General features: G+C 47.6%; 1 protein-coding gene across 1 annotated transcript; it reads right to left on the reverse strand.

Moving 5' to 3' along the window:
* Positions 1 to 3,628: 3,628 nt before the first annotated feature.
* Positions 3,629 to 42,727, reverse strand: LOC137431346 (ras-related protein Rab-11B). The gene is made up of 5 exons (XM_068122576.2): positions 42,605 to 42,727; positions 22,145 to 22,340; positions 12,710 to 12,903; positions 4,789 to 4,869; positions 3,629 to 4,612 (listed from the first exon to the last, which is right to left on the reverse strand). Exons 1-5 carry the CDS (start codon positions 42,642 to 42,644, stop codon positions 4,470 to 4,472), a joined length of 654 nt encoding a protein of 217 aa, XP_067978677.1. The 5' UTR covers positions 42,645 to 42,727; the 3' UTR covers positions 3,629 to 4,469.
* Between the last annotated feature and the right edge of the window lie 29,362 nt (positions 42,728 to 72,089).

Genomic DNA, 72,089 nt, shown 5'->3' on the forward strand with positions numbered 1-72,089 from the left:
AGCGGCTAGGGTGCTGGCTTAGGATCCTAGGATCCTGGGTTCGAATCCCGGTCGATCGCTGAATTAACGCCAGGGGGGTTGACTCAGCCTGTTATCCTTCCGAGGTCGGCAAATTGAGTACCAGTTCACTGGTAATTCCCTGTTCGTCGTTAAAGGCAGCAAAAAGGGTTGGCGTCAGGAAGGGCATCCGGCCGTAAAACATTGCTTCAAAAAGGGGACAAAAAAACAACAACAACCACGGTTCCCGAAAAAGGCCAACCCCTGCTTTGCGGGGAAAAATGGCCTCTAAAGCTGGTTTTTTTTTTTAACTTTAATTCAAGGTTAGTATACACAGCATGGTACCAAAGGTACCAAAGGCACTTGATCAACAAGGAATTCATGTGTTATTGTAACAGGTAACAGAGCTTCTGGAACGCTATCAAAGGAAGGGAGATGATTTGCTGAAGATTGTGATATGATGAGACCTGAGTATCATTTCGCACCAGTCAACGCGAGCCAGCATGGAGATGAGAATTTCTTGTTCCCCACCAGCAATTAAATTAACGGTTCAGCCATCAGCCAGGCATACAATTACCAAATATGTTGCACAAAGATGTGGTTTTGCTACCTGATAACGCTCGTTCTTACATGACAAATGTGAGCATTACTACTCTCCCTGGGATATGCATTGGGATGTTCGAACCCATTTATTTCCACTAGTGAGATACCCGTGCTATGCACGGGTGGGAGGCCAGAAGCAAACAGGCAATGTAGATACGGCGAATGCTAAAGCATGAAACCAATAAATTCCACATTCCTGTAGCACCCTCAGTCGCACGTCAGACATGGACAGCAAGTTCGTGAAGGACTTCCATGAAAAACGTACCCATTCGCAAACAAACGGGTACGTTCACGTATAGAAACATCGATCGTGGGTCCGTGGCGAATCTGCATATGGCGTTCCGCTAAGTTCACGTTTAGAAAGTAGAAACCATCACGGCATGTCGTCATTCACTTGAACTCGATATCTCTGTGTTCATTCCAAACAACATAACTCCATCACAAATTAATAACAAAATTAACTTTTAACAACATTGTTAATGTTTCCTGCATTGTAAAAACTACCAAGTCAACAGTTAAAAGGATTTTGAGCCGATAGGTGTTACGGCCTTGGCAAGATCGATGGAGACAGCGATCTGTTAGCTTATACACCACCCAAATAGTTATGTAGAATTATCTCATGTAGAGATTAAACCCACGTCGTTTAAACTTTGGCCGAGGTCATTATTTACTTTTAATGATGTTTATATACGAATCAAAAAGAAGATAATTGGTTTTGGGTCGTCGTTTCCGCATATCTCGTCGGATTGTGAGTTGGAGAGACGACCGTGATGGCGGGAAGGGGTTGGCATTCTCTCAAGCAGGGATTCAACCCATGTCCTTATAAAAGGTCTTTGTCTGAGGTCACCGAGTCCGATCGGTGCAGCCGTGCAGCGATCGGTGCAGCCGTTTGTGCGGCACCTGGGAAAATAACGTTATGCGGGAGTCCAAACCTGAAAATGCTGGAGGCCAAAGCTGAAATTGGAAAAAACAATATCGCCTATTTTACTCCAAGGGGTCCCAGGATTACCCACCCAAAATATCGTTGGGATCGGTTCAGCCGTTTTTGCGGTACCTTCGAACGGACGGACAGACAGACAGACAGACGGACATTTGGTGAATTATAGTAAGATGTAATCTGGACTTGTCCCCTGGAGATTTGCAATATTTTGAACCACTCAAAGAGCATCTGTGTGACATTGACTTCACAAAGGTTATGGATCATGAAAATACGAGTATGTGGATTTTGTCACCTTGTTTCTGTTGACTTGTCCTCCTCACTTCAGTCTTTCAAATGTGCGGCCTCCATGCGCATCCATGATCTCCTCTGTGCAAGCTGATTGTTTCATATTCTGTTGCTTTCCGGGACATTGTTACTCATTTTTATGTTATTCCTCCATTTCTCCTTGTGTCGGTTTATCTTCCCTCGAATCTCAACCCAACTATAAAATTGTCATCCAGGTGCTTCAGAGGCAAGGTGATTCATCAGTGCGTGCCACTGCCACCCCTCGGAAGGAAGTTAAATGGCCATCCCGTGTGCTGGCACGAGTCGGTGGACTGGTCGCGCAACCAAAAATGATATTGCTCTCACACCTTCTTGCCATGTAAAGATCCCATCGTGTTGTTCGCGAAGAGTAGGCGAGCTATCGCCTGCACCATGGCCAAGTTCCAATATCCTGTCCTGTCCTACAGAGGGTATTGCATCAGTGGCACAGCCACGTGCTCAGCCAATGATGATACCCCACAGCCTTGTGGTGCATTCGAACGAAGAAGCCAGCACACTGAACAAATTACAAATTCCTGCACTTCATTTCATTATTTTTTTGATCCACGTGAAAGAAGGAAATTTTGCAGCCACTGGCAATTAAAAAGAGTGCATCACACTTTTTAAAAACAAGACCGAAAGTCTAACAGCGGTGCAGCCGGGCTTGTAAAATATTATAAACCACAAACACATATGATTAGCTTTTTAAACAGTCGCTAATGCTGTTTATAACATTAAACAAAGAAATTTGGAGGAATCCAGAGATCCGTGAGGTAAGTTTTACTTGCAGAATTGAGCGAAGATCTACTGTAATCTATATACCCCACAAGGGTTGGGTTAATAACACGACCCTTCCTGCCGCAAAAGTGACGTTTTTCGTAGCGGCCTTTTGAAACCCACCAAGTAAGGTTTTGTTTTGAAAACAACCAAAGAAACCCACTTTTCCTGCTGTTTAACACGAAACTGAAAGAGAGGAAGAGCAGGGTGTGCAACATTTACCAAGCAGCTTAACTGTTTTGAATGGAGTGCTTGCTCGAATGCTTAAACCACTTGGCGATCTCTCCACAAGAAACTTGGTAAATGAACACACCCAATTGAGACCCGACCATAGATCGACTGTAATCTATATACCCAAAAGAGGAATGACCCTTCCTGCCACTCCCTAGTGAGCGGGTGCACCGTGTACTCGTAAATTAAAATGTCGGCCGGTGGAGTCAGCCATCGTAATGACATCATAGACGTAATGACGTAGCGCGATTGATTGACACAAAACTGCCGCTGCTTTAATATATCGAAGATATATTTGAACCTCCAGTAACTTTGCAGTCACGACAAAGGGATTAGTTTTACGATTAGATTTACGAAAATATCAACATTACGTTATCATTATTTAGAAAATATTACTATCAAAAAACAGAGGCGACTTCCTTATCCTCCCACATTTAAATTGAACAAGCGTGGTCTTTGAATGATTACGTGCAGGCAAATTCGCATGAAATTATGAACGGTAGTTTCAGTTTGAACACTGTTGTTAATTTAGTTTTGGTATCTGCACCCAGAGCCCTCCTCCCGCTCAGGCAGTTCATGCAACAACGCAGAGGTACCGGAATCTGTTTTTTTCTATTTTCAATGCCATAATTTCCTTTCATCTTCAGGGACATCAGATTTCATCCAATTTGCCATGTACAACATTCATCCAATTTGCGATGTAAAACATGGCACTAGTAGCGGTTGCCGAGTTTATACACCGCCCTCCAGATGTCAAAGCGAATTTGCACGCACACATTTGTCGTTGCATTTTTATTTTATTGATGCTTTGGACCAGAAACAAGCCTGCAGGCATTTCCCCTACTGGCTTCCTCTCAAGTGCATTCAACGTTCCACAAACATTTCCATGAAAATAATTCCCACAACCATAAAAAATAATGGCCACTGCGCCTTTAAAAAAAAAAACGTATAAAAAATAAACAACAACAAATGATTATTACCCAACAAAAAACAGATTTAAATGCAAAACATAACTTAAAAACAAACAAACAGATTTTTCAATGAAATTAAACAATTGCAAAGACCATGCTTATCCGAACATACACCACTTTTTTTTTTCTTTTTTTTTTTTTACTTCCTTTAGAACCTTCCACTACAAACATGTAACAATCCCAAAGCACTTAGGAAAAGTAAAATTACAATAAATGCATGATGAAACTTAGGAGGCACAAAGGCTCTTTGCCGATACAACACCAGTGGTCCTTCACCATTGAAATAATCAAACAAAGCCGATTTCTCCACATCCAAAACAAAAACTACAACAAAACAATATTTCAATAAATCAAAAGAAACAACAGGTAGCGTCCAAGATAGTCCAATTCTTCATATGACAGGTCAATCCCACCAAGCCGTTGCCAACGTCGAGTTTGTACAGATAATGTTAAATATGCAACTAGGTTGATGAGGCAGACTTATAAACAAACCAACGTGCGTTTCCATCAGCTCCCGTCTCATTTCCGGCCACCCAAAGCCTCTGCCCTTGCTCGCAATGCATTTAGCCTCGGCTTTGTCCGGGTCAATTTGAAGGCTGCGAGCGTGCACTCAGCCGGCATGCTGGGGAAAGAGGAAAGTCATGAGGCTATAGGTTCTGGCAGCAGCTTGGTCGGTTTGATTTGTTGGTGTCTGGGGTTGTTGGATCGATCGGTACCACACTGCCTCCAGGGAGCGTTTGCTGCATTCCCTGGTCCAGAATCTGCCTTTGTGAGACGATGCGATAGATTTCTGCAATGACAACATAAAATTAACTCCAGCAGCCTGGTGTATCTTTTTTTTTTTTTTCTTGATGTTCCAGCCTCTCTTTAAATTCAATCTACATTTAATAGAGGGATTTTCATTCCAATTAAAATCTCAAAGCACTTTTATTATAATAACTGTTTCTCTAAACATTTCCCTTGTACCTGTCAGGATGTTAATGAATGCCGATTCTACATTTGTTGAGTCCAGGGCTGATGTCTCGATGAAAGACAAGTCGTGCTTTTCTGCGGAACAAAATAGTTCAATTAGAATTTATTTTTTTTACAACAAATACGTATTCAACACCCTTTGGAGTAACAAGATGAAACTGATTTTGGTGGTTCAGTTTTTTTTGTGTCGCAACATTAACATTTCCCCCACACACCTCCTCCCCTCCCCTCCCCTCCACAATTAGTCATCATCTTCCCTCCCCTGCAGCATAATGGCAAGAAAAAAAGAAAGATGTGAATGCATCGATGGTAGGCGAGATGTCAACCCCATGCGAGATGTCAACCCAAGGTTCTGATCGATCTCAATTAAAGGTCATAAAACTACATGATTCGACGTCACGATGTCAACCGATATGCCTCGACCCACATCTAGCCTTTGCCCTACTCTAACCTTTGACCTCAGATCTTTTGACCCCAATATCAAATCAGTACATATCGACATCATAGTACATATTACTGTACTTGTTTTTTTTGGGAGGGGAGGGGATTATGGGATATTGCCTGCCACAAAGCCAAAAGGCCACTCGAGGTGGGGCTACACAAAGAAAACCAAAGCAGAACAAAGAGCCCCTTGGATTGAAACAAGACAAATGCAAAAAGTTGTCTCTTCACAGAACAATAAGGGCTGGGAGGAATTGACGAGTCTGCTTCGAGACAACAGTGCATCTACCCCCATTAAAATTACATTTCCATTTGTATCGCAGAAACAGCATTTCTATCGCAGAAAGTCTCAATGAGACTGCTAACCTTTTGACCTCACATTCTAATGGGTTCATCTTTGCATCATACGACTTACTTGTATCAGGTTAGGTTGAAATTCCTGTTACCTGTCCAAATGTTATCACAATTTTTTATTTACCTGACATGACATTTGACCTTTGACCTTTTGACCCCAAAATCTCATCACTTTACAGTAGTATGATGCAAACAAAATAGTTGCATCATAGTTCATACTTGAACGAAGTTCAAAATCTCATCGCTGGTTCACAAGTTATCGTGGTAACAGGATTTTTACCTCACATGACCTCTCACCTTTGCCCTCTTGACCCCAAAATCGAATCAGATCATCTTTACATAATAGTACATACTTTATCTCAGTTTGATTTAGATCTCTTCAGCCATTCTCAAGTTATCGAAGTAACAAAAACCTATTACGGACGAACGGACAGATAACCTGAAAACTTAATGCTTCCGGCGACTTTGTCAGTGGAGGCATAAAAATAAAGGTCAAATGTGAGGGCGCTTGAGGAAAAAAAAAAGAAAAAAAGAAGACAGTCAAGTGGAGAAGCATGAGATGCTTCTAACTTGAGTTAGAATCAGCAAAATTGTTTTCAAAAGGCACGACATTTTTTCCAAAAAACATGGGGATAAATATTGAAATGTAATGGCCGGTATCAAATTCAAGTTCTGTATAGAAAATTAAACTACAACTTGGTTTCTGAGTTTAGGCTGGATGACAGTTTGTAGGAGACACAAAATGTTGTTTCACCTTCCTTCACATAGCGGGTAGCATACCTTTTGCCGTGAATAACTGATCATCATAACGTTCACATGGCATCATAACTGATGCCGTGAAATCATGTTGCACATGATAAAGCAACACAGTTATCCATGAGAAAACTTTTTCCAGGAGATGGCCAACTCTTTGTCGTACTTGTCCTTGCGCCTTGTTGTCATGGTTAATGCTGGTCTAAATGGTAACTGGATATAACAGCTGAAATGATAGGCAGATTTTTGTAATTATGTTGTAATTTTTGGAAAAGGATTAGATGGCAACTACGCAGCAAATGACAACACAAAGTTAACTAGAACGGCACTCAGTAAAGAGCAGTAAAGAGCCTCAGCCTGGTTGGCCATATCACTTAATGGTGAAGAATCACTTAAAAAAATTCTACTAGCTGGATCCGGATCTTCACCAAAATTGAATCGATTCTTCCTAGTCACACACAACCTGTCCAACAAGTTTCGTCCAAATCCATCCATAACTTTTTGAGATATCCTGCTATGTATCGTTTTGGCCCTATCTCCCAATGGTGAAGAATCACTTAAAGAATTAAATAATTTTCATATCCGAATCCATATTCAGATCTTCACCAAAATCGAATAGTCCTCGTCACACACACAACCTCTCCACCAAGTTTCGTCCAAATCTATCCACAACTTTTTGAGAAATCCTGCTATGTATTGTTTTTGGCCCCATCTCTCAATGGTGAAAATCTCACCTAAAACGTTAAAAACCCCAGTAGCCGGATCCGAATCCAGATCTTCACCAAAATCTAATCATTTTGTCCTTGTCACATACGCTACATCTCTGCCAAATTTCGTCCGAATCCGCCCACAACGTTTTGAGATATCTTGTTCACAAACTACTAGCTGGATCCGGATCTTCACCAAAATTGAATCAATTCTTCTTCGTCACAAACACAACCTGTCCAACAATTCACACACACAACCTGTCCAACAATTCACACACACAACGTCACACACACAACCTGTCCAATCCAACAGACAGACAAACAGGGGTGAAAACATAACCTCCATCCACCTTTGGTGGCGGAGGTAACAAAAATACATTCGCCAAATGAATGCACAATGTACGGTTGAAAGCGATTTTTGTTTTTCATCTGAATATTTATGAAAGGTCAGCGCTCAGGCAGTTATAGTAAAGATTTGTTTGTAAGCGGAAAACAGACGCTGAAGTCACAAGATTGTGTGTAGCAGGAGCACTAAATTTCATTTGATTTTTTTTTTTTAAAGAAGGAAGACAAGGTTAGGTGCCCGATAATAAGCAGTCATAAATACATGTATGAACGAGAACGGTACTCGGTAGCGAACCTACCTCCACCAGGCTAAACACTATACCTTTTGTATCCCACCAATAGGTCGGATCTGGATTCAGACCTGAATCAAAATCTAATCAGCTTGTTCTTGTCACCTAACCAACTCGTCTACCTCGTTTTGTAACAAGTCAGCCGGATTTGGATATTCACCAAAATTGAAAGAATTCTTCCCCGTCACACCCACAACCTGTCCACCAAGTTTCGTCCGAATCCATCCACAACTTTTTGAGATATCTTGTTCACAGACAAACACAGTCAGGGGTGAAAACATCGTGTTTTGCCCTCTCAATGGTGAAGAATCACTTTTAAAAATTCACAGATCCAAATCCAGATCTTCACCAAAATCTAATCATTTCGGTCTTGTCACATACCAAAGCTCTCCACCAAATTTCGTTTGTATCTGTTCACAACATTTTGAGATATCTTGTTCAGACAAACAGACAGTCAGGGGTGAAAACATAACCTCCATACACCTTTGGTAGCTGAGGTAACTAACGGCACTAGGCAAAGAGCATATCTCCGCCAGGCTGAACAGTTTACGTTTTGTATTCATCGGTAGGCCGGATCTGGATCTGGACCTGAACCAAAATCTGACCGGCTTCTTCTTGCCACCTAACCAACTCATCCACCTCGTTTTGTCACATTCAATCAACAAATGTTTGAAACATCATGCTATATACAGTCACGTGAAAAAGTATGTACACCCCATGTAAAGTTTTGACTTTTTCAACATATTTCAACATACAGCTATTTGATCTTCATTTCAACAATATTGATAGATAAAGATGATATAATATAACAAATACCATGAAACATTTATATTTTGTAGTCCATTGTATAATTTCAATACACATAAATGCAAATTTCGCATGTGGAAAAAGTAAGTACACCCTTGGCTCCAATAGGTGGCATTGCCCCCTTTGGCAGAAACAACCTCAAGTAGGCATTTCTTACAACTGTCTACCAGTCTCTGACATCGACTGGAAGAAATTTTTGCCCATTCCTCCATGCAGAATTCTTTCAGCTGTGCGATGTTTGAGGGGTTTCTTGCATGTACAGCTCGTTTCAAATCCCCCAACATCTCGATGGGATTTAGATCCGGGCTTTGACTTGGCCATTCCAGAACCCTCCATTTCTTTCTTTTCAGCCATTCCTTAGTGGATTTACTGGGATGTTTAGGGTCATTGTCATGTGGCAAGGTCCACCTTCGGTTAAGCTTAAACTTTCCAACAGATGGCCTCACATTATCCTCAAGCACCCTCTGGTACAATGAAGAATTCATAGTGGATTCTATGATGGTGAGCTGCCCAGGCCCTGATGCAGCAAAGCTGCCCCAAACCATAATATTTACACCACCATGCTTTACAGTTGGTATCAGGTTCTTGTGGTCAAATGCTGTTTTTGGTTTTCGCCAAGCATGTCTTCTGGTACTGTGGCCAAATAACTCTACCTTTGACTTATCTGTCCAGAGCACATTGTTCCAGAAGTGCTGGTCTTTGCCTAGGTGTTCATTGGCAAACTTTAGTCTTGCCCTGATGTTCTTTCTGGACAGCAAAGGTTTCCTCCTGGCACACCTCCCATGTAGATCAAATTTGTGCAGCCTCTTTCTAATGGTAGACTCGTGCACTTTGGTACTGGTCTACGTGCGTTCTCTGATCCTCTCTAACGATGTTCTAATCATTTGCACTTGAGCTGGTGCACCTGATTCTAATTTTAGGTATTTGAAGTAGTGATAAATGTAGGGGTGTACTTACTTTTTCCACATGCGAAATTTGCATCTATGTTATTTAAATTATACAATGGACTACAAAATGTAAATAAAATAACCACCTTTAGAGGCCATTTTTCCCCGCAAAGCGGGGGTTGGCCTTTTTCGGGAAACGTGGTTGTTGTTGTTTTTCGGTCCCCTTTTTGAAGCAATGTTTTACGGCCGGATGCCCTTCCTGACGCCAACCCTTTTTGCCGCCTTTAACGACAAACAGGGAATTACCAGTGAACTGGTACTCAATTAGCCGACCTCAGAAGGATGACAGGCTGAGTCAACCCCCCTGGCGTTAATTCAGCAATCGACCGGGATTCGAACCCAGGATCCTAGGATCCTAAGCCGGACTACAAAATGTAAATGTTTGATGATATTTGTTATATTATATCACCTTTATCTATCAATATTGTTGAAATGAAGATCAAATAGCTGTATGTTGAAATTTGTTGAAAAAGTCAAAACTTTACATGGGGTGTACTTACTTTTTCACGTGACTGTATATCGTTTTTGGCCCGATCACTCAATGGTGAAGAATTATTCAAAAAATTTAAAAAAAAAGATCATATCCAGATATTCTCCAAAATAGAATCGATTCGGCCTCGTCACACATCAAACGTGTCCACCAAGTTTCATCCAAATCCGGCAACTGAGATATCCTGCTATATATCATTTTGGCCCTATCTCTCAATGGTGAAGAATCACTTAAAAATTATAGTAGCTGAACCGGGATCTTCAACAAAATATAACCATTTTGTCCTCGTCACACACACAACCTCTCGACTAAATTTCATCTGAATCCATTCACAACTTTTTGAGATATCCTGTTCAAAATCAAACGGACAACCAGACAGCGGTGAAAACATAACCTCCACCAAATTTCGGTGGCGGAGGTAAAAACAGTGCAGGAATAACGTAATAGATTTACGTCAGGACTTGTCTGACATGAAGTGTTTGTCATACACTACGGTACTCACTCAGCTAGCTGAAAGTGGCTCTATTTAATATTTTTACAATAAGGGTTCAAGGTTTTTATTGTGAGCTGACCTCCCTCACCTGAAAGTAATTTTTCACAGAAAATTTTGGACGACTGCACCAACGCAGTTGGAGCTCTCTGGCAAGATGGCGTGGTGCAGGAACAGATTTGGGCCAGGAACAGATTTGGTCCAGGCATATATTCGCAGGCCAAGCTCTGCACCTGCAAATCATTTACTACCTCCGCCACCAAAGGCAGGGTAAGGAAATGAGGGCTAAAAGGAAATAAGAATCGATATTATAAAAGGAGCCGTGTCTGTCTGTCTGTTTGTTTGTCGTGTTGTAACTTGAGAATGGATTAACAGATTTCAATAAATCCAACGATGGTGGATTCGGGTAAATCTCACGAGTGTTTGCGAGCCCCCCCAAAAAATTAATTTTGATTTTTAATAATGTTTTTTTAATGGGTACATGGTCACGTGTGTGGAAACTGCAAATGCAAACACGTGACGTTTGTTATCCCTGCACAGAGAGCAGGATCTCCCAGGAATCTTCTTTTTTTTTTTTTTTCTTCCCCCATAGATTAGCCATCGCAGCAAAGATTGGTATTTCCGTCAGCGACGCGACGGGTCTTCTATTCTAGTAGAAATGATTTGCAATGGTAAAAGTGATTTGAATTGAGAAGAACATCTTACTGAGCAGTAGGTTTGATGAGTTGACATGGTCTGTACAAGCCAAATCAAACCCATTTTGGAAAGCATCTATATTGCCACACGGTATCAAGCCAGCCAAATCCTGTAGGTCTTCATCTGTGCAAATGCCCAAGGCATTATTCAAAAGCAATCAACACATTCGCCTGACATTCACAAGCAATAAGTATCATCACCGATGTAAAGCAAACATTTTCCAAACAAAACTTAAAGTGCAGACATCATATCCAGTGTTTAATATACGTATATATATATTTAATGCATGGAACCCATTTTTATTTAATTTACTTTTTGCACAGAATGATAAGTCCATAAATGTATCCAACTCACCTAGACTCAGAGGCTTAAAATGTAGGGAAATTTATTGTGCACAATTTGAGAAACAAGGATATGATGTCACTACCTTGTGAAAATCATTGTCGATTCCCTCGAGTGGAGCACATCATATTTAGAAGTTGGACATGTGATCAAGGCTGCCTCTGAACATATCTCAAGCATTTGACAGTCTGGCACCCTGCCTTACTCTCCCAATGGCAATAGATGCCACCTCTCACAGTTTACTGACTTCCTCTATTCTTGCAGCCAGCACATGGTTCTCAACAGGATTCTCTCATCTTCTCTCCCTGGTGAGGCTGGAGTGCTCCAATATAGCATCTTTAGCGCAGTCCTGTTCCTCATCCTCATCCACAAATTTTCTGATTTTGTGAAAAATCATGCTCATCGCTTTGCAGATGACTCCACCCTCTGCAATCGCATCTCCCAGCCTTCAGAGAAGCAAGCAACAGCCTCTTTCCTCTCTACAGACTTTATAGAATAAGAAGCTGGTACAACACTTGGAATATGTTGTTCAACCCTGAAAAAATCCCACTCTCACTCTCTCTCCAAAAGGACCATCTGGTGAACCATCCCAATCTACTTCCTTAAGCAGACAAATCTCTTGAAGATCTTCATTCAAACATTTTGCCTTCACAATTAGGCACGATCTTTTATGGACAGACCTTATTTCCAAGTTTGTCTCCAGACCTAGCCACCAGCTGGGCATGCTCAGTCATGCAATGTTGTTCTTTGGCAAATCTGAACTTTTAAAGACTTGCACTGTGTCTGCCTTGCATTTTGAAATTCTCGATGCTGTTGAAACCAAGGTTCTCAAAATCATTGGAATCTCCCAAGATGACGCTGAATCGTGACCGGTCACTTTTACATCAGATGTGGGTTGGTGGACTCTGTGTTCCAACACCACCTTTCTGCTCTTGCACCCTCTGTCCTTTCCTTGCTCTGTGCCCCTCAGGTTTCTGCATGGTGCACACAGTCTCACCATGTCTCCTCTTCCCCCTCCACTTAATAATTCTTCCTCAAAGAGTCCCCCTGTCATATCCTTCTACCATGATATTTGCATGTCTGCACCCTCTCCCTTACATTCTCCTGGTTCTGTTATATTCTGGTTCATTGTGTGTTGTCTTCCATTTCAATTAAAAAGCCCAAAACCTGTTTAAAATTCTATATTGTGCTGTGGGCCATGTAAAAGCACGGTCCTGGCCATGCACATACCAGAAAGCTAATCATCTCATCACCTGCAAAAGTGCGCGCTTCCTCAGTGGTGACCGCACGCAAGTGTCGCAGGTCACTTTTGTTTCCAACAAGCATGATGACAATGTTGGAATCGGCATGATCCCGCAGCTCTTTCAACCACAGCTCCACATTCTCGTACGTTTGGTGTTTCGCTATGTCATACACCAGCAGAGCTCCAACAGCACCGCGGTAATATCTGTAGCAAGGGTCACGAAGAACCGTAAGAGCAGATTTAAAAAAAAATTGCAACTTTAATGTTCAGCAATTGGCAATCTGTCGAGCACCGCCCATCCCCCCACCCCCCCCCATTGCCCACCCCCACGCCCCCACCGCCCTCGTGTGTGTGCAGTGTCCTTGTGTGCATGTGCAGTGTCCTTGTGTGCAGTGTCCTTGTGTGCAGTGTCCTTGTGTGCAGTGTCCGTGTGTGCAGTGTCCGTGTGTGCAGTGTCCGTGTGTGCAGTGTCCGTGTGTGCAGTGTCCGTGTGTGCAGTGTCCGTGTGTGCAGTGTCCGTGTGTGCAGTGTCCGTGTGTGCAGTGTCCGTGTGTGCAGTGTCCGTGTGTGCAGTGTCCGTGTGTGCAGTGTCCGTGTGTGCAGTGTCCGTGTGTGCAGTGTCCGTGTGTGCAGTGTCCGTGTGTGCAGTGTCCGTGTGTGCAGTGTCCGTGTGTGCAGTGTCCGTGTGTGCAGTGTCCGTGTGTGCAGTGTCCGTGTGTGCAGTGTCCGTGTGTGCAGTGTCCGTGTGTGCAGTGTCCAGTGTGCAGTGTCCAGTGTGCAGTGTCCAGTGTGTGCATGTGTGTGCAGTGTCGGCGCATGTGTGCATGTGCGCGCAGTGTCGGCGCATGTGTGCGTGTGTGTGCAGTGTCGGCGCATGTGTGCATGTGCACGCAGTGTCGGCGCGTGTGTCTGCGCAGTGTCCCACTTCTGACACCAGGATGTCGGGAATCGAACCAGGTTCCACAACAATCAAAGAGTAACAAGCAGTTTATTAAAAGACCAATCACAGCTGTGGAGAATGGTGGGAATATACAGCTCAATCGAACAGCATAGGTCCCAGACACTCTAAAGTTCCTTGGTAAAAGACGTTCCTTATATATGCGCAGAGTTTGATAAAGATCTCTGCTAAACCTACACATTCAGAACTTTGAGACAGAATGGGCTAACAGCCCCTACCGACTACCGTGGTCCTATCCTTGAGTGCTGAGCTAATGGGAAAATGTAGGAGCGAGGCAGCGGCGTCCGCGTGTGCGCGCGCAGTGTCCATGTGCGCAGTGTCCGTGTGTGTGTGTGTGTGCAGTGTCCGTGTGTGTGTGTGTGTGTGTGTGCGTGCAGTGTCTGTGTGTGTGTGTGTGCAGTGTCTGTGTGTGTGTGTGTGTGTGTGTGTGTGTGTGTGTGTGTGTGTGTGTGCAGTGTCCGTGTGTGTGTGTGTGTGTGCAGTGTCCGTGTGTGTGTGTGTGTGTGTGTGCAGTGTCTGTGTGTGTGTGTGCAGTGTCTGTGTGTGTGTGTGTGTGTGTGTGTGTGTGTGTGTGTGCAGTGTCTGTGTGTGTGTGTGTGTGTGTGTGTGTGCAGTGTCCGTGTGTGTGTGCAGTGTCCGTGTGTGTGTGCAGTGTCCGTGTGTGTGTGCAGTGTCCGTGTGTGTGCGTGCAGTGTCCGTGTGTGTGTGTGCAGTGTCCGTGTGTGTGTGTGCAGTGTCCGTGTGTGTGTGTGTGTGCAGTGTCCGTGTGTGTGTGTGCAGTGTCCGTGTGTGTGTGTGCAGTGTCCGTGTGTGTGTGTGTGTGTGTGTGTGCAGTGTCCGTGTGTGTGTGTGCAGTGTCCGTGTGTGTGTGTGTGTGTGCAGTGTGTGTGTGTGTGTGTGTGTGTAGTGTCCGTGTGTGTGTGTGTGCAGTGTCCGTGTGTGTGTGTGTGCAGTGTCCGTGTGTGTGTGTGTGCAGTGTCCGTGTGTGTGTGTGTGTGTGCAGTGTCCGTGTCGGTGCTGTAACCTTTTTACCATTTGAGTTTTGTCATCAAATTTTCACCAAAGCTTTACTATGATAATATGGAACAACAACAGGAATTTTAAGGCCATTTTCCCTGCTAGAGTGTGGGTTAGCCTTATGGGCACCATGGCATGAGAATACGGAGAAGGCAAATTAATAATTTTGTCCAAAGGTCAGCGTCACCTAAAATGGGGGCACTGAACATAAAAAGTGCTAATTGTTCTACAATCGTAAAACACATTTGCATAGAAATACCAATAAATAAAAGCTGACCTTCTGTACTCTTCCCTCATATTCATCTTTTGATCACAAATCCAAATTTATTTCGTATACGGCAATACCAACAAATGTGACTTCATTGTTCCAATACCTATGGCGGGCAGGGTATGTATCATCCACTCCTGGGTTGATCCAGAATTTTTTGAAAGGGGTGGTCCAGAAATAAAGGGAACAGGGTGCATACTCGCCTCGATGATGCGAGCGCAAAGCACTCGAGGCATGGGGCCCAAGGCCCACTCAAGGGGCCCGGAAGCTTTGGGATTTTAGGTGCTCTCAGGTACACTCTTGAGCATCTGCTGACCACATTGGCTATATGATGGGAGAAGAGGGAACCTTTGTTTCGATTGTAAAATATTGTCGTGCAACTCCGGTTAACACCAGGGTCGCGGATAGCCTAAACGGTCTTATTCGGAGGCAACTACCCAAACACGGATTCGGCTATGGCCGCGCGGGAGGAAGAAGGAAAATGGAGGCTGCGGAAGCGCTTAACTGCAGAAAATTAACCCAAGCGGGCACATTTTTAACAGGGGATGCAAAATAATAGAAGGGTTTATTCAAATAAAAGCAAGGACAGGAAAATACGCGCCGATAATAAAATAAGGTAGCTAAATTTGGATCCCACACACAACAGATTTCGGAGACGAGACAAGGGAGATGAATTAATAAAGAGAACACGTTATGTTAAATCGTGAAATGTGGTGTGAGCTTATCTGTCCGTCGTCTTGTATTGTTTGCCGCCCACCACGGCTCCGTTCGGCCCCGATGTACCCACGAGGCCTCGCTCCACGCTCCGATCGTTTGCACACGAGGTAGGCCTCGCTCCAAGCTCCGATCCTCTCGCCGCCCACGAGGTCCGTGCACCAAGCTCCAAAGCACCCAACACAGGCCAGCGGCTCCACACGAAGCACGAAAAGACAGGAACGGGGAGAACGCAGGTGTGACTGCACGTCTCGTCCTTCCAACTCGCTTCTCAAAACCCAACTCATGTACTCAGGCCGTGAACTGCGAACCAACTCGTGCTGCGCAACTCGCTCTCGTGCACCAACTCACTCCTCTCGAACAAAAGTCCTACTCGGGATCCAACTGCCCAAACAAATTCCTTTCTCAACTCGGGATCCAACTCTCAACTGAACTGCCAGGGCCAGGAATGAACTGCTGCGTGCCGTCCTGTCGTGTCTCAAAAAGCAACTGCCCAAAATGGTGTCCGGCGCTCGTTAATATCCCCGGCCGGTGACGTCAGCTTTGGCACGCTGCCAACCAATCAGTCCCCTCCGCCGACTGCGTCACTCTCACTCCCGTCCCCTACTCCGTGGTCATAGTGCGTGCTATTTTAGGTGGATAGGCCTCTCGGAGGTGTAAATGGCGGCGGCCATTATCGGCGGTGTCCTGGCCTGGTTTCTTCCGAAGTCATGTCAGGGGAGAAGGCGTCAGTTAGTGTTTTACTAAAGGTCCTAACTAATGTCTAAGTGGTGTGCAGTGCCAAAAGGGACAAAGGTTTGGCTAACCAGGTGAGACATACAAGGGCGCGACTCATTAATCCATACACTACCTAACACCCGAACCTCCTGGTAGATTCACAATTATACATCTTAACCGACAAAACGCCTATACAGGAACTTATTACAAGGTAGTTTTCCTTACCGCGACACCTCGAAGCATGTTACCTATTCTGCTCTACATATTGCTCTACCACAGACATAACAATATATTTTGTCTTTTCATTATTAATTTTTATGTGATCGAGATGGAACCTCTAGTTTTGTCAACTTAAAATGACACCACTTGCTCAACAATCCTTTTGTAATCTACTCCGAAACAAAAGATGTTTATGGTAGCAAGTAAATCGTAGTATCCAAATTCATTCAGGAACTCCAAGGACGGTCATGAAAATTGATGATTAGAGTACCAGAAATTGTGTAGCAATCGGAAACAGTTCCCCTTCATACTGTGTATGTTCGTGAATATTTGACGAGTGATTGTATCTGCACCTTCCTCACACACTCTATATATAGATATTGTTACGGATCTCAGAAACGTCGGCTCTCCCCTTATCAAGAGGGGATTAATCCCCTTGTCCTTTTATCTGGCCGACGCGACCCTGGAAGTTATAACGTTCCTTCCGGTCGGTGGTAAATAGGGTTGTTGGTCGAATTTTAGTCCTATTACCTAATTACTACCACCGACCGTAAAGCAAGGGAATAACTCCCGCCCGAATCACGGATATTGATGGAATATTGCCGAGCAGATAGCAATCCGCGATCCGAGCTGTTAACAATGGCTAACCCGATTGTAGCGGTTCCTAATCGTGCCACATTTACCCAATGGAGAAAAGACTAGGATGATCGGATTAAGGAGAAACCAGAAAGAACAAGGCAATTTATTTACAAATGTACAAAGAAGAGGAAACGAAAGAATGTACAAGAAAGAAAGAGGAAGGAAAAGTACACAGGGCAGCCTTAGACAGTCTTACTCTATTCCCTGGACACGGGCCCGATCACTCTCAGATTCGGTCTCAGACTCCAGACTCACACGGGGATGCAGATGGTAGGGTGGAAGGTCCGGCGATGGTGTCCAGGCTCCAGTCCGGCTCCGGTCCAGACGAAACCCGGCAGGCAGCTCTCCACGTAGTGTAACGCGAGCGGACCATTATAATGACGGGGGAAGGTAAACTTGGGCTATCGGCGTACGTAATTCGTGTACCGGCGCTTTTGTACTGGCGCTACCGGTCTTACTCGCCCCAAGCGCCCCCTCCCCAATGTCCTTCGCCCCAAGCGCCCCCTCCCCAATGTCCTGCACATTGCGGTTCTTGGCAATGCGTGCCGCGCGCCCGCCCTTAGTACAGCGGGTTGACACAGCGCATCCTTTGTAACACCAATGCTTGGCTTCAGTCTTCGGTAATGAGTGCTGCTCCGTAAGTTCTTATCACAAGCCAACCTCCCAACAAGTCCTTCCAACCACGATAAGTCTTCTGTGCACAGTCCTGTTCAACGAGCGCCGCTGCATAAGTCCTCTTACCAAGCGCGATTCCTTGCAGTCCTCTCAAAGGGCTTTGCGTGCGCGCTTTTATAACCAAGCCAGCGAACGCTCTCGGAGCCCAAACCACGCCCGGTCAGGCGACCTCACCTCAGCCCTGGTTGGCTGGTTGACGTGGCCGCACCTTCATCCTGGCGCTCCGCCCCCTTTTCAGGCCTTACCTCGTGTGTTTCTGGGCTGGTTTGGGCGGAAGCCTAGCGAGGTGGCGAACGCTGCTGGCAACCTAAAGGACGAGGGCGAGTACAGACTGGCTAGCGCTTAATGGCGTCGTTTGGAAGGGAGGCTGCCAAAATGAACGGAAGGGCCTACTCTTATTTGATTGACGCAAAGCAGATGCAACTATTGGAAAATGGCCTTATCTAAACACAGACTATGAAATAACTGACGTCCTATGGTGACCTACGTGTTGGTTGTGGCCTACCTATGGGGAGCTACCTTTAACCTTTAATGATGTTATATTTATTTACAAGTGTGGGTTCTCAAAACCACAACAATATATATCTATAAAAAAAAAAAAAAAAAAAAAAATTTTTTTTAAAATAAATATTGGTTCACGAGTTATCAAACAGAGTGACCACTATATTCGTCATGGGTGTGTCTGTCTGTCTGCAGCATAACTAACCGATTATATCATCCGATGTTGATGAAACTTGGGTGGGAGGTTGATATCATGATCTAGTTGTGTCCTGCCTGGAGTGGGCGTATTGCGCCCATTGTGGGCAGAGCCACGCCCCAAAAAGATGTCTTTTTAGGGGGTAATCGATTTCTAGCTCCATCTTCTCCGAGGGGTTTGGTGGAATCTGACAGGGGTTTCAGTATTTGGTTTGGCCAATGTCATGTGTCTAGCCCCACAGAGCTCGATTTTTCATTTTCGCCCCAAGGTCAAGGTCAGGAAATTTAGAAAAGTCGATTTTTGATGGTTTTATTACATTGTTCGCTTCCTGATAGGGTGAAATGTCGTACATGATCTTATATTATCACATACATCATGAAATACAAGTTTTCCAACAAATTACAGAATCTTCGACCTTTGACCTTTGAAGGGCACAAAGGTCAAATTTTCAAAGTTGTCGGAATCTAACCGAATTTGGTATTGTGTAGCTAACTAACCTCATAACTGATTATACATTATTTTCTATCTCATTTCAAGGTCAGTAACCTTCGTTTTGACATTTCAAAGTCACAAAGGTCAAATTTTCAAAGTTGTCAGAATCGAACTGAATTTTCAGTATTGTGTTGCTAACTAGTCTCAAAACAGATAATACATTCATATTTATATATTTTCAAAGTCGGGTTTGACCTTTGTCATTGAATACCGCTCGCTCGTGAACCATCGTCGTCTCCCGACTTGTTTTTTCTTTAAAACAAAATTTATTTTTTTTTGGAACACAAAGAACCCACTCCAAATCTTCGAACAAGCCTAAGGTTTGATCTGTACTTAGGCGCTATGATGGCACATGGCATGGCAGTGCAATTAGCTGGATTTCTTTTGTTTTTTAAAAACTGGCAATGAGTTCAACAACGAGTTTTCAAATCATTCCATCAGGCACTTCATGTGTACTCAAAGGTGGGTGACATCAGAAACAGCTGAACTAGGCAATTTCCTAAACCAGGTAATTATAAAAAATATATTACAGTAAAAACGTATAAGAGAATGTATGACATTCTTTCTGAAGTATAGACAGCAAAGACCATTAATTACGTGGTTCTCAATTGGCGGTCCAGAGTAATTTATTGCTGAACTTTGCCAGCCCCTGGTGAGAAAAAGGTTAAGAACCACTGCTCTAGACCACCCTGTCAGGCCATAATATTTACTCTTAACCACATCGGGAGAGGGGCAGGGGGGAGGATGGAGGAGTTACATGACCGGTTATGATAAACTAGCCGAAAGCACCCGGCATTGCCTGGGTTCTTTTTGAATGAATTTACTACTACAACTCAGCTTTTACTCGCGGCCGTAGAAGATTGACTGCTATACTTCAGCGCAGCTTTTAATTGTGAAATGGGCCCAGCCCGGCCGAGGCGCCCTCGACTGGCCTCACCACCTAGCCTATAACCTTCCCGGGGCCCGTCCCAAAATTTTTGGTTTTTGAATGAATTTACTACTACAATTCAGCTTTTACTCGTGGCCGTAGAAGATTGACTACTATAATTCAGCTCAGCTTTTAATTGCGAAATGGGCCGAGCCCGGCCGAGGCGGCCTCGACCGGCCTCGTCACCTAGCCTATAACCTTCCCGGGGCCCGTTCCGACATTTTTTGTTCCAGAGGTTTCCTCCTATCTTTCACCGTTCAGGAGATTAGCGCGTGCAGACAAACAAACAAACAAAATCTTTCTTTTATATACATATAGAAGAATATATTGTCTGTTTGTTTTGGTTCTGGCACCACAAGAGAAATTATACTAGGTAATTGCATCTATGAACTGTTGCACCAGGGACTGGCAAAGGCCACATGAAAGCCTGCTTGCAGTTTGCAAAAAAGCATCGAAAGGACTCTCAGACTGTGAGAAACAAGATTCTGTGGGCTTTCATGTGTCTTTCACTAAGGAGAGGCTTCAGTCTGGCCACTCTGCCATAAAGCCCAGATCGGTGGAGTGTTGCAGTGATGGTTGTCCTTCTGGAAGTTTCTCCCATCTCCACACAGGATCTCTGGAGCTCAGCCAGAGTGACCATCGGGTTCTTGGTCCCCTCTCTTACGAAGGCTCTTCTCTCCCGATTGCTCAGTTTGGCCGGGCGGCCAGCTCTAGGAAGAGTCCTGGTTGTTGCAAACTTCTTCCATTTAAGAATCATGGAGGCCACAGTGCTTGGGAACCTTCAATGCAGCAGAAATGTTTTTGTAGGCTTCCCCAGATCTGTTCCTCGACACAATCCTGTCTCTGAGCTCTGCAGGCAGTTCCTTCGACCTTCTGACTTGGTTGTTGCTCTGATATGCATTGTCAGCTGTGAGACCTTATATAGACAGGTGTATGCCTTTCCAAATCATGTCCAATCAATTGAATTTACCACAGGTGGACTCCAATCAAGGTGTAGAAACATCTCAAAGATGATCAAGAGAAATGGGAGGCACCCGAGCTAAATTTCAAGTGTCATAGCAAAGGGTCTGAATACTTATGTAAATGTGATATTTCAGTTTTTTCTTTTTAATAAATTTGCAAAACTTTATAAAATCCTGTTTTCCCTTTGTCATTATGGAATATTGAGTGTAGATTGATGAGGGAAAAAATGAATTGAAACGATTTCAGCACAAGGCTGCAACATAACAAAATTTGAAAAAAGTGAAGGGGTCTGAATACTTTCTGAATGCACTGTATGTGCTCTACCAAGTGCTGATCTCATTTCCAGTTGTGATAACGTCACAGTTGCTTACACAATTAAGCCTTCACAATGGCTTACAAGAGTATCTTTTGCACAAGTGGAGAATTAAATCAAGAAACAGTTTAACTCATCATGGAACAGTCTGTTCAGTCTTAAAGCATTGTGTCCCAGTGGAGGGTGCCAATGTAGTCCCAACAAGGAACGGAAACCGGCTATCAGAAAGTAGGCGCTTCCTTCAGGACTATTTTACACCTGAACATTGATCTGGTAAATGACATACAAAAAGATTGTTCAATCAAAAGAACTGATGTTCATTAAACATTATGTTCATTAAACTGATGAACATTAAACAGAATGCTGTGACACAGCCATTCCAAATATTGGGATGTCAGCCCCAGTGCCAGAGGGTTTGGAGACATACTTCATAAAGGCCACATGAAAGCAGCTACACACAATGCACTGCACAGACGACGTGGTATTCACAGGTATTCTGGAGAATCGATATGTGGAAACAGGTTTTATGAAGCCACATGTACAGGTGTACCCATCCAATCGTCAAATTGTGCAAATACAATAGTAGTTTGCGTGGGATGTTTTGCACCATCACGTACATCTTGGTCAACAATGACCCGAGGTTTAGCAAAATAATGAGAGAAGAGCAGAGAAAAGCCAACATCCTTTTCATGCATAATAATCATTCAAGAATTAGAGGATAATTTATTCTCCCACAATAAAGCAATCCAGCAAATCCACACCCACAAATACCATACAAGGTATGTGTGCCTCAGTCAACGTTCTCAGAATAGTGCCCCATTATGTGCTGAAGATGTGCGACTCACGCAGCGGTGATAGCACGATATCTCTCCTGCCCAGCAGTGTCCCAAATCTGCGCCTTCACAATCTTGCCATCCACCTGGATGCTGCGTGTCGCAAACTCCACGCCAATGGTGCTCTTGCTCTCCAAGTTGAACTCGTTGCGCGTGAAACGGGACAACAAGTTACTTTTGCCCACTCCAGAGTCCCCAATCAAGACGACTGGAAAACAAAAGCAAGAGCACAGATTCCAGCACCGAACTCAAACACATCAAAACCTTCACATTCAACAAGCGATAATCCACTGGTTAACTTGGCTCATTCCCAAAGGTGAAAAACAAGGGTAGAACAAGATAAGCAGGCCAAATGCAGTAACATTTTAAAAATAATTCATCTATCCTTTGCCGATTCCCAAAAATATTACATAAGTGCAAACATGTTTTGACAAAATCATGATGGGCTGATTATTTCATATCTGTAGGCTACCCCTCTGAATTGAAAATCCTTTAAGTTACAAAAACAAATGGCAAAGAAAAAAAAAAAAGTCATGTATCAGACAATTTTATCCACCACGTTACACTAATGTTTAATGTCAACATTCTGAAATCCTTGTTATATACTTGTCCTCCACTTTGCATACACTACACGAGCATCATTTCACCATGGTTACAAATCTCTCAAGTTTGTCCAAAGATACAAAAAAATACAGCCTACAAGGATACACAAGGAACTTTGACTCAGAAGAAGGCCATTTGGCCCATCAAGCCTACACTACATCAACACCACATTAATAATTCAATCTATTTATAGGCAAAACTGTACATATTTTCAACTTTGTGTGTTTCAAGGTTATTCTTTTAGGACTGAACCTTTTTAGGACTTCTTTTAGCACCTCGAGGCCCCAGATTTTGGGTGGAGGTACTTCAGAATCTGGGCAAGGTTTTAAGCTAGCACACGTTGGCTTTGGCATCTGTTTTGAGGCCACCAAAGGCTGCTATAAAGTGTATATTGGGATGTGGGGTCAGGTAAAGCTGCCGCCAGCCCACAGCAAAAAAGTAACCACCATAAGGCCAATAACTCCATAGCTTTTCAATGTCCAACACATCCCGAAACCACCGCTGGGAAAAGATCACCCAGCTGGGCAGTGCCAGTATCCCCTGCTGGTAATAGTGGAATGTACCAGCAGGGGATACTGGCACTGCCCAGCTGGGTGATCTTTTCCCAGCGGTGGTTTCGGGATGTGTTGGACATTGAAAAGCTTATATTAATTTATAAACTTAAATTAAAGACAAAATTATTTATAAACTTAAATTCACTTAGGGGGTGTGGGTGAATGGTATGGGGGAGGTTTGGAGGGGGGGGGGGGGGGGGGTGGTGAACCCCTGTTATAATCACCCACCCACTCCTCCTCCTCCTCCTCATCCTCATCCTCATCCCAACTTGTAGCAGGTATTTCATTGAAGTTTTCAAAGTGTGTCAAATGTACAAATTACCAATGGTCATTAATAAAAAGGGGCAAAGGAGCTTAGTTAGTAACAATTACTATATTACTATTGGGACGTCTAGTTTGAACTTCCATGCTCGAGTTTGAACTTCCGGTTCCTCGGGCGAGTGAGGCGTACTTCGAGCTCTCCACGGCATCGAAGTTTGAGTGTTTTCCCATTCTTGTCTTTGTCAAATTTCCACTGGTTATTTTGCTGTGTACGTGTTATTGTGTGTTTCTAGTTGGTGTTGGTTTGTGGTTCGTGCAAACTTGTGTGTAGTTAATCGTTTTCTGAGTCGTACCTCGTGCACGGCCTGGTAACTTGGGGCTTCCCTCCCCCCGTCGGTGTTTTGTCGGTTTGGGTTATTTCCTTCGCTGTATTGCTCGTTTCTTTTATTTTGTTTTCTCCCCCTCACCTCACCTCCCGAGACAAAGAATTATATATTGATTCTTTCTCTCCTCCCGGACACGTTGCTTGTTCGCTCTCCTCATCTCGGCTTGTGCCCCGCCCCCTGTATCTCGTTTTCTTCCGCCTCTGCTCCTTCCTTCTCAAATCCACGTTCTTGCTTGGAGACTTTTCCCAGATTGTTTTTTTTTTCATGGTTCTGTTTGGATATTGTTGGAATATGTTTAAACCGCAGCCGTGATGCTGACGCCCCCCCCCCCCCCGAATTTACATGTTTTAAACGTTTCCCAGTGTGTACCCTGGTCAGAATAGGTACACCGTATCCCTGCGTGTCGTAAGAGACGACTAAGAGGGTTGGCATCAGGAAGGGCATCCGGCCATAAAAACATTGCCTCAAAAAGAGAACCATGACAATCACAAGTACATATGGGCAGGGTACAGCCCGAAGTGGAGATCGGTTTCTGAGGTTTGGGACATGGAATGTAGGGACAATGACAGGGAGATCAGGAGAAGTGGTGGAAGTATTGGTCAGAATAAGAGTGGACATATGTTGTGTGCAAGAGACGAGATGGAAGGGAAGTGGTGTGAGAATAGTGAAGGGTAGGCAGGGACAGAAATACAAGTTTGTGTGGCAAGGGTGCCCGGAGGGCGTGAATGGTGTTGGTGTCCTGTTTTCTGAGGAGTTTGTAGACAGTGTGGTGAGTGTGACTAGAGTGAGTGATAGGTTGATGATGGTGAAAATGATGATTGGAAAGCTCTTGGTGAACGTCATCTCGGGATATGCTCCGCAGGTTGGTCGAAGCGATGAAGAGAAGGACAAGTTCTGGTGTGCGATAGAGAAGCTGATGGAAAACGTGAAAGATGAGGAAGTTGTTGTGGTGGGAGGAGACCTAAATGGACATGTGGGAAGGAGTATGGACGGTTTTGAGGGAGTTCATGGGGGTTACGGATATGGTGTGAGAAATGGAGAAGGTGAAAGGATTTTGGAGTTTGCTGATGGAGCTGATTTGTTGATTTGTAATACTCAGTTCCAGAAAGAGGACAATAAGCTTGTTACATACACGTCAGGTGGGTCGACGACAACCGTTGACTACCTGATGGTGCGTAGGCGAGATAGGGGGCACCTCCGGGACACAAAGGTGATCCCGGGGGAGGAGGCTGTTTCACAGCACCACTTGGTTGTCTGCGACATAAGGGTGAAAGGTGTGAGGAGAGCTCGGCGGGTGAAGTACCAACCGAGAATGAAGGTGTGGAGGTTGAAAGAGGTGACAGTAAGGGAGGCATTAAAAGAGAGGCTGAGTAGGGTAGAGGATGATGTGGTTGAGCTTGAAAGTGGTTGGATGTCAATGAAAGCTAGTCTGTTGGGAGCCGTTGGTGAGGTATGTGGATGGACAAAAGGACCACCGAGGCACTCGGAAACATGGTGGTGGGATGTTGAAGTTGGAAAGAGGCTTGACGAGAAGAGGAAGAAGTTCAAAGAGTGGCAGAAGGCGAAGGGTACGGGAGCAGAAACAGCAGAGCATGAAAGTTATAAGGCAGCCAGGAAGGCTGCAAAGAAAGAGGTAGCAAAGGCGCAGGAGGCATGTAGGAAAATGTTCGGAGAACGCTTGGATTCGGAAGAGGGTCAGAAAGCAGTATTCAGGATTGCAAAGCACATAGCGAAAGAGAGGTGTGATGTGATGGGGGTGAGTTGCTTGAAGGATGAAGTGGGACAAATCGTTGTCGACCCAGATGGAATTAAAGGAAGATGGAAAAGATATATGGAAATGCTGTTGAATACAGAGAATGAATGGGATGACAACATAGAGAGTAACCCAGTTTTAGGACCGGCAGAGAAGATAACTGAGAAGGAAGTTGAGGAAGCGATAAAAGCAATGAAGAGTGGAAAAGCGGGAGGGCCGACGGGAGTTGTGGGAGATATGTTGAAGGCAGCAGGAAGTTGGGGTGTGAAGAGAATGACAGATATCTGTAATCTGGTGGTGAAAGAAGGCCGCATTCCAGTGGATTGGGAACTGAGTACCCTTGTCCCTCTATACAAGGGGAAAGGTGACCCTCTGGAGTGTGGCTCGTACCGAGCGATAAAGTTATTGGAGCATGGAATGAAGGTATTGGAAAGGGTGTTGGAAAGGAGGATAAGGAAGAAAGTGAAGATCGACGAAATGCAGTTTGGATTTATGCCAGGAAGAGGAACGACAGATGTGCTTTTCATTGTGAGGCAGTTGCAGGAGAAGTACATGGATAAGAGGAAGAAGTTGTTTTTTTTGGGTTTGTTGATCTGGAGAAAGCATTCGATAGGGTTCCACGCAAAGTATTGACATGGGCATTGAGGAAGTTAGGAGAGGAGGAATGGTTGATCAGAGTAGTGATGGCAATGTACAAAAGAGCACGCACAGCTGTAAGGACGAAGGACGGGAACAGTGGTGAGTTTGAGGTGAAGGTGGGAGTGCATCAGGGGTCGGTACTAAGTCCACTACTATTTGTAGCTGTGATGGAGGTGCTGGCTCAGAACGTAAAGGAGGGTTTACCGTGGGAGTTGTTGTATGCAGATGATCTGGTGTTGATTGCGGAAAGTATGGATGGACTGAAGGAAAAGATGAACAAGTGGAAGGAATGTATGGAGACAAAAGGTCTGAAGGTGAATATCGGAAAGACAAAGGTGATGGCAAGTGGTAAAGCATGTGGTGAGGTGGAAAGAACTGGGAAGTGGCCGTGTGCTGTGTGCAGGAAGGGTGTCGGAGTGAACTCCATTCAGTGTACAATGTGCGCTGAGTGGGTTCATCAAAAATGTAGTGGTCTGAGAGGGTCATTAACCAGTGTGGCAGCTACATTCAAATGTAAGGTGTGCGCAGAGGGAGCTGCAGATGGAGGAAATGTTGAGTTGGATCTTGGAGATGGCGTGAAGCTGGAAGGTGTGAAAACATTTTGCTACCTCGGAGACATGCTGAATGGAGAAGGTGGATCAGACTCGGCAACGGTTGCTCGAGTGAGATGTGCATGGAAGAAGTTTCGGGAACTGAGTGGCGTGCTGATGAGGAGGAGAGTGTCGCTGAAGCTGAAGGGAAAGGTGTATGCTGCATGTGTGAGAAGTGTTATGATTTATGGGAGCGAGACATGGGTAATGAACGTAGAGCAGCAACGAAGGCTGGAAAGGGTGGAAATGCGAATGGTTCGATGGATGTGCGGAGTATCGTTGAGAGAGAGGAGGACAAATGATGAATTGCGAAAGATGATGGGAATATTGCCTGTGATTGATGCTGTGAAGAGGAACAGGTTGAGATGGTTTGGTCATGTATTGAGGAAGGATGAAAGTGACTGGTTGAGAAGAGTGATGGAAGTTAATGTAGAAGGAAGTAGAGGACGGGGAAGACCGAGAAAGACTTGGCTAAAGATGGTGGAAGAAGAAATGCGGGCAAGGGGGTTAACAAGGAGAGATGCAGAAAATAGGGCAAAATGGAGAAGATTGTCATGGGGACCGCAAGGCTAACCCCCGCTCTAGCAGGGGAAATTGCCTTAAAATGCATGTTGTTGTTGTTGTTGTTGTTGACGTCTAGTTTGAGCTGGAGTCCGAGATGGACGTGGGTGGTTCTTATGAGTTGGAATGGAGATGTACCAGGTGTCAGAGTATCCACCCCGTCAGAGTGTGTGCGCGCACAAATTATGTGCAAGATGTCACCCACAAGACGTGTGTACACAATATATCACTGCACAACGTCACGCATAACATGCATGCATTCAATACCACATGTGCACAATATGTATGTGTATACAACACATAAAAATAATGTGTGCATACAATAGACAGCATATGACGTCAAGCAAAACAAACCAAAAAGCAAAACCGAAGCCAAACATGTACAAAGCATATACCTTAAATGCGTAAATGCAAATCATGCCGCATGCACGTGCATGTGCGCCACCGGTCCTCATCATTCTCAAGCCCCACTTCCACTCGGGTCCACCAAATCTCAGCCCCCCCCCCCCCCCCCCCCCACCCAATCTCAGGTCCCCTTCCCATTTGGGCCTGCAAAATCTCAAGCCCCCTGTGTGTGTCTGTGTGCCTGTCCAGGCCATAACCTTTTTTACCATTTCAGTTTTGTCATCAAATTTTCAACAAAGCTTTATTATGAGAATATGGAGAAGACAAATGAATAACTTGATCAAAAGGTCAAAATCACATAAAATCGTCAATTTTCATGCAATTGACCTGAAATTTTAAGAATTTGCATATTGGGTCACTGAATTGTTTCAATCAAAATCTAGAATTATTTGGGGTTTTTTTTAGAACAAAAGGTCAAGGTTACATAAAATCGTCAATTTTCATCTGATAGATTCGAAATTTGAGCAGGGTTTGCAAATTAGGTCACTGAAGCATTATGCTTGTGAGGTCAAAATGTCAAGATCGTCTAAAATCATCAACGTTTTGTATATTTTTTTTAGCCGTTTTTGTCATGTTTAGCATAATGGAAGAAGTCTGAATAAAAAGCGGATGCAGACGGGCTTTGCATTTTCAGACGCTTTATAGGTCCCCCTTTTTTTGGTTTAATTACTCCCGTGAACCCGATTGTTAACCGTAACAGTGACGTGTTAAAATTCTCCAAATTATATGATGTCACACTTGACCTCAATGCAATTTCAATCCAACGGCGAGTTTTCTTGTGTTCATATAAACTTTTGAAACATTCCATGGAAACTAATCTTGTGGTCACCACGTGATAATCTCAGATTTTATGATTTTCTTAAAAATACATTTGGGGTCAAAATGACCAAGGTGCTCTTTTACTTTAGATGCTGCTTTGACTCGAGGATCAAAGTCACCTTTTCCCCCAGAATTGTAGGTAAAAATCTCAATTTGCTGAGGTCTAATCAACGACGAGTTGAATGATACAATCTGGTGAATGGTGAATCGTGGTGAATCGTGGTGAAACCCCCATGGTGAATCGTGCACCAATTAGTATTTCGACGATACTGATGTTGATAAAATTGATTTTCATTAAACTTGGGGGGGGGGGGGGGGGGGTGGTGAGGATAATATCGACATTTTAACCAAGAAGATAGCTCAAGTCTGTTCAGTCCTGTGTAGTTCTGAAGTTGCTTTCAAACTTCGCAATATATAGTGAAACGTTCATGGATTGTTCATTTAAAGACCCTAGTAGTTGGAAAATTTCATCCACAATTTTAGGGTACGCTTTATCCATGGCATTGCCAATTAGCAAACTGTTTTTTTTGTGTGCAGTGGGGAAGGAAGGAGGGTGAGGGATGTACGAGGCTGAGGGATGTAGGAGGGTGAGGGTAAGGGAGGTAGGAGGGTAAGGGAGGTAGGAGGGTAAGGGAGGTAGGAGGATGAGGGAGGGAGGCAGATGAGGGAGGGAGGAGGATGAGGGAGGGAAGAGGGAGGGAGGCAGATGAGGGAGGGAAGCAGATGAGGGAGGGAGGAGGATGAGGGAGGGAAGAGGGTGAGAGGATGAGGTTGGAGGGAGGCAGATGAGGGAGGTTGGAGGATGAGGATGGAAGTAGGAAGATGAGGATGGAAGTAGGAAGATGAGGATGGAAGTAGGAAGATGAGGGTGGAAGTAGGAAGATGAGGATGGAGGTAGGAAGATGAGGATGGAGGGAGGGAGATGAGGGATGGAGGGAGGGAGATGAGGGATGGAGGGAGGGAGATGAGGGATGGAGGGAGGGAGATGAGGGATGGAGGGAGGAAGATGAGGGATGGAGGGAGGAAGATGAGGGATGGAGGGAGGAAGATGAGGGATGGAGGGAGGAAGATGAGGGATGGAGGGAGGAAGATGAGGGATGGAGGGAGGAAGATGAGGGATGGAGGGAGGAAGATGAGGGATGGAGGGAGGAAGATGAGGGATGGAGGGAGGAAGATGAGGGATGGAGGAGGGAAGATGAGGGATGGAGGGAGGAAGATGAGGGATGGAGGGAGGAAGATGAGGGATGGAGGGAGGAAGATGAGGGATGGAGGGAGGGAGATGAAGGATGGAGGGAGGGAGATGAAGGATGGAGGGAGGGAGATGAAGGATGGAGGGAGGGAGATGAGGGATGGAGGGAGGGAGATGAGGGATGGAGGGAGGGAGATGAGGGATGGAGATGAGGGATGGAGGGATGGAGATGAGGGATGGAGGGATGGAGATGAGGGATGGAGGGATGGAGATGAGGGATGGAGGGATGGAGATGAGGGATGGAGGGATGGAGGGATGGAGATGAGGGATGGAGATGAGGGATGGAGATGAGGGATGGAGATGAGGGATGGAGGGATGGAGATGAGGGATGGAGGGATGGAGATGAGGGATGGAGGGATGGAGATGAGGGATGGAGGGATGGAGGGATGGAGATGAGGGATGGAGGGATGGAGATGAGGGATGGAGGGAGGGAGATGAGGTATGGAGGGATGGAGATGAGGGATGGAGGGATGGAGATGAGGGATGGAGATGAGGGATGGAGGGATGGAGATGAGGGAGATGAGGGATGGAGGGAGGGAGATGAGGGATGGAGGGAGGGAGATGAGGGACGGAGGGAGGGAGGGAGATGAGGGACGGAGGAGGGAGATGAGGGACGGAGATGAGGGAGGGAGATGAGGGAGGCAGATGAGGGATGGAGATGAGGGAGGGAGATGAGGGACGGAGGGAGGGAGATGAGGGACGGAGGGAGGGAGATGAGGGACGGGGGGAGGAAGATGAGGGACGGGGGGAGGGAGATGAGGGACGGGGGAGAGGAAGATGAGGGACGGGGGGAGGAAGATGAGGGACGGGGGGAGGAAGATGAGGGACGGGGGGAGGAAGATGAGGGACGGGGGGAGGAAGATGAGGGACGGGGGGAGGAAGATGAGGGACGGGGGGAGGAAGATGAGGGACGGGGGGAGGGAGATGAGGGACGGGGGGAGGGAGATGAGGGACGGGGGGAGGGAGATGAGGGACGGGGGGAGGGAGATGAGGGACGGGGGGAGATGAGGGACGGGGGAGGGAGATGAGGGACGGGGGGAGGGAGATGAGGGACGGGGGGAGGGAGATGAGGGACGGGGGGAGGGAGATGAGGGACGGGGGGAGGGAGATGAGGGACGGGAGGGAGGGAGATGAGGGACGGAGGGAGGAAGATGAGGGGCGGAGGGAGGGAGATGAGGGGCGGAGGGAGGAAGATGAGGGCGGAGATAGGGAGATGAGGGGCGGAGGGAGGGAGATGAGGGGCGGAGGGAGGAAGATGAGGGGCGGAGGGAGGAGATGAGGGGCGGAGGGAGGAAGATGAGGGGCGGAGGGAGGAAGATGAGGGACGGAGGGAGGAAGATGAGGGACGGAGGGAGGAAGATGAGGGACGGAGGGAGGAAGATGAGGGACGGAGGGAGGAAGATGAGGGACGGAGGGAGGAAGATGAGGGACGGAGGGAGGAAGATGAGGGACGGAGGGAGGAAGATGAGGGACGGAGGGAGGAAGATGAGGGACGGAGGGAGGAAGATGAGGATGGAGGGAGGGAGATGAGGGATGGAGGGAGGGAGATGAGGGATGGAGGGAGGGAGATGAGGGATGGAGGGAGGGAGATGAGGGATGGAGGAAGGAAGATGAGGGATGGAGGGAGGAAGATGAGGGATGGAGGGAGGAAGATGAGGGATGGAGGGAGGAAGATGAGGGATGGAGGGAGGAAGATGAGGGATGGAGGGAGGAAGATGAGGGATGGAGGGAGGAAGATGAGGGATGGAGGGAGGAAGATGAGGGATGGAGGGAGGAAGATGAGGGATGGAGGGAGGAAGATGAGGGATGGAGGGAGGAAGATGAGGATGGAGGGAGGAAGATGAGGGATGGAGGGAGGAAGATGAGGGATGGAGGGAGGAAGATGAGGGATGGAGGGAGGGAGATGAAGGATGGAGGGAGGGAGATGAAGGATGGAGGGAGGGAGATGAAGGATGGAGGGAGGGAGATGAGGGATGGAGGGAGGGAGATGAGGGATGGAGGGAGGGAGATGAGGGATGGAGATGAGGGATGGAGGGATGGAGATGAGGGATGGAGGGATGGAGATGAGGGATGGAGGGATGGAGATGAGGGATGGAGGGATGGAGGGATGGAGATGAGGGATGGAGATGAGGGATGGAGATGAGGGATGGAGATGAGGGATGGAGGGATGGAGATGAGGGATGGAGGGATGGAGATGAGGGATGGAGGGATGGAGATGAGGGATGGAGGGATGGAGGGATGGAGATGAGGGATGGAGGGATGGAGATGAGGGATGGAGGGAGGGAGATGAGGTATGGAGGGATGGAGATGAGGGATGGAGGGATGGAGATGAGGGATGGAGATGAGGGATGGAGGGATGGAGATGAGGGAGATGAGGGATGGAGGGATGGAGATGAGGGATGGAGGGAGGGAGATGAGGGACGGAGGGAGGGAGGGAGATGAGGGACGGAGATGAGGGAGGGAGATGAGGGAGGCAGATGAGGGATGGAGATGAGGGAGGGAGATGAGGGACGGAGGGAGGGAGATGAGGGACGGGGGGAGGGAGATGAGGGACGGGGGGAGGAAGATGAGGGACGGGGGGAGGGAGATGAGGGACGGGGGGAGGGAGATGAGGGACGGGGGGAGGAAGATGAGGGACGGGGGGGGAGATGAGGGACGGGGGGGGAAGATGAGGGACGGGGGGAGGGAGATGAGGGACGGGGGAGGGAGATGAGGGACGGGGGGAGGGAGATGAGGGACGGGGGGAGGGAGATGAGGGACGGGGGGAGGTGAGGGACGGGGGGAGATGAGGGACGGGGGAGGGAGATGAGGGATGGGGGGAGGGAGATGAGGGACGGGGGGAGGGAGATGAGGGACGGGGGGAGGGAGATGAGGGACGGGGGGAGGGAGATGAGGGACGGAGGGAGGGAGATGAGGGACGGAGGGAGGGAGATGAGGGACGGAGGGAGGGAGATGAGGGACGGAGGGAGGAAGATGAGGGGCGGAGGGAGGGAGATGAGGGGCGGAGGGAGGAAGATGAGGGCGGAGATAGGGAGATGAGGGGCGGAGGGAGGGAGATGAGGGGCGGAGGGAGGAAGATGAGGGGCGGAGGGAGGAGGATGAGGGGCGGAGGGAGGAAGATGAGGGGCGGAGGGAGGAAGATGAGGGGCGGAGGGAGGAGATGAGGGGCGGAGGGAGGAAGATGAGGGGCGGAGGGAGGAAGATGAGGGGCGGAGGGAGGAAGATGAGGGACGGAGGGAGGAAGATGAGGGACGGAGGGAGGAAGATGAGGGACGGAGGGAGGAAGATGAGGGACGGAGGGAGGAAGATGAGGGACGGAGGGAGGAAGATGAGGGACGGAGGGAGGAAGATGAGGGACGGATGGAGGAAGATGAGGGACGGAGGGAGGAAGATGAGGGACGGAGGGAGGAAGATGAGGGACGGGGGGAGGAAGATGAGGGACGGAGGGAGGGAGATGAGGGACGAAGGGAGGGAGATGAGGGACGGAGGGAGGGAGATGAGGGACGGAGGGAGGGAGATGAGGGACGGAGGGAGGGAGATGAGGGACGGAGGGAGGGAGATGAGGGACGGAGGGAGGGAGATGAGGGACGGAGGGAGGGAGATGAGGGACGGAGGGAGGGAGATGAGGACGGAGGGAGGGAGATGAGGGACGGAGGGAGGGCGATGAGGGACGGGGGGAAGCAGATGAGGGAAGGGGGGAAGCAGGTGAGGGACGGGGGAGGAGGATGAGGGACGGGGGGGCGGAAGATGAGGGACGGGGGGAGGAAGATGAGGGACGGGGGGAGGAAGATGAGGGACGGGGAGAGGAAGATGAGGGACGGGGGGAGGAAGATGAGGGACGGGGGGAGGAAGATGAGGGACGGGGGGGAGGAAGATGAGGGACGGGGGGAGGGAGATGAGGGACGGGGGGAGGGAGATGAGGGACGGGGGGAGGGAGATGAGGGACGGGGGAGATGAGGGACGGGGGAGGGAGATTAGGGACGGGGGGAGGGAGATGAAGGACGGGGGGAGGGAGATGAGGGACGGGGGGAGGGAGATGAGGGACGGGGGGAGGGAGATGAGGGACGGGGGGAGGGAGATGAGGGACGGAGGGAGGGAGATGAGGGACGGAGGGAGGGAGATGAGGGACGGAGGGAGGGAGATGAGGGACGGAGGAAGGAAGATGAGGGGCGGAGGGAGGGAGATGAGGGGCGGAGGGAGGAAGATGAGGGCGGAGATAGGGAGATGAGGGGCGGAGGGAGGGAGATGAGGGGCGGAGGGAGGAAGATGAGGGCGGAGGGAGGAGGATGAGGGGCGGAGGGAGGAAGATGAGGGGCGGAGGGAGGAAGATGAGGGGCGGAGGGAGGAGATGAGGGGCGGAGGGAGGAAGATGAGGGGCGGAGGGAGGAAGATGAGGAGCGGAGGGAGGAAGATGAGGGACGGAGGGAGGAAGATGAGGGACGGAGGGAGGAAGATGTGGGACGGAGGGAGGAAGATGAGGGACGGAGGGAGGGAGGAAGATGAGGGACGGAGGGAGGAAGATGAGGGACGGAGGGAGGAAGATGAGGGACGGAGGGAGGAAGATGAGGGACGGAGGGAGGAAGATGAGGGACGGAGGGAGGAAGTTGTGGGACGGAGGGAGGAAGATGTGGGACGGAGGGAGGAAGATGTGGGACGGAGGGAGGAAGATGTGGGACGGAGGGAGGAAGATGAGGGACGGAGGAAGATGAGGGACGGAGGAAGATGAGGGACGGAGGAAGATGAGGGACGGAGGAAGATGAGGGACGGAGGAAGATGAGGGACGGAGGAAGATGAGGGACGGGGGGAGATGAGGGACGGAGGGAGATGAGGGACGGAGGGAGATGAGGGAGGGAGGGAGATGAGGGAGGGAGGGAGATGAGGGAGGGAGGGAGATGAGGGAGGGAGGGAGAGAGGGAGATGAAGGAGGGAGGGAGATGAAGGAGGGAGATGAAGGAGGGAGATGAGGGAGATGAGGGATGGAGGGAGGGAGATGAGGGATGGAGGAAGGGAGATGAGGGATGGAGGGAGGGAGATGAGGGATGGAGGGAGGAAGATGAGGGACGGAGGGAGATGAGGGACGGAGGGAGATGAGGGAGGGAGGGAGATGAGGGAGGGAGGGAGATGAGGGAGATGAAGGAGGGAGGGAGATGAAGGAGGGAGATGAGGGAGGAAGATGAGGGATGGAGGGAGGAAGATGAGGGATGGAGGGAGGAAGATGAGGGATGGAGGGAGGAAGATGGGGGATGGAGGGAGGAAGATGAGGGATGGAGGGAGGAAGATGAGGGATGGAGGGAGGAAGATGAGGGATGGAGGGAGGAAGATGAGGGATGGAGGGAGGAAGATGAGGGATGGAGGGAGGAAGATGAGGGATGGAGGGAGGAAGATGAGGGATGGAGGGAGGAAGATGAGGGATGGAGGGAGGAAGATGAGGGATGGAGGGAGGGAGATGAAGGATGGAGGGAGGGAGATGAAGGATGGAGGGAGGGAGATGAAGGATGGAGGGAGGGAGATGAGGGATGGAGGGAGGGAGATGAGGGATGGAGGGAGGGAGATGAGGGATGGAGATGAGGGATGGAGGGATGGAGATGAGGGATGGAGGGATGGAGATGAGGGATGGAGGGATGGAGATGAGGGATGGAGGGATGGAGATGAGGGATGGAGATGAGGGATGGAGATGAGGGATGGAGATGAGGGATGGAGATGAGGGATGGAGGGATGGAGATGAGGGATGGAGGGATGGAGATGAGGGATGGAGGGATGGAGGGATGGAGATGAGGGATGGAGGGATGGAGATGAGGGATGGAGGGAGGGAGATGAGGTATGGAGGGATGGAGATGAGGGATGGAGGGATGGAGATGAGGAATGGAGATGAGGGATGGAGGGATGGAGATGAGGGAGATGAGGGATGGAGGGAGGGAGATGAGGGATGGAGGGAGGGAGATGAGGGACGGAGGGAGGGAGGGAGATGAGGGACGGAGATGAGGGAGGGAGATGAGGGAGGCAGATGAGGGATGGAGATGAGGGAGGGAGATGAGGGACGGAGGGAGGGAGATGAGGGACGGAGGGAGGGAGATGAGGGACGGGGGGAGGAAGATGAGGGACGGGGGGAGGGAGATGAGGGACGGGGGGAGGGAGATGAGGGACGGGGGGAGGAAGATGAGGGACGGGGGGAGGAAGATGAGGGACGGGGGGAGGAAGATGAGGGACGGGGGAGGAAGATGAGGGACGGGGGGAGGAAGATGAGGGACGGGGGGAGGGAGATGAGGGACGGGGGGAGGGAGATGAGGGACGGGGGGAGGGAGATGAGGAACGGGGGGAGGGAGATGAGGGACGGGGGGAGGGAGATGAGGGACGGGGGGAGGTGAGGGACGGGGGGAGATGAGGGACGGGGGAGGGAGATGAGGGATGGGGGGAGGGAGATGAGGGACGGGGGGAGGGAGATGAGGGACGGGGGGAGGGAGATGAGGGACGGAGGGAGGGAGATGAGGGACGGAGGGAGGGAGATGAGGGACGGAGGGAGGGAGATGAGGGACGGAGGGAGGAAGATGAGGGGCGGAGGGAGGGAGATGAGGGGCGGAGGGAGGAAGATGAGGGCGGAGATAGGGAGATGAGGGGCGGAGGGAGGGAGATGAGCGGCGGAGGGAGGAAGATGAGGGGCGGAGGGAGGAGGATGAGGGGCGGAGGGAGGAAGATGAGGGGCGGAGGGAGGAAGATGAGGGGTGGAGGGAGGAGATGAGGGGCGGAGGGAGGAAGATGAGGGGCGGAGGGAGGAAGATGAGGGGCGGAGGGAGGAAGATGAGGGACGGAGGGAGGAAGATGAGGGACGGAGGGAGGAAGATGAGGGACGGAGGGAGGAAGATGAGGGACGGAGGGAGGAAGATGAGGGACGGAGGGAGGAAGATGAGGGACGGAGGGAGGAAGATGAGGGACGGAGGGAGGAAGATGAGGGACGGAGGGAGGAAGATGAGGGACGGGGGGAGGAAGATGAGGGACGGAGGGAGGGAGATGAGGGACGAAGGGAGGGAGATGAGGGACGGAGGGAGGGAGATGAGGGACGGAGGGAGGGAGATGAGGGACGGAGGGAGGGAGATGAGGGACGAAGGGAGGGAGATGAGGAACGGAGGGAGGGAGATGAGGGACGGAGGGAGGGAGATGAGGGACGGAGGGAGGGAGATGAGGAACGGAGGGAGGGCGATGAGGGACGGAGGGAAGCAGATGAGGGAAGGGGGGAAGCAGGTGAGGGACGGGGGAGGAGGATGAGGGACGGGGGGACGGAAGATGAGGGACGGGGGGAGGAAGATGAGGGACGGGGGGAGGAAGATGAGGGACGGGGAGAGGAAGATGAGGGACGGGGGGAGGAAGATGAGGGACGGGGGGAGGAAGATGAGGGACGGGGGGAGGAAGATGAGGGACGGGGGGAGGAAGATGAGGGACGGGGGGAGGGAGATGAGGGACGGGGGGAGGGAGATGAGGGACGGGGGGAGGGAGATGAGGGACGGGGGGAGGGAGATGAGGGACGGGGGGAGATGAGGGACGGGGGAGGGAGATTAGGGACGGGGGGAGGGAGATGAGGGACGGGGGGAGGGAGATGAGGGACGGGGGGAGGGAGATGAGGGACGGGGGGAGGGAGATGAGGGACGGGGGGAGGGAGATGAGGGACGGAGGGAGGGAGATGAGGGACGGAGGGAGGGAGATGAGGGACGGAGGGAGGGAGATGAGGGACGGGGGAGGAAGATGAGGGACGGGGGAGGAAGATGAGGGACGGGGGGAGGAAGATGAGGGACGGGGGGAGGGAGATGAGGGACGGGGGGAGGGAGATGAGGAACGGGGGGAGGGAGATGAGGGACGGGGGGAGGGAGATGAGGGACGGGGGGAGGTGAGGGACGGGGGGAGATGAGGGACGGGGGAGGGAGATGAGGGATGGGGGGAGGGAGATGAGGGACGGGGGGAGGGAGATGAGGGACGGGGGGATGGAGATGAGGGACGGGGGGAAGCAGATGAGGGAAGGGGGGAAGCAGGTGAGGGACGGGGGAGGAGGATGAGGGACGGGGGGGCGGAAGATGAGGGACGGGGGGAGGAAGATGAGGGACGGGGGGAGGAAGATGAGGGACGGGGAGAGGAAGATGAGGGACGGGGGGAGGAAGATGAGGGACGGGGGGAGGAAGATGAGGGACGGGGGGAGGAAGATGAGGGACGGGGGGAGGGAGATGAGGGACGGGGGGAGGGAGATGAGGGACGGGGGGAGGGAGATGAGGGACGGGGGAGATGAGGGACGGGGGAGGGAGATTAGGGACGGGGGGAGGGAGATGAGGGACGGGGGGAGGGAGATGAGGGACGGGGGGAGGGAGATGAGGGACGGGGGGAGGGAGATGAGGGACGGGGGGAGGGAGATGAGGGACGGGGGGAGGGAGATGAGGGACGGAGGGAGGGAGATGAGGGACGGAGGGAGGGAGATGAGGGACGGAGGGAGGGAGATGAGGGACGGAGGAAGGAAGATGAGGGGCGGAGGGAGGGAGATGAGGGGCGGAGGGAGGAAGATGAGGGCGGAGATAGGGAGATGAGGGGCGGAGGGAGGGAGATGAGGGGCGGAGGGAGGAAGATGAGGGGCGGAGGGAGGAGGATGAGGGGCGGAGGGAGGAAGATGAGGGGCGGAGGGAGGAGATGAGGGGCGGAGGGAGGAGATGAGGGGCGGAGGGAGGAAGATGAGGGGCGGAGGGAGGAAGATGAGGGGCGGAGGGAGGAAGATGAGGGACGGAGGGAGGAAGATGAGGGACGGAGGGAGGAAGATGTGGGACGGAGGGAGGAAGATGAGGGACGGAGGGAGGAAGATGAGGAACGGAGGGAGGAAGATGAGGGACGGAGGGAGGAAGATGAGGGACGGAGGGAGGAAGATGAGGGACGGAGGGAGGAAGATGAGGGACGGAGGGAGGAAGTTGTGGGACGGAGGGAGGAAGATGTGGGACGGAGGGAGGAAGATGTGGGACGGAGGGAGGAAGATGTGGGACGGAGGGAGGAAGATGAGGGGCGGAGGGAGGAAGATGAGGGGCGGAGGGAGGAAGATGAGGGGCGGAGGGAGGAGATGAGGGGCGGAGGGAGGAAGATGAGGGGCGGAGGGAGGAAGATGAGGGACGGAGGGAGGAAGATGAGGGACGGAGGGAGGAAGATGAGGGACGGAGGGAGGAAGATGAGGGACGGAGGGAGGAAGATGAGGAACGGAGGGAGGAAGATGAGGGACGGAGGGAGGAAGATGAGGGACGGAGGGAGGAAGATGAGGGACGGAGGGAGGAAGATGAGGGACGGAGGGAGGAAGATGAGGGACGGAGGGAGGAAGTTGTGGGACGGAGGGAGGAAGATGTGGGACGGAGGGAGGAAGATGTGGGACGGAGGGAGGAAGATGAGGGACGGAGGAAGATGAGGGACGGAGGAAGATGAGGGACGGAGGAAGATGAGGGACGGAGGAAGATGAGGGACTGAGGAAGATGAGGGACGGAGGAAGATGAGGGACGGAGGAAGATGAGGGACGGGGGGAGATGAGGGACGGAGGGAGATGAGGGACGGAGGGAGATGAGGGAGGGAGGGAGATGAGGGAGGGAGGGAGATGAGGGAGGGAGGGAGAGAGGGAGATGAAGGAGGGAGGGAGATGAAGGAGGGAGATGAAGGAGGGAGATGAGGGAGATGAGGGATGGAGGGAGGGAGATGAGGGATGGAGGAAGGGAGATGAGGGATGGAGGGAGGGAGATGAGGGATGGAGGGAGGAAGATGAGGGACGGAGGGAGATGAGGGACGGAGGGAGATGAGGGAGGGAGGGAGATGAGGGAGGGAGGGAGATGAGGGAGATGAAGGAGGGAGGGAGATGAAGGAGGGAGATGAAGGAGGGAGATGAGGGACGGAGGGAGGAAGATGAGGGGCGGAGGGAGGAAGATGAGGGGCGGAGGGAGGAAGATGAGGGACGGAGGGAGGAAGATGAGGGACGGAGGGAGGAAGATGAGGGACGGAGGGAGGAAGATGAGGGACGGAGGGAGGAAGATGAGGGACGGAGGGAGGAAGATGAGGGACGGAGGGAGGAAGATGAGGGACGGAGGGAGGAAGATGAGGGACGGAGGGAGGAAGATGAGGGACGGAGGGAGGAAGATGTGGGACGGAGGGAGGAAGATGTGGGACGGAGGGAGGAAGATGTGGGACGGAGGGAGGAAGATGAGGGACGGAGGAAGATGAGGGACGGAGGAAGATGAGGGACGGAGGAAGATGAGGGACGGAGGAAGATGAGGGACGGAGGAAGATGAGGGACGGAGGAAGATGAGGGACGGAGGAAGATGAGGGACGGAGGAAGATGAGGGACGGGGGGGAGATGAGGGACGGAGGGAGATGAGGGAGGGAGGGAGATGAGGGAGGGAGGGAGATGAGGGAGGGAGGGAGAGAGGGAGATGAAGGAGGGAGGGAGATGAAGGGGGGAGATGAAGGAGGGAGGAAGATGAGGGACGGAGGAAGATGAGGGACGGAGGAAGATGAGGGACGGAGGAAGATGAGGGACGGAGGAAGATGAGGGACGGAGGAAGATGAGGGACGGAGGAAGATGAGGGACGGAGGAAGATGAGGGACGGAGGAAGATGAGGGACGGAGGAAGATGAGGGACGGAGGAAGATGAGGGACGGAGGGAGATGAGGGACGGAGGGAGATGAGGGACGGAGGGAGATGAGGGACGGAGGGAGATGAGGGACGGAGGGAGATGAGGGACGTAGGGAGATGAGGGACGGAGGGAGATGAGGGACGGAGGGAGATGAGGGACGGAGGGAGATGAGGGACGGAGGAAGATGAGGGACGGAGGAAGATGAGGGACGGAGGAAGATGAGGGACGGAGGAAGATGAGGGACGGAGGCAGATGAGGGACGGAGGAAGATGAGGGACGGAGGAAGGAAGATGAGGGACGGAGGAAGATGAGGGACGGAGGGAGATGAGGGACGGAGGGAGATGAGGGACGGAGGGAGATGAGGGACGGAGGAGAGATGAGGGACGGAGGAGAGATGAGGATGGAGGTAGATGAGGATGGAGGTAGATGAGGATGGAGGTAGATGAGGATGGAGGGAGATGAGGATGGAGGTAGATGAGGATGGAGGTAGATGAGGATGGAGGTAGATGAGGATGGAGGTAGAGGATGAGGTAGAGGATGGGGTAGAGGATGGGGTAGAGGATGGGGGAGATGAGGATGGGGGAGATGAGGATGGGGGAGATGAGGATGGGGGAGATGAGGATGGGGGAGATGAGGATGGGGGAGATGAGGATGGGGGAGATGAGGATGGGGGAGATGAGGATGGGGGAGATGAGGATGGGGGAGGAAGATGAGGGAGGGAGGGAGATGAGGGAGGGAGATGAGGGAGGGAGATGAGGGAGGGAGGGAGATGAGGGATGGAGGGAGATGAGGGATGGAGGGAGATGAGGGATGGAGGGAGATGAGGGATGGAGGGAGATGAGGGATGGAGGGAGATGAGGGATGGAGGGAGATGAGGGATGGAGGGAGATGAGGGATGGAGGGAGATGAGGGATGGAGGGAGATGAGGGATGGAGGGAGATGAGGGATGGAGGGAGATGAGGGAGAGGGAGAGGAAGGGAGATGAGGGAGGGAGGGAGATGAGGGAGTGAGGGAGATGAGGGAGGGAGGGAGATGAGGGAGGGAGATGAGGGAGATGAGGGAGGGAGGGAGGGAGATGAGGAAGATGAGGGAGGGAGATGAGGGAGATGAGGGAGGGAGATGAGGGAGATGAGGGAGGGAGGGAGATGAGGGAGATGAGGGAGGGAGATGAGGGAGGGAGGGAGGGAGAGAGGGAGATGAAGGAGGGAGGGAGATGAAGGAGGGAGATGAAGGAGGGAGATGAGGGAAGAAGGTGAGGGAAGAAGACGAGGGAAGAAGACGAGGGAAGAAGACGAGGGAAGAAGACGAGGGAAGAAGACGAGGGAAGAAGACGAGGGGGGAGAGCGGGGTTCATGTCAGAATTACAGGACACACCCCTTTGCTTTGAGGCAAGTCGAATTCAATTGTCACCAGACGTTCAGGTAAGGTGACACGTCACTTATTTAACGTGGCAGGGAAAAAAAACACCTTAAAGTGAGAATTTGAGGAAACCTGAGCTATAAAGTGTTAGCACCTTGGATAGAAGGTACCAAGGACGTGAATCCAAAGACAGAGCAAAACGGGAATTTACAAGAGGGGATCACAAACGGCAAAGGAAGGAATTGAGATAAGGGCGAAACAAATGCCAAATATCCGCGCGGAAGAAGAGTCCGAACAATGATGTGAGCCGCCCTCGTGTTCGCTGCTGTGACTTGTGTACACCTTTTCAGGGGTCGCTTTTCCATATTCATATTGGTAATTGGATGATCGGTCTGCGCTTCATAAGACGAAGTGCCCGCCAACAGGCACATCAAAGAATAGACAACTCAAAGTAAAATACGAGCTCAATGTCGCCTTCTCCATATGGAGATTGTTCAAGATCAAAGGTTTTTTTTAAATTTAAAGGTCTCCAATCTTGAGCCGAACGTCAAGCTTCCGCCTACGCCCTGTCCCAACAGCCAGTTCAGCTGAAACAAAACACACCCGTCTTTAAACTTGTATGAAGGAAGAATAAGATACCGAACGAGTCCACAAATACTTGCTCACCTTTAAAGAGAAAATCGTAATCTTCGCTGTGGCCGCCCATACCTGTAACGGGACGGCCCACACACCTGTATCAACCAACTCTTAAACCAACTTCCGCTTCCGCCAACGCCGTTTCCTCTTGTCCCCTTCCCATCCAAAGCTGAAGCATTCTACTAATTTTACTGATTTTTTTTTTAATGTCAGGCAGGCGAAACGTTTGGATTTAAAATCTTCACTCAAAATAATTTACAAAATAAGAAAATTGAAAAGAAAAAAAGGTATAAAAGAAGTAATTTATCTTCGCTGCTTTAAACTCGTACTATACACCACCAACCACAACGCCTTTAGATGCAGAGCGTCATGAACATAAATGGATAAGAAAACGAAAGGAAATAAATCTGACAGAGAGGAATCAAATAAACACCAAGACTGCACTATTAGGCTGTAACACGCATGACCAACTCCAGCCTCGTCTACATAAAGTGTGGCGGACACGAAAGCCCACTGGCGTGGTGACATCATTCCGCGCACCAAGTGGGCGGCGGCCACGCCCAAGGGGTAGGCGTGGCCTCAGGATATACACCGGGCGCGCAGCCCGGAGCGCGCCAGTGCTACAGTGACCTCTTGTCAATAAAGACACTTTTGTTTTAACCGCGTTGTCCGCTTCCTCCTTGGTATGCAAGTCGCGCGCGTAGCACCGCGCTTCATTGGTGACCTTCGACATTCTGGTCAGCCGCCGCTGACCACCCGAACCCGCCACAGCCATGGCAACCAACGCGGTCTCCGTCAAGCTCCCCGAGTTCTGGGAGGCACAAGCTGAAGTTTGGTTCCTGCAGGCAGAAGCCAAGTTCCAACTTCGAGGCATCACGGTCGACGAGACCATGTACTGCCACGTGGTCGCCTCCCTCGGGCCCGGCACGGCCGCCCGCGTCGTGTCGGTCCTGAGGAATCCACCGGCCGACGGCAGGTACGAGGCGATCAAGCGCCTCCTCCTCGCCACGTTCGGCCTCACGGTGGACGCACGAGCCGACCGCCTCTTAGACCTCCCCGAGCTCGGTGACATGCGACCATCGGTCCGCATGGACCATATGTTGTCGCTGATGGGCGACGAAACCCCGACCGCTCTGTTCCGGGCGTTATTTCGTCGCCAGCTGCCGGCACGGGTCCGCCTCGCATTGGCCGGTTCTACGACAACGGAACCCCGGGCCCTCGCTGCCGAGGCCGACAGGTTCTTCCCGGCTTTGGACACACAGGCGAGTCTTGTCACGGCTCTCGGGGCTGCTGCTGATGCACCACACCTCGTGTCCGCTGCCATGTCCCGCCCACCACCACCGCCGCCGCGAAGAAACCCGCGGCCTCCTCCGCCGCAGCCGCCCACCTGGTGTTTCTTCCACGCCAAGTTCGGCCACAAGGCTTGGCAGTGTCGCCCGCCGTGCTCATTCGGCAGGTCGGGAAATGGGCAAGCCGACGCTCGGTGGCGGCTTTGAGCATCGGCGGTTCCAACAGCCTACTGTATATAATGGACACCTTGTCCGGGCGCTGTTACCTGTGCGACACGGGAGCGCAGGTGAGTGTCGTTCCTGCCGGTACGTCCAACAAGCAAACCGTGGGCCGTGGCCCCGCGCTGCTTGCGGCCAATGGTACGTCCATACGCACGTACGTAAAACGCTGTCTCTCTCTGCGGTTCGGAGGGCAGGTTTTCCGGTGGTCTTTCGTCACAGCCGACATGCCCATGGCATTGCTCGGCACGGACTTCTTATGTGCTCATGGACTATTGGTGGACGTAAAGCACCGAAGGCTTGTCCAGGCGGAGACGTTCAGCTCGCTCGCTTGCGCGCTGCCCTGCTCGTTGAGCAGCTCACAGAGCGGCTCATCGAGCGGCTCGCCGAGCGGTTCCGTTCCGGCCAGGTTAATCTGTACGCTTCCGGCAGCGGACGAATTCACCCGCCTCCTCGCCGGTTTCCCGGCCCTCACGCATCCCACCTTCTCGGCGGGGGCCGTTAATCACGGGTGGAACACCACATCCCCACCTCTGGGCCACCGGTCTACGCCCGGGCACGCCGCCTCGAGCCGACGAAGCTCGCCGTAGCTAAAGCGGGGTTCGCTACGCTGGAGCGGCTCGGCATTGTACGGCGCTCCGAGAGTACCTGGGCGTCGCCGCTCCACATCGTGCCCAAGCCCGGCGGGGGATGGCGACCGTGCGGGGACTACCGGCGCCTCAACGGCGCCACCACCCCCGACCGCTACCCCGTCCCCCACATACAGGACTTCTCCGCCCGGTTGGTGGGCATGTCCTTCTTTTCAAAGGTGGACCTCATACGCGGCTACCATCAGGTCACCGTCAGGCCGGAGGACATCCCGAAGACGGCATCATGCCCTTCGGTTTGAAAAATGCGGCTCAGGCGTTCCAGCGACTTATGGACAGCGTCTTGCGTGACTTGGATTTTATATACGTCTACCTGGACGACATCCTCGTCGCCAGCGCGTCCCGCGAAGAGCACCTTCACCATCTCCGCTCGCTCTTCGAACGTCTGGGCCAGCATGGCCTCATCGTGAACCCCGCTAAGTGCCGGTTCAGCGTCGCCGACATCGACTTTTTGGGGCACCGCGTCACGAGGCACGGGGCCGTCCCCCTACCGGCCAAGGTGGAGGCGGTGAGGGGGTTTTCCGCGCCCCTGCACGATTAAGGGGCTCCAGGAGTTCCTGGGCATGGTGAACTTTTACCATCGGTTCCTGCCCCACATTGCTCAGCTCCTGCGGCCCCTCCACGAGGCCCTCCGAGGGAAGCCGGGCAAAGGTGACGTTACCTGGACTGAGCAGATGGATGCGGCGTTCGCGGGCGCGAAGCTCGCCATGGCTAACGCCACCATGCTCGCGCACCCGGCGCCCGATGCACCGATCGCCCTCACCATCGACGCCTCGGACTACGCGGTGGGCGCGGTGCACGAGCAATGGGTGCGTGGTGCTTGGCAACCGCTGGCGTTCTTCAGCCGGCAGCTTCGCCCACCCGAACGCCGGTACAGTACCTTCGACAGCGAGTTGCTCGGGCTTCACGTGGCGGTCAGGCACTTCCGTCATCTGCTCGAGGGCCGTGCATTCATGGCCTTCGTCGACTACAAGCCGCTGGTCTTCGCAATGGGCAAGGTCACCGAGCCGTGGTCGGCCCGGCAGCAGCGTCACCTCTCAGCCGTGTCCGAATACACGACGGACATCCGGCATGTCGTGGGAAAGGACAACCCGGTGGCGGACTGCCTTTCCCGGTCCGTCGCCCACGCGGTCCACCTTGGCATCGACTATGCCCGGATGGCGGCGGACCAGGCCGCCGACCCCGGTGTCCAAGCCTTGCGGACCGCCGTCACGGGCCTCCGCGTCACCGGGGTGCCATTCGACGGCGCGGGCATGGCCCTCTTGTGTGACGTCTCCCTCGGGCGGCCTTGCCCCATCGTGCCCGCGGGCTGGCAGCGCCAGGTTTTTGATGCCATCGACGGCCTGTCCCACCCAGGCACGAAGGCCTCCCAGAGGTTGGTCGCTGACAAGTTTGTCTGGCATGGCCTCCGGAAGGCCGTCCGCGGCTGGACCAGGACGTGCCTCGCGTGCCAGCGCGCGAAGGTGCACCGGCATACCCAGGCCCCATTGGCCCCGTTTACCGTGCCGGCACGTAGGTTCGACAACGTGCACGTGGACCTGATGGGACCTCTGCCCCCCTCGCGGGGTTTCACCCATGTCCTTACCATGGTGGACCGCACCACCCGGTGGCCGGAGGCCATGCCTTTGGCGGCGACGACGGCAGCGGACGTCGCGCAGGCATTCATCGCCACCTGGGTCGCCCGGTTCGGCGCCCCCTCGGACATCTCGTCCGACCGCGGCCCCCAGTTCACCTCGGAGCTCTGGGCCGCGGTCGCGCGGGGGTCGGGGTCCAGCTGCACCGAACCACGGCCTACCACCCCCAGGCCAACGGCCTGTGCGAGTGGTTCCACCGCTCGTTGGAGGCCGCGCTCCGGGCCACCCTCCGCGACGGCGGCTGGGTCGACAGGCTCCCCTGGGTCCTGCTGGGCCTCCGGACGGCGCCCAAGGAGGACCTGCGCGCATCCGCGGCGGAGTTGGTCTTTGGACAACCGCTGCGGGTGCCGGGCGAGTTCCTCCCCGACCCCACGGCACCTTGGTCCGCGGTGCAGGAGCGCTCCGCGGTGCAGGAGCGCTCCGCGGTGCAGGAGACCGCCCGGAGGTTCGCCCCGGTGCCGACGGCGCAGCACGGGCACCCACCCACGCACGTCGCCCCGGAGCTTTGCACCGCGGAGTATGTCTTCGTCCGGCACGACGCCCACCGGACACCACTGCGGCCCCCGTACGACGGGCCTTTCCGCATGCTGGAGACCGGGGTGAAATACTTCACCTTGGACATCGGCGGTACTCCCGACCGCGTCTCGGTGGATCGACTCAAGCCGGCCCACCTCGACGTGGACCACCCACCGCCGGTGGCTCGGCCCCCGCGTTGGGGCCGCCCCCCGGCGGGCGGACCCCCGGCACCGCCCAGCACCGCCGGCACGCTGCCCCCTGGTCCGGCACCCATCCCGGGTACAGCCTAGGGCATCCCAGCTGGCATCCCTGCACCCCGGACGCCGCCGGTCGCCAGAGGGCGCTTCGGCGCGGTCATCCGTTTGCCCCGCAAACTGGCCCTCCAGGTGCGCGGGAATTCTGGGGGGGCGCGTGTGGCGGACACGAAAGCCCACTGGCGTGGTGACATCATTCCGCGCACCAAGTGGGCAGCGGCCACGCCCGAAGGGTAGGCGTGGCCTCAGGATATACACCGGGCGCGCAGCCCGGAGCACGCCAGTGCTACAGTGACCTCTTGTCAATAAAGACACTTTTGTTTTAACCGCGTTGTCCGCTTCCTCCTTGGTAGCAAGTCGCGCACGTAGCACCGCGCTTCAATAGCATTATTTATAGGATTATAGCACTCGCTATCTTCGTGTCATGAATCATCATCGCCATTCCAATCCCGATGTCCATCTTCGTCTCTCCGCCCTTGGAATCCGTATAGCTAACCCTTTTTGTTCGGTAAGTGGGAGAATACGGTTTCGGCGACAAACTACCTCAGCCTCACGTCATCTTCACACACGAGTACCCAACATCCGCTCGAGAGACCCCACATACCAAATGAGTTGCGACAATTCGCAACTACCAACTAGATATCTGCGATCACAAAGCGATTGCCAATCAAGGGTAAGCCGACTGGGGGAGCCTTTACGACAGAGCAGATCCAATTCGCCATCCACCAAATGGTCAAATAGGTTTCTGATGGCGCAGCCGAAGACCTCTTACATTTTTCCAGCAGTAAACAATGTTAATGTGCCAAACTGCACACCAATGTCGTGTGTTTGACAATGGCAGCACTTATACGGTGTGATGCAAGATTATGGACATCTCGTTTCACTCGGTTTTTTTTTAATGGTAATCGCCCCAAACAAGACGTAAAGGCACTCGAGGTAAGGGGCTAAAAACAAGGCATAAAGGCACGCGAGGTAAGGGGCTAAAAACAAGGCATAAAGGCACTCGAGGTAAGGGGCTAAAAACAAGGCATAAAGGCACTCGAGGTAAGGGGCTAAAAAAAAGGCACAAAGGCACTCGAGGTAAGGGGCTAAAAACAAGGCATAAAGGCACTCGAGGTAAGTGGCTAAAAACAAGGCATAAAGCCACTCCAGGTAAGGGGCTAAAACAAGGCATAAAGGCACTCAAGGAAAGGGGCTAAAAACAACGCATAAAGGCACTCGAGGTAAGGGACTAAAAACAAGGCATAAAGCCACTCCAGGTAAGGGGCTAAAAACAAAGCATGAATGCACTCAAGGTAAAGGGCTAAAAACAATGCATAATGGCACTCTACGTAAGGGGCTAAAAATAAGGCATAAAGGCACTCTAGGTAAGGGGCTAAAAACAAGGCATAAAGGCACTCGAGGTAAAGGGCTAAAACAATGCATAAAGGCACTCGAGGTAAGGGGCTAAAAACAACGCACAAAGGCACTCTAGGTAAGGGGCTAAAAACAATGCATCAAGGCACTCTAGGTAAGGGGCTAAAAACAAGGCATAGAGCCACTCGAGGTAAGGGGCTAAAAACAAGGCATAAAGGCACTCTAGGTAAGGGGCTAAAAACAAGGCATAAAGGCACTCTAGGTAAGGGGCTAAAAACAAGGCATAAAGGCACTCGAGGTAAGGGGCTAAAAACAATGCATCAAGGCACTCTAGGTAAGGGGCTAAAAACAAGGCATAAAGCCACTCGAGGTAAGGGGCTAAAAACACGGCATAAAGGCACTCGAGGTAAAGGGCTAAAACAATGCATAAAGGCACTCGACGTAAGGGGCTAAAAACAACGCACAAAGGCACTCTAGGTAAGGGGCTAAAAACAACGCATAAAGGCACTCTAGGTAAGGGGCTAAAAACAATGCATCAAGGCACTCTAGGTAAGGGGCTAAAAACAAGGCATAAAGCCACTCGAGGTAAGGGGCTAAAAACAAGGCATAAAGCCACTCGAGGTAAGGGGCTAAAAACAAGGCATAAAGACACTCCAGGTAAGGGGCTAAAAACAAGGCATAAAGGCACTCTAGGTAAGGGGCTAAAAACAAGGCATAAAGCCACTCTAGGCAAGGGGCTAAAAACAATGCATCAAGGCACTCTAGGTAAGGGGCTAAAAACAAGGCATAAAGCCACTCGAGGTAAGGGGCTAAAAACAATGCATCAAGGCACTCGAGGTAAGGGGCTAAAAACAAGGCATAAAGACACTCGAGGTAAGGGGCTAAAAACAAGGCAAAAAGCCACTCTAGGTAAGGGGCTAAAAACAAGGCATAAAGGCACTCTAGGTAAGGGGCTAAAAACAAAGCATAAAGGCACTCTAGGTAAGGGGCTAAAAACAAGGCATAAAGCCACTCGAGGTAAGGGGCTAAAAACAAGGCAAAAGGCCACTCGAGGTAAGGGGTTAAAAACAAGGCAAAAAGCCACTTGAGGTAAGGGGATAAAAACAAGGCATAAAGACACTCCAGGTAAGGGGCTAAAAACAAGGCATAAAGGCACTCTAGGTAAGGGGCTAAAAACAAGGCATAAAGCCACTCTAGGCAAGGGGCTAAAAACAATGCATGAAGCCAATCTCGGTGAGTGGCTAAAAACAAGGCATAAAGCCACTCGAGGTAAGGGGCTAAAAACAAGGCATAAAGCCACTCGAGGTAAGGGGCTAAAAACAAGGCAAAAAGCCACTCGAGGTAAGGGGTTAAAAACAAGGCAAAAAGCCACTCGAGGTAAGGGGCTAAAAACAAGGCATAAAGACACTCGAGGTAAGGGGCTAAAAACAAGGCAAAAAGCCACTCTAGGTAAGGGGCTAAAAACAAGGCATAAAGGCACTCAAGGTAAGGGGCTGAAAACAAGGCATAAAGTGACATGGTTTGATCCTCTGCTCTGAATGTGAGAGGTCGGCAGTTCGAACCCCACAAAGGCAGAGTCATACCAAAGACTTCAAAAATAGGGGCAATTCCCCTGGGCACTCACCAGGTGGAAGAAAGCAGTATGTTACACCGACTGGATGCATTGTAAACAGTATCATGATATTTTAACCCAATTTCAATGTTTCTAGAAGACAGGGCAGCATGTACAATCATACTAACATAATCATAAGAATTGGTAACGTTCCAGGTGAGCTAAAAATGGTACATGCTGCTTCCTTGCTTGACACTGCAGTTGAACGATGGAGCACAGACAAACAACCATAAGTTGGAAATAGTAGCGCAGGCTTTGATGGGCCTAATGACCTCCTGGGCTGAAGTTCTTTATGAAGGACCGACTTCTTCCCAACTATTTATTAAATACCGACTCCTTTCCTGGAAGTCATAGCAGTGTCCATGTGTTTTTTTACCTCTCCATCCCCCCCCCCCCACCCACCCACCCCCTTTCCCAGGCTTCCTCCCCCCAAGCATCTCTCTGACTCTCTTGAAAATCCTCTCTATCTCTTTGCTGACGACTCTACTCTCTGTCGCTCCATTCCTCATCCCTCAGATCGGCAGTCTGCAGCCTCCTCACTCTCTGCAGACCTGGACAAAATCACAGACTGGGCAAACAAATGGAACATGTCTTTCAATCCTGATAAATCTCACACTCTTACGATGTCTCTCCGAAAAGACCGACTGGAAAACCCTCCCATCCACTTTCTGAATAATCCTCTCCAAGAAGTTCTGTCACTCAAGCTTTTGGGTCTCACTATCTGCCATGATCTTTCCTGGGAAACCCACATTTCAAATCTGGCCTCCAAAGCCAGTCGCCGACTGGGCATCCTCCGTCGTGCGAAGTCCTTCCTTGGCACACCTGAGCTCCTCACCACATACAAGGCTTTCATCCGCAGCTCTATGGAATACTGCTCTCCCCTCTGGTCTGGTGCTCTTGCCTCACACCTAGCCCGTCTTCACGCTGTTGAAACCAAAGCGTTCAGAATCATTGGAATCTCCCGCGATGAAGCTAACTCTAAGGGCCTTTCACTCACTCACCGCAGGCAGGTTGGTGGTCTTTCCGTCTTGTACCGACTGCTCTCTGGCCTTGCTCCCCCAGCCCTCTCTGGGCTCTGTCCCCCAAATATTCCTACAGGTCGCACAAGATCTGCCTGCAACCCTCTTATGGTTAAACTGCCAAAATCAAGACTTTCTGCTCACCTTCGCTCCTTCATTCCTCTTTTCTCCCGCCTCTGGAACAAACTCCCTAACTCTCTTCAATCCCACTCCACCCTCCAGGTCTTTAAAACAGCTGTTCACCACCATCTCTTATCCTCCCCCATCCAAAACCTTGATCTTTTCTACCCCCGCTAATTTCGGTCCCCTTGTGTTTTATACCGCTCCCCCCCCCCTCCCCTTCCCACGCCTCCTGCCCCCAAGCCCTCTCCCTCCCACACTTCTCCCTGCTCTCAAATGTTGTGGTTGTGTGCTTCCCCTTCTCTCCCCATCTTGTTTTCCGCTCCCTCTTTTTGTATATTTTGTTTGTCTGGTTGATTTGTTTGTGAAATAAATGGTAGCTCTTTCACGAGCCTCGATTCAGTATACAAAAAAAAAATACAAAAAAAAAACCCTCTCCTTCCCACAGATCTCCCGATGTCCCTGCTCTCCATCTTGTATCCCGCTCCCTTTATCATATGTTTTATGTTTTATGTGTCAGTTTGTCTCTTTGTGATCAATGTTATCTCTTACACGAGCCTCGATCTTGTATCTAAAAAAAAAAAAAAGGAACAGAAGTGGAGCAGGGAATTATATTGAGTAATATGTGAAGTTTTAAGTCCTCTGTACTTTTCTGATAACATGGGTCGAATGAAATGGAGGAGAGATGTTATTTGTGTGGAGGTGTGGGAATGGTGCAGCATGCACTGAGTGCAGGTTCAGTAGCATTGGCAGCAGGACAATACAGGTGGCGACATGATCAGGTGCTGGCGGTGGTGGTGCAGATGGTGCAACAAGAGGTGCTGAGGTCGAGAGAAAGAAGAGTGGAGAAGGAGACTGATGGGGGAGAGGTGTGGTTTGTCAAGGAGGGCCAAGTGGTAAGAGGTGGAAAGAGGAGGAGGTGGAAAGCAAGAGGGCTGTCAGATGCTTGTGATTGGCAGGTGGTGGCAGACCGAAAGCCACAATTGGTATTCCCAGAGGAGATCTGTGTGACTAGGTTGCGGCCTGACATTGTCATTTGGTCAGGTGCAACAAGACAGGTCATCTTCGGGGAATTGTCTGTACCTTGGGAAGAGAACATGGAGGAGGTGCACGAGAGGAAGAGAGGAAAGTACAGTGAGCTGGAGGCAGAGTGCCGGGAGAAGGGTTGGCGAGTTTCGTGTCAGCCATTTGAGGTGGGATGCAGAGGGTATATTGGCAATTCCTTTTCTGCATTTCTTGCTCGACTTGGAGTGTGTGGGACAGAAAGAAGGAGGATGTGTGACAAGGTGGCCTAGGTTGCCTTGAAAGGCTCATTTTGGATGTGGAGGAAGCTTATGGAGGCACGTCAAACAGTGTAGATTGAGGTTACGGAATAGAAATGGAGGGGTGTGTGTATGTGTGTGTGTGTGTGTGTGTGTGTGTGTGTGTGTGTGTGTGTGTGTGTGTGTGTGTGTGTGTGTGTGTGTGTTGCAGGAGTGGGTCATGGGTGGGTGTGGTTTTGCATGAATGGTTTTGCATGTTTGCAGGAGTGGTGCATGTTGGTAAGGGTAGGTGGTTGGTTGTGTTTTTCTTTTTGTTTTTTTTGTTGCTATTATTATTTCTTATTTTGTGTATCTGAGTGAATGAGCGCGTGAGGGTGTGTGTTTTTGTTTGTGTTTTTTGTGGTTGTGTTTTTCTTTTTGTTTTTTTTTGTTGCTATTATTATTTCTTATTTTGTGTATCTGAGTGAGTGAGTGCGTGAGGGTGTGTGTTTTTGCATGAATGAATTTTTGCATAAGTGTGTGTGTTTTTGTATGTTGAGTGGTGTATGTTGTAAGGGTGGGTGGTTGGTTGGTGTTGTGTGTGTATGTGTGTATATGTGTGTGTATGAATGATCTGGTGTGTTTTGTTGGTGAGTGGTGAAGGGTATAAAGGTGGGTGTTTGAGTGTTTCACCATGTTTGTTTGGTGCTGTGGATTCTGGATGTGGAGGCGATTTTGTTGTTGTCGTCTGCATTCGCACTGGCTGGGGGTGGGGGTATGTTCAGATCCAGGTGTAGTTGCTGCACACACACACTTATGCAAAAAGTGTTTTTTCACACTAATACAAGTGCAAAAGTGGTTTCCTGCACCAACACAAGTGCGAAAAGTGGTTTTTCAACACTAACACAAGTGCGAAAAGTGGTTTTTCAACACTAACACAAGTGCGAAAAGTGGTTTTTCCACACTAATACAAGTGCAAAAGTGGTTTCCTGCACAAACACTAGTGCGAAAAGTGGTTTTTCAACACTAACACAAGTGCGAAAAGTGGTTTTTCAACACTATCACAAGTGCAAAAAGTGTTTTTTCCACACTAAAACAAGTGCAAAAGTGGTTTCATGCACCAACACAAGTGCGAAAAGTGGTTTTTCAACACTAACACAAGTGCGAAAAGTGGTTTTTCAACACTAACACAAGTGCGAAAAGTGGTTTTTCCACACTAATACAAGTGCAAAAGTGGTTTCCTGCACCAACACAAGTGCGAAAAGTGGTTTTTCCACAGTAATACAAGTGCAAAAGTGGTTTCCTGCACCAACACAAGTGCGAAAAGTGGTTTTTCAACACTAACACAAGTGCGAAAAGTGGTTTTTCAACACTAACACAAGTGCGAAAAGTGGTTTTTCCACACTAATACAAGTGCAAAAGTGGTTTCCTGCACCAACACAAGTGCGAAAAGTGGTTTTTCAACACTAACACAAGTGCGAAAAGTGGTTTTTCAACACTAACACAAGTGCGAAAAGTGGTTTTTCAACACTAACACAAGTGCGAAAAGTGGTTTTTCCACACTAATACAAGTGCAAAAGTGGTTGCCTGCACCAACACAAGTGCGAAAAGTGGTTTTTCAACACTAACACAAGTGCGAAAAGTGGTTTTTCCACACTAATACAAGTGCAAAAGTGGTTTCCTGCAACAACACAAGTGCGAAAAGTGGTTTTTCAACACTAACACAAGTGCGAAAAGTGGTTTTTCCACACTAATACAAGTGCAAAAGTGGTTGCCTGCACCAACACAAGTGCGAAAAGTGGTTTTTCAACACTAACACAAGTGCGAAAAGTGGTTTTTCAACACTAACACAAGTGCGAAAAGTGGTTTTTCCACACTAATACAAGTGCAAAAGTGGTTTCCTGCAACAACACAAGTGCGAAAAGTGGTTTTTCAACACTAACACAAGTGCAAAAAGTGGTTTTTCAACACGAACACAAGTGCGAAAAGTGGTTTTTCCACACTAATACAAGTGCAAAAGTGGTTTCCTGCACCAACACAAGTGCGAAAAGTGGTTTTTCAACACTAACAGAAGTGCAAAAAGTGGTTTTTCAACACTATCACAAGTGCAAAAAGTGTTTTTTCCACACTAATACAAGTGCAAAAGTGGTTTCCTGCATCAACACAAGTGCGAAAAGTGGTTTTTCAACACTAACATAAGTGCGAAAAGTGGTTTTTCAACACTAACACAAGTGCGAAAAGTGGTTTTTCCACACTAATACAAGTGCAAAAGTGGTTTCCTGCACCAACACAAGTGCGAAAAGTGGTTTTTCAACACTATCACAAGTGCAAAAAGTGTTTTTTCCACACTAATACAAGTGCAAAAGTGGTTTCCTGCACCAACACAAGTGCGAAAAGTGTTTTTTCAACACTAACACAAGTGCGAAAAGTGGTTTTTCAACACTAACACAAGTGCGGAAAGTGGTTTTTCAACACTATCACAAGTGCAAAAAGTGGTTTTTCCACACTAATACAAGTGCAAAAGTGGTTTCCTGCACCAACACAAGTGCGAAAAGTGGTTTTTCAACACTAACACAAGTGCGAAAAGTGGTTTTTCAACACTAACACAAGTGTGAAAAGTGGTTTTTCCACACTAATACAAGTGCAAAAGTGGTTTCCTGCACCAACACAAGTGCGAAAAGTGGTTTTTCAACACTAACACAAGTGCGAAAAGTGGTTTTTCAACACTAACACAAGTGTGAAAAGTGGTTTTTCCACACTAATACAAGTGCAAAAGTGGTTTTCCTGCACCAACACAAGTGCGAAAAGTGGTTTTTCAACACTAACACAAGTGCGAAAAGTGGTTTTTCAACACTATCACAAGTGCAAAAAGTGTTTTTTCCACACTAATACAAGTGTAAAAGTGGTTTCCTGCACCAACACAATTGCGAAAAGTGGTTTTTCAACACTAACACAAGTGCAAAAAGTGGTTTTTCCACACTAATACAAGTGCAAAAGTGGTTTCCTGCACCAACACAAGTGCGAAAAGTGGTTTTTCAATACTAACACAAGTGCGAAAAGTGGTTTTTCAACACTAACACAAGTGCGAAAAGTGGTTTTTCCACACTAATACAAGTGCAAAAGTGGTTTCCTGCACCAACACAAGTGCGAAAAGTGGTTTTTCAACACTAACACAAGTGTGAAAAGTGGTTTTTCCACACTAATACAAGTGCAAAAGTGGTTTTCCTGCACCAACACAAGTGCGAAAAGTGGTTTTTCAACACTAACACAAGTGCGAAAAGTGGTTTTTCAACACTATCACAAGTGCAAAAAGTGTTTTTTCCACACTAATACAAGTGTAAAAGTGGTTTCCTGCACCAACACAATTGCGAAAAGTGGTTTTTCAACACTAACACAAGTGCAAAAAGTGGTTTTTCCACACTAATACAAGTGCAAAAGTGGTTTCCTGCACCAACACAAGTGCGAAAAGTGGTTTTTCAATACTAACACAAGTGCGAAAAGTGGTTTTTCAACACTAACACAAGTGCGAAAAGTGGTTTTTCCACACTAATACAAGTGCAAAAGTGGTTTCCTGCACCAACACAAGTGCGAAAAGTGGTTTTTCAACACTAACACAAGTGCGAAAAGTGGTTTTTCCACACTAATACAAGTGCAAAAGTGGTTTCCTGCACCAACACAAGTGCGAAAAGTGGTTTTTCAACACTAGCACAAGTGCGAAAAGTGGTTTTTCAACACTATCACAAGTGCAAAAAGTGTTTTTACCACACTAATACAAGTGCAAAAGTGGTTTCCTGCACCAACACAAGTGCGAAAAGTGGTTTTTCAACACTAACACAAGTGCGAAAAGTGGTTTTTCAACACTAACACAAGTGCGAAAAGTGGTTTTTCCACACTAATACAAGTGCAAAAGTGGTTTCCTGCACCAACACTAGTGTGAAAAGTGGTTTTTCAACACTAACACAAGAGCGAAAAGTGGTTTTTCAACACTAACACAAGTGCGAAAAGTGGTTTTTCAACAATATCAAAAGTGCAAAAAGTGTTTTTTCCACACTAATACAAGTGCAAAAGTGGTTTCCTGCACCAACACAAGTGCGAAAAGTGGTTTTTCAACACTAACACAAGTGTGAAAAGTGGTTTTCCAACACTAACACAAGTGCGGAAAGTGGTTTTTCAACACTATCACAAGTGCAAAAAGTGGTTTTTCCACACTAATACAAGTGCAAAAGTGGTTTCCTGCACCAACACAAGTGTGAAAAGTGGTTTTTCAACACTAACACAAGTGCGAAAAGTGGTTTTTCAACACTAACACAAGTGCGAAAAGTGGTTTTTCCACACTAATACAAGTGCAAAAGTGGTTTCCTGCACCAACACAAGTGCGAAAAGTGGTTTTTCAACACTAACACAAGTGCGAAAAGTGATTTTTCAACACTAACACAAGTGCGAAAAGTGGTTTTTCAACACTAACACAAGTGCGAAAAGTGGTTTTTCCACACTAATACAAGTGCAAAAGTGGTTTCCTGCACCAACACAAGTGCGAAAAGTGATTTTTCAACACTAACACAAGTGCGAAAAGTGGTTTTTCAACACTAACACAAGTGCGAAAAGTGGTTTTTCCACACTAATACAAGTGCAAAAGTGGTTTCCTGCACCAACACAAGTGCGAAAAGTGGTTTTTCAACACTAACACAAGTGCGAAAAGTGGTTTTTCCACACTAATACAAGTGCAAAAGTGGTTTCCTGCACCAACACAAGTGCGAAAAGTGGTTTTCAACACTAACACAAGTGCGAAAAGTGGTTTTTCCACACTAATACAAGTGCAAAAGTGGTTTCCTGCACCAACACAAGTGCGAAAAGTGGTTTTTCAACACTAACACAAGAGCGAAAAGTGGTTTTTCAACACTAACACAAGTGTGAAAAGTGGTTTTTCAACAATATCACAAGTGCAAAAAGTGTTTTTTCCACACTAATACAAGTGCAAAAGTGGTTTCCTGCACCAACACAAGTGCGAAAAGTGGTTTTTCAACACTAACACAAGTGCGAAAAGTGGTTTTCCAACACTAACACAAGTGCGGAAAGTGGTTTTTCAACACTATCACAAGTGCAAAAAGTGGTTTTTCCACACTAATACAAGTGCAAAAGTGGTTTCCTGCACCAACACAAGTGTGAAAAGTGGTTTTTCAACACTAACACAAGTGCGAAAAGTGGTTTTTCAACACTAACACAAGTGCGAAAAGTGGTTTTTCCACACTAATACAAGTGCAAAAGTGGTTTCCTGCACCAACACAAGTGCGAAAAGTGGTTTTTCAACAGTAACACAAGTGCGAAAAGTGATTTTTCAACACTAACACAAGTGCGAAAAGTGGTTTTTCAACACTAACACAAGTGCGAAAAGTGGTTTTTCCACACTAATACAAGTGCAAAAGTGGTTTCCTGCACCAACACAAGTGCGAAAAGTGATTTTTCAACACTAACACAAGTGCGAAAAGTGGTTTTTCAACACTAACACAAGTGCGAAAAGTGGTTTTTCCACACTAATACAAGTGCAAAAGTGGTTTCCTGCACCAACACAAGTGCGAAAAGTGGTTTTTCAACACTAACACAAGTGCGAAAAGTGGTTTTTCAACACTAACACAAGTGCGAAAAGTGGTTTTTCCACACTAATACAAGTGCAAAAGTGGTTTCCTGCACCAACACAAGTGCGAAAAGTGGTTTTTCAACACTAACACAAGTGCGAAAAGTGGTTTTTCAACACTAACACAAGTGCGAAAAGTGGTTTTTCAACACTAACACAAGTGCGAAAAGTGGTTTTTCAACACTAACACAAGTGCGAAAAGTGTTTTTTCCACACTAATACAAGTGCAAAAGTGGTTTCCTGCACCAACACAAGTGCGAAAAGTGGTTTTTCAACACTAACACAAGTGCGAAAAGTGGTTTTTCAACAATAACACAAGTGCGAAAAGTGGTTTTTCCACACTAATACAAGTGCAAAAGTGGTTTCCTGCACCAACACTAGTGCGAAAAGTGGTTTTTCCACACTAATACAAGTGCAAAAGTGGTTTCCTGCACCAACACAAGTGCGAAAAGTGGTTTTTCAACACTAACAGAAGTGCAAAAAGTGGTTTTTCAACACTATCACAAGTGCAAAAAGTGTTTTTTCCACACTAATACAAGTGCAAAAGTGGTTTCCTGCATCAACAAAAGTGCGAAAAGTGGTTTTTCAACACTAACACAAGTGCGAAAAGTGGTTTTTCCACACTAATACAAGTGCAAAAGTGGTTTCCTGCACCAACACAAGTGCGAAAAGTGGTTTTTCAACACGAACACAAGTGTGAAAAGTGGTTTTTCAACACTAACACAAGTGCGAAAAGTGGTTTTTCAACACTAATACAAGTGCAAAAGTGGTTTCCTGCACCAACACAAGTGCGAAAAGTGGTTTTTCCACAGTAATACAAGTGCAAAAGTGGTTTCCTGCACCAACACAAGTGCGAAAAGTGGTTTTTCAACACTAACACAAGTGCGAAAAGTGGTTTTTCAACACTAACACAAGTGCGAAAAGTGGTTTTTCCACACTAATACAAGTGCAAAAGTGGTTTCCTGCACCAACACAAGTGCGAAAAGTGGTTTTTCAACACTAACACAAGTGCGAAAAGTGGTTTTTCAACACTAACACAAGGGCGAAAAGTGGTTTTTCAACACTAACACAAGTGCGAAAAGTGGTTTTTCCACACTAATACAAGTGCAAAAGTGGTTGCCTGCACCAACACAAGTGCGAAAAGTGGTTTTTCAACACTAACACAAGTGCGAAAAGTGGTTTTTCCACACTAACACAAGTGCGAAAAGTGGTTTTTCCACACTAATACAAGTGCAAAAGTGGTTTCCTGCAACAACACAAGTGCGAAAAGTGGTTTTTCAACACTAACACAAGTGCGAAAAGTGGTTTTTCCACACTACTACAAGTGCAAAAGTGGTTGCCTGCACCAACACAAGTGCGAAAAGTGGTTTTTCAACACTAACACAAGTGCGAAAAGTGGTTTTTCAACACTAACACAAGTGCGAAAAGTGGTTTTTCCACACTAATACAAGTGCAAAAGTGGTTTCCTGCAACAACACAAGTGCGAAAAGTGGTTTTTCAACACTAACACAAGTGCAAAAAGTGGTTTTTCAACACGAACACAAGTGCGAAAAGTGGTTTTTCCACACTAATACAAGTGCAAAAGTGGTTTCCTGCACCAACACAAGTGCGAAAAGTGGTTTTTCAACACTAACAGAAGTGCAAAAAGTGGTTTTTCAACACTATCACAAGTGCAAAAAGTGTTTTTTCCACACTAATACAAGTGCAAAAGTGGTTTCCTGCATCAACACAAGTGCGAAAAGTGGTTTTTCAACACTAACATAAGTGCGAAAAGTGGTTTTTCAACACTAACACAAGTGCGAAAAGTGGTTTTTCCACACTAATACAAGTGCAAAAGTGGTTTCCTGCACCAACACAAGTGCGAAAAGTGGTTTTTCAACACTATCACAAGTGCAAAAAGTGTTTTTTCCACACTAATACAAGTGCAAAAGTGGTTTCCTGCACCAACACAAGTGCGAAAAGTGTTTTTTCAACACTAACACAAGTGCGAAAAGTGGTTTTTCAACACTAACACAAGTGCGGAAAGTGGTTTTTCAACACTATCACAAGTGCAAAAAGTGGTTTTTCCACACTAATACAAGTGCAAAAGTGGTTTCCTGCACCAACACAAGTGCGAAAAGTGGTTTTTCAACACTAACACAAGTGCGAAAAGTGGTTTTTCAACACTAACACAAGTGTGAAAAGTGGTTTTTCCACACTAATACAAGTGCAAAAGTGGTTTCCTGCACCAACACAAGTGCGAAAAGTGGTTTTTCAACACTAACACAAGTGCGAAAAGTGGTTTTTCAACACTAACACAAGTGTGAAAAGTGGTTTTTCCACACTAATACAAGTGCAAAAGTGGTTTTCCTGCACCAACACAAGTGCGAAAAGTGGTTTTTCAACACTAACACAAGTGCGAAAAGTGGTTTTTCAACACTATCACAAGTGCAAAAAGTGTTTTTTCCACACTAATACAAGTGTAAAAGTGGTTTCCTGCACCAACACAATTGCGAAAAGTGGTTTTTCAACACTAACACAAGTGCGAAAAGTGGTTTTTCAACACTAACACAAGTGCAAAAAGTGGTTTTTCCACACTAATACAAGTGCAAAAGTGGTTTCCTGCACCAACACTAGTGCGAAAAGTGGTTTTTCAACACTAACACAAGTGCGAAAAGTGGTTTTTCAACACTATCACAAGTGCAAAAAGTGTTTTTTCCACACGAATACAAGTGCAAAAGTGGTTTCATGCACCAACACAAGTGCGAAAAGTGATTTTTCAACACTAACACAAGTGCAAAAAGTGGTTTTTCAACACTAACACAAGTGCGAAAAGTGGTTTTTCCACACTAATACAAGTGCAAAAGTGGTTTCCTGCACCAACACAAGTGCGAAAAGTGGTTTTTCAATACTAACACAAGTGCGAAATGTGGTTTTTCAACACTAACACAAGTGCGAAAAGTGGTTTTTCCACACTAATACAAGTGCAAAAGTTGTTTCCTGCACCAACACAAGTGCGAAAAGTGGTTTTTCAACACTAACACAAGTGCGAAAAGTGGTTTTTCCACACTAATACAAGTGCAAAAGTGGTTTCCTGCACCAACACAAGTGCGAAAAGTGGTTTTTCAACACTAACACAAGTGCGAAAAGTGGTTTTTCAACACTATCACAAGTGCAAAAAGTGTTTTTACCACACTAATACAAGTGCAAAAGTGGTTTCCTGCACCAACACAAGTGCGAAAAGTGGTCTTTCAACACTAACACAAGTGCGAAAAGTGGTTTTTCAACACTAACACAAGTGCGAAAAGTGGTTTTTCCACACTAATACAAGTGCAAAAGTGGTTTCCTGCACCAACACTAGTGTGAAAAGTGGTTTTTCAACACTAACACAAGAGCGAAAAGTGGTTTTTCAACACTAACACAAGTGCGAAAAGTGGTTTTTCAACAATATCACAAGTGCAAAAAGTTTTTTTCCACACTAATACAAGTGCAAAAGTGGTTTCCTGCACCAACACAAGTGCGAAAAGTGGTTTTTCAACACTAACACAAGTGCGAAAAGTGGTTTTCCAACACTAACACAAGTGCGGAAAGTGGTTTTTCAACACTATCACAAGTGCAAAAAGTGGTTTTTCCACACTAATACAAGTGCAAAAGTGGTTTCCTGCACCAACACAAGTGTGAAAAGTGGTTTTTCAACACTAACACAAGTGCGAAAAGTGGTTTTTCAACACCAACACAAGTGCGAAAAGTGGTTTTTCCACACTAATACAAGTGCAAAAGTGGTTTCCTGCACCAACACAAGTGCGAAAAGTGGTTTTTCAACACTAACACAAGTGCGAAAAGTGATTTTTCAACACTAACACAAGTGCGAAAAGTGGTTTTTCCACACTAATACAAGTGCAAAAGTGGTTTCCTGCACCAACACAAGTGCGAAAAGTGATTTTTCAACACTAACACAAGTGCGAAAAGTGGTTTTTCAACACTAACACAAGTGCGAAAAGTGGTTTTTCCACACTAATACAAGTGCAAAAGTGGTTTCCTGCACCAACACAAGTGCGAAAAGTGGTTTTTCAACACTAACACAAGTGCGAAAAGTGGTTTTTCCACACTAATACAAGTGCAAAAGTGGTTTCCTGCACCAACACAAGTGCGAAAAGTGGTTTTCAACACTAACACAAGTGCGAAAAGTGGTTTTTCCACACTAATACAAGTGCAAAAGTGGTTTCCTGCACCAACACAAGTGCGAAAAGTGGTTTTTCAACACTAACACAAGAGCGAAAAGTGGTTTTTCAACACTAACACAAGTGCGAAAAGTGGTTTTTCAACAATATCACAAGTGCAAAAAGTGTTTTTTCCACACTAATACAAGTGCAAAAGTGGTTTCCTGCACCAACACAAGTGCGAAAAGTGGTTTTTCAACACTAACACAAGTGCGAAAAGTGGTTTTCCAACACTAACACAAGTGCGGAAAGTGGTTTTTCAACACTATCACAAGTGCAAAAAGTGGTTTTTCCACACTAATACAAGTGCAAAAGTGGTTTCCTGCACCAACACAAGTGTGAAAAGTGGTTTTTTAACACTAACACAAGTGCGAAAAGTGGTTTTTCAACACTAACACAAGTGCGAAAAGTGGTTTTTCCACACTAATACAAGTGCAAAAGTGGTTTCCTGCACCAACACAAGTGCAAAAAGTGGTTTTTCAACACTAACACAAGTGCGAAAAGTGATTTTTCAACACTAACACAAGTGCGAAAAGTGGTTTTTCAACACTAACACAAGTGCGAAAAGTGGTTTTTCCACACTAATACAAGTGCAAAAGTGGTTTCCTGCACCAACACAAGTGCGAAAAGTGATTTTTCAACACTAACACAAGTGCGAAAAGTGGTTTTTCCACACTAATACAAGTGCAAAAGTGGTTTCCTGCACCAACACAAGTGCGAAAAGTGGTTTTCAACACTAACACAAGTGCGAAAAGTGGTTTTTCCACACTAATACAAGTGCGAAAAGTGGTTTTTCAACACTAACACAAGTGCGAAAAGTGGTTTTTCCACACTAATACAAGTGCAAAAGTGGTTTCCTGCACCAACACAAGTGCGAAAAGTGGTTTTTCAACACTAACACAAGTGCGAAAAGTGATTTTTCAACACTAACACAAGTGCGAAAAGTGGTTTTTCAACACTAACACAAGTGCGAAAAGTGGTTTTTCCACACTAATACAAGTGCAAAAGTGGTTTCCTGCACCAACACAAGTGCGAAAAGTGGTTTTTCAACACTAACACAAGTGCGAAAAGTGGTTTTTCCACACTAATACAAGTGCAAAAGTGGTTTCCTGCACCAACACAAGTGCGAAAAGTGGTTTTCAACACTAACACAAGTGCGAAAAGTGGTTTTTCCACACTAATACAAGTGCAAAAGTGGTTTCCTGCACCAACACAAGTGCGAAAAGTGGTTTTTCAACACTAACAGAAGTGCGAAAAGTGGTTTTTCAACACTATCACAAGTGAAAAAAGTGTTTTTTCCACACTAATACAAGTGCAAAAGTGGTTTCCTGCATCAACACAAGTGCGAAAAGTGGTTTTTCAACACTAACACAAGTGCGAAAAGTGGTTTTTCAACACTAACACAAGTGCGAAAAGTGGTTTTTCCACACTAATACAAGTGCAAAAGTGGTTTCCTGCACCAACACAAGTGCGAAAAGTGGTTTTTCAACACTAACACAAGTGCGAAAAGTGGTTTTTCAACACTATCACAAGTGCAAAAAGTGTTTTTTCCACACTAATACAAGTGCAAAAGTGGTTTCCTGCACCAACACAAGTGCGAAAAGTGGTTTTTCAACACTAACACAAGTGCGAAAAGTGGTTTTTCAACACTATCACAAGTGCAAAAAGTGTTTTTTTCCACAATAATACAAGTGCAAAAGTGGGTTCCTGCAACAACACAAGTGCTAAAAGTGGTTTTTCAACACTAACACAAGTGCGAAAAGTGGTTTTTCAACACTAGCACAAGTGCGAAAAGTGGTTTTTCAACACTAACACAAGTGCGAAAAGTGGTTTTTCAACACTAACACAAGTGCGAAAAGTGGTTTTTCAACACTAACACAAGTGCGAAAAGTGGTTTTTCCACACTAATACAAGTGCAAAAGTGGTTTCCTGCACCAACACAAGTGCGAAACTGGTTTTTCAACACTAACACAAGTGCTAAAAGTGGTTTTTCAACACTAACACAAGTGCGAAAAGTGGTTTTTCAACACTAGCACAAGTGCGAAAAGTGGTTTTTCAACACTAACACAAGTGCGAAAAGTGGTTTTTCAACACTAACACAAGTGCAAAAAGTGGTTTTTCAACACTAACACAAGTGCAAAAAGTGGTTTTTCAACACTAACACAAGTGCGAAAAGTGGTTTTTCCACACTAATACAAGTGCAAAAGTGGTTTCCTGCACCAACACAAGTGCGAAACTGGTTTTTCAACACTAACACAAGTGCTAAAAGTGGTTTTTCAACACCAACACAAGTGCGAAAAGTGGTTTTTCAACACTAACACAAGTGCGAAAAGTGGTTTTTCAACACTAACACAAGTGCGAAAAGTGGTTTTTCCACACTAATACAAGTGCAAAAGTGGTTTCCTGCAACAACACAAGTGCGAAAAGTGGTTTTTCAACACTAACACAAGTGCAAAAAGTGGTTTTTCAACACGAACACAAGTGCGAAAAGTGGTTTTTCCACACTAATACAAGTGCAAAAGTGGTTTCCTGCACCAACACAAGTGCGAAAAGTGGTTTTTCAACACTAACAGAAGTGCAAAAAGTGGTTTTTCAACACTATCACAAGTGCAAAAAGTGTTTTTTCCACACTAATACAAGTGCAAAAGTGGTTTCCTGCATCAACACAAGTGCGAAAAGTGGTTTTTCAACACTAACATAAGTGCGAAAAGTGGTTTTTCAACACTAACACAAGTGCGAAAAGTGGTTTTTCCACACTAATACAAGTGCAAAAGTGGTTTCCTGCACCAACACAAGTGCGAAAAGTGGTTTTTCAACACTATCACAAGTGCAAAAAGTGTTTTTTCCACACTAATACAAGTGCAAAAGTGGTTTCCTGCACCAACACAAGTGCGAAAAGTGTTTTTTCAACACTAACACAAGTGCGAAAAGTGGTTTTTCAACACTAACACAAGTGCGGAAAGTGGTTTTTCAACACTATCACAAGTGCAAAAAGTGGTTTTTCCACACTAATACAAGTGCAAAAGTGGTTTCCTGCACCAACACAAGTGCGAAAAGTGGTTTTTCAACACTAACACAAGTGCGAAAAGTGGTTTTTCAACACTAACACAAGTGTGAAAAGTGGTTTTTCCACACTAATACAAGTGCAAAAGTGGTTTCCTGCACCAACACAAGTGCGAAAAGTGGTTTTTCAACACTAACACAAGTGCGAAAAGTGGTTTTTCAACACTAACACAAGTGTGAAAAGTGGTTTTTTCCACACTAATACAAGTGCAAAAGTGGTTTTCCTGCACCAACACAAGTGCGAAAAGTGGTTTTTCAACACTAACACAAGTGCGAAAAGTGGTTTTTCAACACTATCACAAGTGCAAAAAGTGTTTTTTCCACACTAATACAAGTGTAAAAGTGGTTTCCTGCACCAACACAATTGCGAAAAGTGGTTTTTCAACACTAACACAAGTGCGAAAAGTGGTTTTTCAACACTAACACAAGTGCAAAAAGTGGTTTTTCCACACTAATACAAGTGCAAAAGTGGTTTCCTGCACCAACACTAGTGCGAAAAGTGGTTTTTCAACACTAACACAAGTGCGAAAAGTGGTTTTTCAACACTATCACAAGTGCAAAAAGTGTTTTTTCCACACGAATACAAGTGCAAAAGTGGTTTCATGCACCAACACAAGTGCGAAAAGTGATTTTTCAACACTAACACAAGTGCAAAAAGTGGTTTTTCAACACTAACACAAGTGCGAAAAGTGGTTTTTCCACACTAATACAAGTGCAAAAGTGGTTTCCTGCACCAACACAAGTGCGAAAAGTGGTTTTTCAATACTAACACAAGTGCGAAATGTGGTTTTTCAACACTAACACAAGTGCGAAAAGTGGTTTTTCCACACTAATACAAGTGCAAAAGTTGTTTCCTGCACCAACACAAGTGCGAAAAGTGGTTTTTCAACACTAACACAAGTGCGAAAAGTGGTTTTTCCACACTAATACAAGTGCAAAAGTGGTTTCCTGCACCAACACAAGTGCGAAAAGTGGTTTTTCAACACTAACACAAGTGCGAAAAGTGGTTTTTCAACACTATCACAAGTGCAAAAAGTGTTTTTACCACACTAATACAAGTGCAAAAGTGGTTTCCTGCACCAACACAAGTGCGAAAAGTGGTCTTTCAACACTAACACAAGTGCGAAAAGTGGTTTTTCAACACTAACACAAGTGCGAAAAGTGGTTTTTCCACACTAATACAAGTGCAAAAGTGGTTTCCTGCACCAACACTAGTGTGAAAAGTGGTTTTTCAACACTAACACAAGAGCGAAAAGTGGTTTTTCAACACTAACACAAGTGCGAAAAGTGGTTTTTCAACAATATCACAAGTGCAAAAAGTGTTTTTTCCACACTAATACAAGTGCAAAAGTGGTTTCCTGCACCAACACAAGTGCGAAAAGTGGTTTTTCAACACTAACACAAGTGCGAAAAGTGGTTTTCCAACACTAACACAAGTGCGGAAAGTGGTTTTTCAACACTATCACAAGTGCAAAAAGTGGTTTTTCCACACTAATACAAGTGCAAAAGTGGTTTCCTGCACCAACACAAGTGTGAAAAGTGGTTTTTCAACACTAACACAAGTGCGAAAAGTGGTTTTTCAACACCAACACAAGTGCGAAAAGTGGTTTTTCCACACTAATACAAGTGCAAAAGTGGTTTCCTGCACCAACACAAGTGCGAAAAGTGGTTTTTCAACACTAACACAAGTGCGAAAAGTGATTTTTCAACACTAACACAAGTGCGAAAAGTGGTTTTTCAACACTAACACAAGTGCGAAAAGTGGTTTTTCCACACTAATACAAGTGCAAAAGTGGTTTCCTGCACCAACACAAGTGCGAAAAGTGATTTTTCAACACTAACACAAGTGCGAAAAGTGGTTTTTCAACACTAACACAAGTGCGAAAAGTGGTTTTTCCACACTAATACAAGTGCAAAAGTGGTTTCCTGCACCAACACAAGTGCGAAAAGTGGTTTTTCAACACTAACACAAGTGCGAAAAGTGGTTTTTCCACACTAATACAAGTGCAAAAGTGGTTTCCTGCACCAACACAAGTGCGAAAAGTGGTTTTCAACACTAACACAAGTGCGAAAAGTGGTTTTTCCACACTAATACAAGTGCAAAAGTGGTTTCCTGCACCAACACAAGTGCGAAAAGTGGTTTTTCAACACTAACACAAGAGCGAAAAGTGGTTTTTCAACACTAACACAAGTGCGAAAAGTGGTTTTTCAACAATATCACAAGTGCAAAAAAGTGTTTTTTCCACACTAATACAAGTGCAAAAGTGGTTTCCTGCACCAACACAAGTGCGAAAAGTGGTTTTTCAACACTAACACAAGTGCGAAAAGTGGTTTTCCAACACTAACACAAGTGCGGAAAGTGGTTTTTCAACACTATCACAAGTGCAAAAAGTGGTTTTTCCACACTAATACAAGTGCAAAAGTGGTTTCCTGCACCAACACAAGTGTGAAAAGTGGTTTTTCAACACTAACACAAGTGCGAAAAGTGGTTTTTCAACACTAACACAAGTGCGAAAAGTGGTTTTTCCACACTAATACAAGTGCAAAAGTGGTTTCCTGCACCAACACAAGTGCAAAAAGTGGTTTTTCAACACTAACACAAGTGCGAAAAGTGATTTTTCAACACTAACACAAGTGCGAAAAGTGGTTTTTCAACACTAACACAAGTGCGAAAAGTGGTTTTTCCACACTAATACAAGTGCAAAAGTGGTTTCCTGCACCAACACAAGTGCGAAAAGTGATTTTTCAACACTAACACAAGTGCGAAAAGTGGTTTTTCCACACTAATACAAGTGCAAAAGTGGTTTCCTGCACCAACACAAGTGCGAAAAGTGGTTTTCAACACTAACACAAGTGCGAAAAGTGGTTTTTCCACACTAATACAAGTGCGAAAAGTGGTTTTTCAACACTAACACAAGTGCGAAAAGTGGTTTTTCCACACTAATACAAGTGCAAAAGTGGTTTCCTGCACCAACACAAGTGCGAAAAGTGGTTTTTCAACACTAACACAAGTGCGAAAAGTGATTTTTCAACACTAACACAAGTGCGAAAAGTGGTTTTTCAACACTAACACAAGTGCGAAAAGTGGTTTTTCCACACTAATACAAGTGCAAAAGTGGTTTCCTGCACCAACACAAGTGCGAAAAGTGGTTTTTCAACACTAACACAAGTGCGAAAAGTGGTTTTTCCACACTAATACAAGTGCAAAAGTGGTTTCCTGCACCAACACAAGTGCGAAAAGTGGTTTTCAACACTAACACAAGTGCGAAAAGTGGTTTTTCCACACTAATACAAGTGCAAAAGTGGTTTCCTGCACCAACACAAGTGCGAAAAGTGGTTTTTCAACACTAACAGAAGTGCGAAAAGTGGTTTTTCAACACTATCACAAGTGAAAAAAGTGTTTTTTCCACACTAATACAAGTGCAAAAGTGGTTTCCTGCATCAACACAAGTGCGAAAAGTGGTTTTTCAACACTAACACAAGTGCGAAAAGTGGTTTTTCAACACTAACACAAGTGCGAAAAGTGGTTTTTCCACACTAATACAAGTGCAAAAGTGGTTTCCTGCACCAACACAAGTGCGAAAAGTGGTTTTTCAACACTAACACAAGTGCGAAAAGTGGTTTTTCAACACTATCACAAGTGCAAAAAGTGTTTTTTCCACACTAATACAAGTGCAAAAGTGGTTTCCTGCACCAACACAAGTGCGAAAAGTGGTTTTTCAACACTAACACAAGTGCGAAAAGTGGTTTTTCAACACTATCACAAGTGCAAAAAGTGTTTTTTTCCACAATAATACAAGTGCAAAAGTGGGTTCCTGCACCAACACAAGTGCTAAAAGTGGTTTTTCAACACTAACACAAGTGCGAAAAGTGGTTTTTCAACACTAGCACAAGTGCGAAAAGTGGTTTTTCAACACTAACACAAGTGCGAAAAGTGGTTTTTCAACACTAACACAAGTGCGAAAAGTGGTTTTTCAACACTAATACAAGTGCAAAAGTGGTTTCCTGCACCAACACAAGTGCGAAACTGGTTTTTCAACACTAACACAAGTGCTAAAAGTGGTTTTTCAACACTAACACAAGTGCGAAAAGTGGTTTTTCAACACTAGCACAAGTGCGAAAAGTGGTTTTTCAACACTAACACAAGTGCGAAAAGTGGTTTTTCAACACTAACACAAGTGCAAAAAGTGGTTTTTCAACACTAACACAAGTGCAAAAAGTGGTTTTTCAACACTAACACAAGTGCGAAAAGTGGTTTTTCCACACTAATACAAGTGCAAAAGTGGTTTCCTGCACCAACACAAGTGCGAAACTGGTTTTTCAACACTAACACAAGTGCGAAAAGTGGTTTTTCCACACTAATACAAGTGCAAAAGTGGTTTCCTGCACCAACACAAGTGCGAAAAGTGGTTTTTCAACACTAACACAAGTGCGAAAAGTGGTTTTTCAACACTAGCACAAGTGCGAAAAGTGGTTTTTCCACACTAATACAAGTGCAAAAGTGGTTTCCTGCACCAACACAAGTGCGAAAAGTGGTTTTTCAACACGAACACAAGTGCGAAAAGTGGTTTTTCAACACTAACACAAGTGCGAAAAGTGGTTTTTCCACACTAATATAAGTGCAAAAGTGGTTTCCTGCAACAACACAAGTGCGAAAAGTGGTTTTTCAACACTAACACAAGTGCAAAAAGTGGTTTTTCAACACGAACACAAGTGCGAAAAGTGGTTTTTCCACACTAATACAAGTGCAAAAGTGGCTTCCTGCACCAACACAAGTGCGAAAAGTGGTTTTTCAACACTAACAGAAGTGCAAAAAGTGGTTTTTCAACACTATCACAAGTGCAAAAAGTGTTTTTTCCACACTAATACAAGTGCAAAAGTGGTTTCCTGCATCAACACAAGTGCGAAAAGTGGTTTTTCAACACTAACACAAGTGCGAAAAGTGGTTTTTCAACACTAACACAAGTGCGAAAAGTGGTTTTTCCACACTAATACAAGTGCAAAAGTGGTTTCCTGCACCAACACAAGTGCGAAAAGTGGTTTTTCAACACTATCACAAGTGCAAAAAGTGTTTTTTCCACACTAATACAAGTGCAAAAGTGGTTTCCTGCACCAACACAAGTGCGAAAAGTGTTTTTTCAACACTAACACAAGTGCGAAAAGTGGTTTTTCAACACCAACACAAGTGCGGAAAGTGGTTTTTCAACACTATCACAAGTGCAAAAAGTGGTTTTTCCACACTAATACAAGTGCAAAAGTGGTTTCCTGCACCAACACAAGTGCGAAAAGTGGTTTTTCAACACTAACACAAGTGCGAAAAGTGGTTTTTCAACACTAACACAAGTGTGAAAAGTGGTTTTTCCATACTAATACAAGTGCAAAAGTGGTTTCCTGCACCAACACAAGTGCGAAAAGTGGTTTTTCAACACTAACACAAGTGCGAAAAGTGGTTTTTCAACGCTAACACAAGTGTGAAAAGTGGTTTTTCCACACTAATACAAGTGCAAAAGTGGTTTTCCTGCACCAACACAAGTGCGAAAAGTGGTTTTTCAACACTAACACAAGTGCGAAAAGTGGTTTTCCAACACTATCACAAGTGCAAAAAGTGTTTTTTTCACACTAATACAAGTGTAAAAGTGGTTTCCCGCACCAAACACAAGTGCGAAAAGTGGTTTTTCAACACTAACACAAGTGCGAAAAGTGGTTTTCCAACACTAACACAAGTGCGGAAAGTGGTTTTTCAACACTATCACAAGTGCAAAAAGTGTTTTTTCCACACTAATACAAGTGCAAAAGTGGTTTCCTGCACCAACACAAGTGTGAAAAGTGGTTTTTCAACACTAACACAAGTGCAAAAAGTGTTTTTTCCACACTAATACAAGTGCAAAAGTGGTTTGCTGCACCAACACAAGTGCGAAAAGTGGTTTTTCAACACTAACACAAGTGCGAAAAGTGGTTTTCCAACACTAACATAAGTGCGGAAAGTGGTTTTTCAACACTATCACAAGTGCAAAAAGTGGTTTTTCCACACTAATACAATTGCAAAAGTGGTTTCCTGCACCAACACAAGTGTGAAAAGTGGTTTTTCAACACTAACACAAGTGCGAAAAGTGGTTTTTCAACACTAACACAAGTGCGAAAAGTGGTTTTTCCACACTAATACAAGTGCAAAAGTGGTTTCCTGCACCAACACAAGTGCGAAAAGTGGTTTTTCAACACTAACACAAGTGCGAAAAGTGATTTTTCAACACTAACACAAGTGCGAAAAGTGGTTTTTCAACACTAACACAAGTGCGAAAAGTGGTTTTTTCACACTAATACAAGTGCAAAAGTGGTTTCCTGCACCAACACAAGTGCGAAAAGTGATTTTTCAACACTAACACAAGTGCGAAAAGTGGTTTTTCAACACTAACACAAGTGCGAAAAGTGGTTTTTCCACACTAATACAAGTGCAAAAGTGGTTTCCTGCACCAACACAAGTGCGAAAAGTGGTTTTTCAACACTAACACAAGTGCGAAAAGTGGTTTTTCCACACTAATACAAGTGCAAAAGTGGTTTCCTGCACCAACACAAGTGCGAAAAGTGGTTTTCAACACTAACACAAGTGCGAAAAGTGGTTTTTCCACACTATTACAAGTGCAAAAGTGGTTTCCTGCACCAACACAAGTGCGAAAAGTGTTTTTTCAACACTAACAGAAGTGCGAAAAGTGGTTT

Source organism: Myxine glutinosa, unplaced genomic scaffold (genome assembly GCF_964187855.1).
Source record: "Myxine glutinosa unplaced genomic scaffold, kmMyxGlut1.1 SCAFFOLD_1131, whole genome shotgun sequence".
Lineage (NCBI taxonomy): Eukaryota > Metazoa > Chordata > Myxini > Myxiniformes > Myxinidae > Myxine > Myxine glutinosa.

Bases quoted from the DNA above. Each gene is read 5' to 3' on its own strand.
- LOC137431346 (XM_068122576.2), bottom strand. From the start codon at position 42,644: ATGGGCGGCCACAGCGAAGATTACGATTTTCTCTTTAAAG. The intron at 22,341-42,604 runs GTGAGCAAGTAT...TTTGTTTTCCAG, and splicing joins TTACGATTTTCTCTTTAAAG to TCGTCTTGATTGGGGACTCT. The intron at 4,870-12,709 runs GTGATGAGATGA...TTTGTTCCGCAG, and splicing joins GGAAGCGCGCACTTTTGCAG to AAAAGCACGACTTGTCTTTC.